This window comes from Trachinotus anak, unplaced genomic scaffold (genome assembly GCF_046630095.1).
Source record: "Trachinotus anak isolate AG129_WGS33_773 ecotype Australia unplaced genomic scaffold, CSIRO_AGI_Tana_v1 ptg000014l, whole genome shotgun sequence".
Lineage (NCBI taxonomy): Eukaryota > Metazoa > Chordata > Actinopteri > Carangiformes > Carangidae > Trachinotus > Trachinotus anak.
In genome coordinates this window covers 4,916,803-4,977,750 of record NW_027273865.1, presented here as the reverse complement: position 1 = coordinate 4,977,750, position 60,948 = coordinate 4,916,803, and the positions used below count along the sequence as shown (strand labels likewise).

Below are 60,948 nucleotides of genomic sequence, written 5' to 3'. Positions count from 1 at the left end.
AAAATTTGTATTTTAATCGGCCAGTTCAGCCTTAACATGAAAAAAACAGTGTGTTCTTCAGAGTCAGCCCATATACAAATATGTTACTTTAGAAAACCTATGACAAAAATACTATTTTAAGAATAATGAATGATAAAATGAATAATTATGTATATTCTTTTTCTTTTTCTTTCTTTTTTTTTTTTTTTTACATCATATTGTAGCCTAGTTATAAACGCCCTTTGATTTTAGTAGCGTGTCTGGAACTTTTACTGTGAAATATACAGTAGTGTTTTCTTTCCTCATTGGAAATGAATGGAGAACTTTGAACTTTGAAAATATTTCGGTTTAAATGATTTCCTCCTGCTCTCAGATCAGAACTACAGTAAAATAATAATAACGATCAAATAAAATAATAGAATTATCGTTCATTTGTTGAGATTTAAACTATGTATTTATATAATAAATCTTTTTTGTACGTTATTTATACCATTTTAGTATTTATAAACACAACATTCAAAGTCAGCTATTACACACATATGCTACTAAATAAATATATTACTAAATCTGTGTTTTAAAGGCAATTGCGAAGCTACTTTCCTCACTCCATTTATCGCCCACTGATTTTAGTAGGGTGTCCACGGCTTTTATTGTGAAGCTTAGACGTGACACCGGAAACGGATATGTAACACGGAATCTTTTTAGAGGTGCACAATCTAACATTTAGGACAGTAAATGTTACGTGAATACGGAAGACGTACTGTTGTTGCATTTAAAATACAATTCTGTCTTGACTTTCAATTACTATTTAAAAGTAAATATGTCCGACGAGCTGGCGGACACAGTGGGCTGAGCTTTAAACTGAAGAAAAATGGAGGCGAGGTTCGGCAACGAAGTAGCGACGGTCGTGGAAGTCGCTATCCAGGCGGTTGTGTCTGTGTTCAAGGATGTCTGGGCGAAAGAGGCGCCAAACACGGAGTGGGAAGAAGCGAAGTTCGGTGAAATCCAGGGGATAGAGAAGTGTCTTGTAGTTCAGATCCACAAAGTGTTCACGGAGTTCTCCTCGGAGCTGTTTGAGGAGAATGAGGCTCTGCGGGCCAAAGTGGAGCAGCTGGAGGATGTGCTGCAGAGGAAAGCCGGGCAGCTGGAGCAGGAGCTGGAGGCCAGAGTGGGTCAGCTGGGCAGGGAGATGGAGCAGCTGGAGAAGGAGCTGAGGAGCATCAGTGAAGGTGGTAACAAGAGTCAGGGAGGTCCGACCCACATCCTGCTGCAGGACGGCTCACTGATAGGTGAGGGGTAGCCATCAATCGACCGATCATTCACTCCATTAGTGATCACATGAAACCTATCTGACAGTCAGACTGAGTTTAAGAGTGAGCTGGCACTCTAACAATGTCATTTACCTTTAAACTATGTGTGCAGATAGTGGCCACTGTGGCTACTACTACAGCTGCAATGATTGGCTGATTAATCAATTAGTCGAATAACAGAAATATAATCAACAACTATTGTAATAATTGATTAATCATTTGAAAATAAAAATGGCATTCAATCACTAGTTCCAGCTTGTTGTGTGTGAAGATTTGCTGTCATTACAGATTCAGAAAATTTGATCGTTGATCGAACTTTGGGCTTTGGGAAACTGTGACACTGGCCCATTTTCCTGACATTTTGTAGTCTAATTAATTAATCTGGAGAATAATTGGCAGATTATTTAGTCATGAAAATAATCATTACTTGACCATTATTGATTAACGTGTCAATTGATGATTTAATGTGGATTAATTGTTGAGTCTACAAAATGTAAGAGAATTGTAAAAAGACTCTTTACAGTTTCCAGGTGGCATCTTCACTTTGCTTACATTGTCCACCGATCAGCCCAAAACCCAAAGATATTTAATGTACAATGACAGAAAACAGAACAATGTAGTGAATCTTTACATTTGAGAAACTGGAACACATGAATTGTTTGTTGCTCTTTGTTAATTTTCTTGTCGGTACAGTAAGTCTAACTGTTCATGTTCCTTTCCTGTGTGCAAGTTCATTATTTTCTGCATGGATCAGTTATTCATGGGCCACTGCACTATTCTGCCAGCGCACATTCATTAATGAAATGAGTTTGATGTGACACAGTGTCTCTCTGTCTTTGAAACAATACAGGAGCACCAGTGCTGTCACTCTCCACCAGTCAAGCTGCTCCAAAACTTGTTCAAACCACCTCAGACTCTCCACCAGCTTCAGCAGAGAGTGAAGTCATTCCCAGCTCCATGGCTGAATCTGTGACTTCCCCTAACCCTGCTGTAGCCCCGATGGTGTTTGTTGGCAGCGTCAGCTCTGCTCCCACGGTGCTGGTGGTGGGTGCCAGCCAAGTTGTCACCCAGCCCCCTACGCCATTGCCAGTTGTCTGTGAAACCACTGGAACAGCACAACTCATCCTCAATGCAGCAGCCTCGTCAGAGTCTACACCTCAAATCGCCCCCAGTCCAGACTCCAGCACCATCAGTGGTCTTGACTCAGCACAGGAAAAGGTCAGGTGTTAATGGAGCTCTATTTGCCTGGAGGCAGCCATGTCTTAAAGATCAGATACCTAAACTATTGTACTGTGTTTTTAGTTTTTATTTGTCTTTCTGATGCTATTAGTTTGGACCAGACATAGTGTCTGTATACTTGTTTACATCTCAGTGGTGTTTCTTTCCCACCCTGGTGGGATACAGTGTGTACGTTAAGGGCTGTATGAAAAGTGAGCCAAAAATAATTCTCAAAAATTTTTAGGTTGATGTTTCTATAAGACGAAGTGTAATGCAGAGGAAACGGTTATTGTAGTTTCTGATTGCATATCATGAGGTACAATCAACTTTCACTTAAACTCAGATAATTTACTTATGCATCACAGAAATCTGTGGAAGAGGCACCTTCAGGGAGAACAAGGAGGACGAGGAGAGTGCTCTCTAAAACTGAAAAAGGTACGATTAGATTTCAGGGTGTTGCTTCTTACAGGATGTGTGCGTTTCATTTCAGTTTGTGAAGTAACTGGAATAGGTGGAGGATAATCCCTCTTGGAAAAACTAAACATTGAATTACAATCTTCAAATAAAATTAGACTAATTTTGTCTTTTTTTTTTTCCCCTCCCACTTCCAGCTTCCATTGACACCAGCACTGAAGAGAACAAAATCAAGTTAGGTGAAAGTCTAAGGAAAAAAGAGTCACGGACAGTGAAGCGTTTTTTCTGTGAGCATTGTAACGTCGGCTTTCATTGGAAAGGTGACTTGAACAAACACATGAAGGTCCACAAAAAGCCGTTTCCTTGTGACCAGTGCGACAGAAGTTTCCTGGAGAAGAAGTCTCTGGAAAATCACGCTTTGCGTCATGAGGCGAGTAAAGCCCCCCTGCCCTTCCCCTGTCCTCAGTGTAAAAGATCGTACAGAAAAGAGCAGTCGCTTCAGAATCACCTCAAGCGTCACCAGCGGCTGAAACCACCAAAGCCGTTTGCCTGCGATCAGTGTGGGAAAACATTCAGAATCAAGCAGTCTCTGGAAAACCACCTCGTACGCCACGAGAAGTGGAAGCAAATGTTGAAGTGCCAGCTTTGTGACAAGACTTGCAAGACATCCGTCCAGCTGAAATGTCACATGGCCGTACACTCGGAGGAAAGACCATTCAGCTGTGGAACATGTGGGAAGGAGTTTAAAAGTAAGGACACGCTACGCTTCCATCGGATGGTTCACACAAACACCAAAAAATACAAGTGCACAATGTGCGAAGAGACTTTCAAATATGCCCACTCCCTGACAGTGCACAAGAGGAAACACACGGGCGTCACGCCGTTCATATGCACTGTGTGCAACAGGTCATACAGGACTGGCACTGCTCTGAAAAGACACAGCGTGGTCCACACAGGGGAGAAGCCGTTCACCTGTCACATATGTGGAGCGAGGTTCAGCCTGAATAACAACCTCAAGAGGCACCTTCGCATTCACACAGGAGAGAAGCCGTTCACCTGTCAGGAGTGCGGCAAGAGCTTCTCAGACAACAACAAGCTCAAGTCGCACATGCTCATCCACGGTGCCAGAAAGCCTTTTATGTGCGATCTGTGTGGAAAGACCTTCCTCTTCAACTGCAGGCTGCTAATACATCAGAGGTACGTGCATGCTGACAGGAATGAGGAGACGGACGGAACGCAAAGATTTTTCCAGACTAGACGGCAAAACAAGTCTCTGGTGAAACCATTCAGCTGCAAAATATGTCTGAGAGGTTTCAGTGCTGCACACTCCCTCAAACTTCACGAAAGAGGCCACAGTGAGCACAAGGAGTACAACTGCGGCATATGTGGGAAGTCTTTCCATAACAAATACTCTTTCGGGTATCATCAGAGAAGCCACTCGGGGGAGAGGCCCTTTGTCTGTGACGTGTGTGGGAAGAGGTTTTTCCATGCCGGTAGTCTGAAGCAGCACGAGCGGATTCACACCGGTGAAAAGCCGTACAAATGCGACCAGTGCGGCAAGGCCTTCCGAACAGACGGGAACTTCTACAGACACCTGCGGATCCACACAGGCGAGAAACCGTTTGAATGTTTGTACTGTCAGAGGAAGTTCCACCAGTCAAATCAGCTCAAGTCTCACCTTCAGGTACACACCGGGCAGAAGCTCTACTCGTGTCAGCAGTGTGGACGCGGCTTCTCAGACTCAAGGCAGCTGAAGAAGCACAGCTGTGATGGATCATAGGCGAGGTGATGCCCCCAGTGATGCACCCAGCTGATCGACAAATGGAAGAACTTGTGTCAACTTGATAGTGATAAATGAAGTGGCAGTATGTTGTGTTAAGGGAAACAATTAAAAATGTACTTCCAAAAATACAAAATATTACTCAGCTGAACAGGAGGGACACTGATAAAAATAACTTGATTAGTTTTATCTTCATAATCTGTTGTTGAGAGCTGGTGCATTAAAAGGAAATTAATTTGTTCTAGTTTTGAAAATATGTTGAGTTGTTGCAATTGTTAAGTAAAAATACAAAACACTTGCTTGTGGTAGCTTCATGGTACAAAGAGGTGCTTGTTAATCCTCATATTCTTTCAACACTTCAGGGCTCTGGTAACGCTCACTTGTCATTACTCTTGTTATGTTAGAGTTAAGGGATTAAAGTATTTAATACAGTACTTGATTGTAAAGGTAGTGGCAGCTCTACTCTCATTCAGAGCATTCATAGTAGAGGCTAGCAGCATTGTGGCATTTATGGTTCTTTTTTTTCTCTTTTTGCTTCAGTAACCTCAGCTGTTAAACACATTATTTAAAAAAAACAGATAGGGCTGCTTACCATTTAAAGGACATCATGGCCATTTAAAAATCTCAAAGTTACACATGTGAAACAGGTATTGAGGTAAGATACCTCTAAATATATTGAAGGGGATGGATGCTGCAAAAATTCCAGCTTTCTGTGTTAGGAAGAGTTAGGAAGTGAAACGTTTTTTCTTTTTCAAATTGAATTTGTTAAATTAAGATTAAGGTAATTGTTTATTTTGAAAGATTTCTTATACTGTTTTCTATTATGTTATGAGTTCATAATAATCCACGAGAGAATGCCGTCAAGATGTGATTATTTTCAAAGTAAAAATTTACCTCGTAAAATGTACAGCTCTGTTGAATGAGGCCAATGTATACTATTTTTCGTTCCTTATTGCAAATAAAGAAAATTTGCTATCAAAGCCAACGTTGAGTTTTATTTTGAAATTGGGGTTTTCATCGTTAGTGCTACTTCCGTGTCCGGTATTAATGGCGCCGACTTTGGTGCTGTTGATCTCCGACGGTTAAAGAGTCGGCAGTGAACTTTGGAGATAAAATGTCAGAAAACTCAATATTTTATTCAGAAACAAAGACCATCGTGGATGTGGTCGTAAAGACGGCCGTGGATGTTATCGGAAACTTACAAGAAGAAAATTCAACAAAGGAGCCAAATGTGAGACGTAAGGTTAGTGAACGGTTCATGTTTTTGAAGTAACTAGCTTATTATAGGAGATGTATGACTGCTCCGAGATGTTGTAGCTGGGGGAGATTGGACCAACGAAGTAAAGTCAAGTAGGCGGACAGCTCAACAAAGATGGCGTAGTGTCAGTTTGTGCGGCAGCTAGCTAACATCTACAAAATAAAGTTCTGAAGGGGAAAAAATTAGTTCCGGGTACCTAATAAGCAACACACTGGTGTTATGATAGACTGTAGCTAAACATGTAGGCGTAGGCTCTTCGTACGAGTTTTTAAATTACATTATTATTTTGTTTTGTATTAATGGCGCCTGATAAACACCCCAGCCCATTTTAATTGGGTGATTTACTGTTTTATCCTCCACAGTAGCTGAAACAATTTGATCAATGGATTAGTTGATCAGTTTATCGGTAACTACTGATAAGTGATTAGCCGTTTAGTCATTGTTTAAACAGAAACGAAACACATTTGTTGGTTCCGGCATGTCATTTGAGTGGATTTTTCTATCTTACTTTGCCTCACATGATAATAAACTGAAGTTGTTTAGGTTTGTCACTCCTGGTTAATAAAAACAAGGAGTTTGAACATTGTTTTTGACATTTAATTTGCTTAAAGATAAATTGAGAAAATAATTGGCAGATTAATTGATGATTCAAATAATTATTAGTTGCGGCCCTGGTCATAAAAACAATCACAGCTTGTATTGACATGTTTGTTGACCCAAAAGTTGAATTTAAACTTAAAGACTCTTCTCTGGTGGATTATGGCTTCACATCCAGTGGACTTGTTTTAAGGAATGATCCATCTGGAAAATGTCTCTTGGCTATTGGTCCTAATTTTATTTGACTTATATGCAGTTGTTAACGTCACTCGGCTTTGCCGATGTCATCAATCTGAATACTGTGTACCTGTAAAAAGCCTTGTCCTCCTGATTAGTTGTCATCTGGTTATTATATTAGACTTATTGTATCATTAATGAACCATATTGGATCATCAGTTGAGCCCCTTAGAAGGCAATAATCATTGTATGATAGTTTTATATTATATTATATACAATTACACTGGAACTTTGTTTTAAGTTTTTCTCCATCTTTAGTGACTTTTTAATTTGACAGATTTAGCATGAGCAGTTGGTAATACCAGATTCTTATATCCACTATAAAAACATCCTTATGTCACTTTCAGCTACTTTTATCTAATAGCTCTTTTGTTTTAATCCTCACAGTCAGACAGCATCATGGAAATGTTGGCACGGGAGGCAACGAGAAAGATAAACACTATTTTCTCTCAATTGTCCTCAATGCTGCACCATGAAAACAAGACTCTGAAGGGCAAAGTGGGACAGCTGGAGAGTGAGCTGAAGACGATGAGTGAAAACTTTGAAAATGCCAGAATGTGGAGAGAAAATGTTCTGAACGGCTGCCCAGTCCTGTTCGAGCAGAGTGGGTTGATTTTCACCTTGAAGCCATTTGGGATGTTAAAAACAAAAACAGATAACGTGTCAGAGGCAATGACTGATTCATCGCCTGTTGCTGGGACACAGAGTGGACATGACGCTGGTAAGTTTCCATTTAAGGAGAAAACTGCTCAAAAATAATAACCCTATTATATGTTGTAAGTGGGAAATGTAGGATGACTATAAGGGTAAATATGTTTGTGGTAAAAAGAAGAAGTAACAATATATGATCTATAATTATAGCAAATAAGAATTAATAACATTCAAAGCAATAAATCTGTCACAGGCAGGCTTTCTCATGATTAGCTTCAAAGTGTAATCATAAAAATATAGCAAAACTCAGCAAATATGGAGAGTAACTGCACATAAAATACTGTATATTAACCAGAATGTCTCAGCATGACTTACTGCTCATTAACACGATGCAAAGATTCAAAGCCAACAGCTGTAGCACACAGACCAAATAACTACCATATGTGGTGCTCTCCTCACCACTTGGACAACCAAGGAGCAAATTAAGACAAAAAACAGATGAAGTTAACACAAAATGTAAACAGCAAATCGCAGAATGAAACATGAAGACAAATAACGTGAATGTTCATTCAAGCACAAACACAAGCAGTGGGAGAAACTTTGCTCTGTCCGTGCTCTACATGTTGTGGGTGCAGACACACTGAATGTGACAGCCGCTCACTAACAGGACTGGACAAGTTTTCTCACATCACAAGAGTCAGATTTTGTCTCACTGATGCTGAAGCTTAATTTATTAGACAACAAACACGCACATAAACAAACATACACAAAAGGGGAAAAAAGAAAATCTCACTTTCTTTGGGTATTTGAGTCATAATAATAATACAGAAGTCCTGACGGCTGGTTTTAAGGCTCAGTTTCTGAATACAGGCTGTGTACATTTCTCTGTGGACTGAGGCTTTGATACTTTCACAGTATTAATATAGAACCTAGACCTGCTTTGTAATCGAAACACACATGGACATCTACCTTTGACAGTATGGGACCTTTAATTTATACATATTTCTTTCATAATGATCAGGGAATCAACCTACAGTGACACAGATGAAAAGAGGCGTTTAGGGTCTGATCATCTGATAGGAAATGTGTATTCTGTGAAACCATAATGTTTTTAGTGTTTGTAGAAGCAGCACTGACTAAGTCTGTTATACTTTCTGAGAAATCTTTATTTCACTCCTGGTTTTGGAGGAACTGTGACCCACGCAGCCGATATTTTATTATTACTGGGAACAGAACATTTACAGTATTTTAGTTGACTTCAGCAATGAGTTATGTGTCTTTGTTTTCTTTCTTTACTCTTATTTAATTTTAATAATTTCTTTTTTGTTCAGATGGGGGAGAGGCAACAAAGAAGGTAAATCCTGAGTCCTCACCAGGAACTGGACAAGGTGAGATATATGGAAGTAATTCACATTAATACACAGGAAAATTAATACTCCAGTAAACATATTTGAATGAAGCTGAAATGCAGTGATGAGTGGGACTTAAACTCTAGTCTAACAATTCAGAATATAACCTTGATTCCTGATGAAAGTGTTGATATCTAATTGATGAGAAGTTCATTATTCCACAGCTGGTCTGTTACTTTGGAACTCGATATTTTAAGTTCATTAAGGATTTTATGTGTCAAAACGTTGGCTTGTTTTGCCTCTGTGGTGCTGTTACTCTGGATATGTGTGGTCAGTTTATCTTTTCTACTCCTGTCTAGGCACTACAGAGGATTGTACCACAATGAACATAACAGAATCCAAAAACGCTGACAGCCGAAACACACAGGAAGCAGAGGTCAAGCGGAGAGGGAGGACATTTTTATGTGATGTCTGCAACAAAAGCTTCAGCCGGCAGTTCCATCTGATGAAGCACATGAACACTCACAGAGAACAGAGGCTTTTCTCCTGCAACCAGTGTCCGAGAAAATTTAGGACTACTGCAACTTATGAGTACCACCTGCTGCGCCACGAGGAGAAGAAGTACGCTACGTTCAAGTGCCAGCTCTGTGAGAAGATGTTCAAAACAAAAATGCACCTGAAGACTCATCAGCTCGTGCACACAGACACAAGGCCGTTCCTCTGCTCCAGCTGTGGCAAGGGTTTCAAAACTAAACACAGCCTGCGGGCACATCAGGCCGTCCACACCACTGAAAAACCGCACAAATGCTCAGAGTGTGGGGACAGTTTCAGGTATGCCTTCAGCCTGCAGTGCCACAGAAGCATTCACACTGGAGAGCACCCTTACAAATGCACCAAGTGCGGCAAGGCTTTTGTAAAGAGGCGATCGCTGAGGGCGCACCAGTCGGTGCACAGAGGGAAGACGTTTACATGTGAGACATGTGGAGCAGGTTTCACCCTTCAACACAACCTGAAGAGACACATTCGTATTCACACGGGCGAAAAACCATTCAAATGTAAAGTCTGTGGGAAGAGTTTCATTCAGGACAACAAGCTGAAAGCACACATGCTCCTTCACGGTGCTTCAAAGTCGTTTATGTGCGACCTGTGTGGAAAGACTTTTCTGTACAACTGCCAGCTGCAGAAACACCAGAAAGTTATTCACGATGAAGGACAAGTGCAGGTCATCAGAGGACGAACTCAGGAGCGAGGTAACCGCAGAGTTATCTATCGACGGGACAGAACGACAGTAGACGTGACGCCGTTTAGCTGCAAGACCTGTCACAAGGGCTTTGAAACTGAGAGCTCACTGAACAGACATCAGCTGATCCACACAGGTCAGACACAATACAGCTGCCACATATGTGGGAAGCATTTTTTCTACAAAAACACCTACGACTACCATCAGCGGATCCACTCAGGAGAACGGCCGTTTGGTTGTGACATATGTGGGAAGAGGTTCATCATCCATCAGGCTCTCAAGTCCCACCAATTACAGCACTCTGGAGAGAAACCACATAAATGTGAGGAGTGTGGCAAGGCCTTCAGGATCTACACAAACTACCTCAGACACCTGCGGATCCACACAGGGGAGAAGCCATATGAGTGTGAAGTGTGCGGAGTGAGGTTCAGGCAGCTGGGACACGTTAAGTTTCACATGCAGGTCCACACAGGAGAAAGACCATATTCTTGCAGCAGCTGTGGACTTGGATTTTCAGACTCAAGGCTGCTCAAGAGACATAACTGTGCTGAGAAATATCAGAAACTGTTAGGGGAAACACTCCCATCAGCTGGAAACTAAAGCAATATTTCAGCTATGACGTGGCGCTGCAGTAAGGTAGGTCTCTACCTGTGGTAGATTTGGATATTTAAAGAAATCTAGACCCAAAACAGAACCTGTTGTAGAACAAAAAGCTAAACCAACAAACACCACTGCTACCATGTATCCAGTAACAAATGATGTTTTGTTTAGCGGAAGAATTCTTCTGATGAATGTTTTCTAAAGAAAATGTTACCTTGGTCATTATGAGGGTTGAAACTAAACTCTGGTCATTAAACTCTGAAAGGATCATCCACATGTTTCAGGCTTCATCTCATTAATAAAAGTGTTTCTATTTTTGTCGACTGTATAAGACCTTGAATTGTGTAACTGTGCAGTTTAAGCATCCTCAACTAAAGATACAGCCAATATATGAACCCAAAAACTCTGTATTTATATACAGAGGCTACCTTAAATTATATGACTCCTAATATGACTCCTAATTTTCATATTTCAGTTTTCCATTAGTGTGGATTTTGTTTAATGGAGATCATTACATGGTACATGGTCCATTTGATATTCTTTGATAACAACAGGTATCTTATTAAAAGACACTGTTGACATTAGCAATAACAAGGCTATGAATGCCTGAGTGATGACTGTAAGAATAACAGAGCATAAATGTCTGTTATTCACCTTAATAATGTGGAATTTATATTAATATTTATACAGTTTCAATAATACTGCTGTTGTTTTCTCAATAATCATACTAATAATGTCAAGTAAATATTGACATCAGCAAGGATTGCATATTAATGTGTTAGCCATGAATTAATAAAGCATAAAGACTCATCAACCATCAGTTCCACCAGTGTCAAGGCAGAAACAATAAACTTTTTAAAAATAACTAAAAAAATTAAACATTCAAAAAGTATTAATCAAATAGTATTTTTCAGGGATATTTATTGTTACCTTTCTATTGTTTAATACCAAGGTGTGTGGTACTGCTACATACACTACTAACAAACAAGGCTGAGAAAACCAGAATTTATACAAGAAAGAATAATAAGAATAAACTTCTCTGCAGTACTGCTTTAAAATCTTATTCCTTCTTATTATTTCTGCAGCTCAGAATAACACGAGGAGACTTTGTGATGGTAATTGTAAATATCAGATAAACCTGTTGTCTTTTACTGGAAAAATAATCCACACACTTAAATATTTCCCATGATTATAAATGCAGCATGTCAGTCAGAAAGATCCTCATCAGACATTAAGAAGTCTCTCTCCACCTCTCCTCCTCTTTTCTCTGCTTTAGCAGCAGCAACAATCAAACATAACTTTTTATGAGCATCCCATATTCATAAAAGTTTGTCCGTCATGGTCACAAAAAAACAAGAACAAAAGAAAAAAATGTACTCTTAACTAAAGACCCTTATTGTAATTCTTTAACTCATTTACAGTATTTTCTCCACCTTACCTTATTATTTGGAGATGACTTCAGTTATTTCTGCAGCTTCTTATTATACACTAATAATGTGATCAAATTGTTTACATTGCAGGAAAATTTATTTTCTGCTGTAAACGTGAGCTGATGTCTCAGTTTTATCATATTAATCTTCATGGTGCAGGACCCTGGAGGACTGAATGCAACTGTACTCAAGTGTGCGTGCTTTTATTTTGAAAAACACGACCAGGAAGAAAAAGGTGGGTCCGTGTTGTGAGTGGTGCGAGTTTTTTTTTTTTCATCATAGTGACAATGTTGTAGCATCAAAAGCAGTTTGCTTTCATCATAAAATTACAGAACCGCAGCAGCAGGTGTAGCCGACACACCGATTCGTCAGCATGTCAGACTTGGAGGCGCAGGTAGACTCGGTTCTGGAGACGATGGTCAACACGGCTGTCACAGAAATGACCAAAGTTACGGCTGAAAACACACAGGGGAGCTCGGAGGAGAAGGTGCGTGGGGCTGTTTGTGAGCACTGTCAGTGTGCAATGTGGTTTTGTTTCTGCTGTTCTTTTTTGTTGTTGTTGTTGTTGTTTTGGGTTGTTCCTCCTGTCTGTGTTGACGCTCCCTCATAGACAACCAGCTGATCATAGAAATAGAAGAGCTAGCTAGCTGCTGTAGTCAGCATCCAGAGGCTAAACTCTAATTACTACTGACCGCAAGGCTGTTACACAGAAAGCATCTGATATTCAGGCTAAATAAAATTTAAACATGCAGGTGTGGATGGTCAAGGTGCCACAACAACCGAGAAGAATCCATCTTTGGACGCCATTTTGAGTTGGACAGCAGACCCAGGCCTATCTATCTGCTGTATGTCTAGAAACGTTTCAGCCGCCACGACTGTGATCAATTCATCAGTTCATGTTTTATATCTATAACTGCTGTGATCATGTCTAATGATTATTTTAATATAGTTAGTTAGTATATGAGTAAGTACATTTACTCATTTACTCATTTTACCAAAGTGAACAATCCAAGTAATACTTCCACCCTGCTGCTACTCAACCACAAAAAACCCCACTGACAGCTGCAGTTACTTTGCAGATGAATGTCAGTTATTTCTCATTTTCATTTTACTGAGTCTAAAAAATCTCAAAAAGGAAAAAACAAACAAGTTATAGGAGCCCATGATCTTCAAATTTCTTGTTTTGTCCAAGCAAAAATCTCAAGATATTAACTTTATTAGAGCTGAAGTTTAGTCATTCAACAGAAAATAGTCAGCAAGTATTTTGATAATTGATTAATTGTTTCATTCATTAGTGCAGTGGTCTAACAAAGGTCTCTTCTTCTCATCTCATGTTTTTCATTAACCAGCCTATGCAGTGACTTAGAGAAACATCAGTTGCATTAGTAAGTTATTTGAAATCCCAAAGTCATGCCTCACTAACCCCCGGCATTTGTTAAGTTCTAACTAGCATACACTTTTTTTTTCCTTGACCTTCTATCACATGCAGTATAAGAATAATAATGATAGTTAAAGGTCCCATAGTAAGACATTATCAGTATAATCATTATTTTGCACCACAGCATTGTGATCGTTTCATGACATCCTTCTGAAATGTCTCATAGCATTAGTAATCTCCTGTCGTTGTTATGAGGGTATTGTGTTGGTATGAAATGACTCTCCCTGATCACCTGAAACTGTCCTTTCATTTTCACCCTTGATTCTGCTGTGACACTTGATTAGTATTCATGTGTTTATCTGCCTCTAACAGTGGTCTGCGTTGTTCCCGTCAGGTGATCCAGTTCAGTGTCTTCATGACGTATCTGGCTCGAGAAACTGTGGAGAAGCTCTGCCAGCTTTTCCATGAATGTTCTGCTGTGCTGCGGGTAGAAGTACGTTGCCTGACTGCACTCATTTATTTGTCTTTGGAAAATCAGTGTCAGTTCTTTTTTTTTTTACAGTCTTATCTGTTGTTATTATCAGGGAAAGATTGTCATTATATCCCAATGACCATATCTGTACATGGTATGTATTAAATTTTTCACATTTATTTTCACTATCCAGCACTTTTCTAGATCTGGTACCACATGTTCTGCAGGGTTATACATTTACCTGTGAAAGAAGGAATTTCAACATCATTAACAGAACGTTTATCTTCCTATATATTGTATTGTAGCTGAAACTACTAATTATTTTCATTGTCACTTTCTCAATAAATTGCTTAATGGTTTGATCTATAAAACATCAGAAGATTTCCATCGCAAGATTTCTGAAAGTCCTTCAAGTCTTTCAAAGCCAAAGATATGACTATAATGTAAAGTGAATTTTTTGGCATCTTTGTTTAAAAAATTACTGACATGATTAGTCAACTGAAACTTACAATTCAGCTTCTGTACCTGGAGAAGCTTTACAGTAACCTTTAAGTAGTAGTGCACAATATTATAAATGTTAAAGGGATTGCTACCACTGTACACACAGTGTGAGATAATAACTGATAGTTGACCTATTTCTGTAATTTCTCTGTCATATCACTGAAGCCTAGTGTTAAACAATATACACCAATCAGCCACTGCATTAAAACCAGCTGTCTGTTTTATTGTTGTGGCTCTTCTGTGTATTTAATACTTAAAATCCTGAATTTGTCTCGATTTCTATTTAAAGAGCTGGTTTGTTTTTGTTCTGCAGTTGTCGCAGGGTGTGGCAGAGATTGAGGACCTGAGGAGGAGGCTGGAGGTGGCGGAGACAGAGCTGAAGCTGGTGTTGGGGGGCAGCAGAGGCCAGAAGGAAGCGGAGGAGCTGACGGAGGGAGGCAGCGGACAGGAGGAGGACAGGAGGGCCCCAGCCAACGGAGCAGAAGGAGATTCAGTCCAGATCATCCACCGCTCAGGGAGAGAGAGTCGCAGAGGTGACCAGTTTGTCCTTTCATTAAACACTGAGTGGAAAATCAGCTGTAATATTCTATCACAAATGTTGATGTTTAACGCATCATTTTTAATTACGACTAACCTTTGTGTTTTTATCTTTTTTGTTTCTATATAGACAAAAGTTGGACATTTTCACATTTTTCCATTTAAAATAAAACTAAAGCCAGCAGCTGTTTAGCTTAGCTTAGCATAAAGACTGGAAACAGGGGGAAGTGGCTAGCCTAGCTCTGTCCAAACGTAACAAAATCCTCCTACCAGTACCTCTGAAGCTCAATCATTCAAATGTTAAATCTCGGTTGGTCAATTTGCATGAACCTGTAGTATGTACTTAAAAGGGTAAAAATTACAATGAGCCATTTTACAAGTGGTTTTGTGGTTAAGTCTAAGTTTTTGAACAGTTGCCAGGCAACTGTAAAACAACAAACTGACATTTTTGCATTTTGGTATTTTCCCAAAATAGGAAACTTTTCCTTTAAGTTAAGTGAACAAGCTCTTTGTTGCTCCTAAACAACTTACATCATGCACATCTATCATAATAATGAGGCATCTTTTCTTTTTGTCACTATCTTCTGCTTTTATTTAGCTTTGTAGCACAGAATAGGAAGTATATGTTTGATATGACACTAAATGATTATTATTGTTAGAATATTATTCAGTTTTTCTTTGTTAGCACGATGACAGCAGTCAGCATTTGTCAGAGGTTTCATTATTGTCCATGTTTTTCTCAGTCTGAGTCTTTAAAGTGTGGTTCTTCCCGCTCAGTTTGTTAAGTAGCAGAACTGGTTAAAAACCAGGCTATAAATCTGGAATGATCCTGTGTGTTAGGGCAGTGATTTTCCTTCTTTCACACTGCACTGAAGAGGCTGCGCTGATCTTAGAGTAGTTTACCACCAGACAGACGCTGACACAGTACAAACAGGTTCATGTCTCCACTGTCTTTACTCTGTCTCCTCTTTTCTTGGTCTGATCAAGCCGAACTTCCCAAAAGCACTATTAAATAACTTCTTGAATTTTTACAGCTGTGGCCAGTGGTGATGCTGGGGTGAAAAGGTCACCAATAATTCACCTGTGGAAAGGCAGAACATATGAGGTAAATTCCCGTCCCGTGTGACACACAGATGTTCATCGTCTGTTGAGGCTGAACTGGGTTTGATACTGGTTTCTCTTTCACAGAACTTCTTCTTTGGTGAATCAGATGAATGTCAGTAACAAAGAATGATATTTAAGTTGTTTGTATTGTAACATCTCTTCTTTTATTTGTAAAACATATTGCCAAAGGTATGTGGACACCCAAACACCCACCCATATGTAACCGTTGAACGTGAATGTCTGCTGCTGTAACAGCCTCATTCATCTGAGAAGGCCTTCCACAGTCAGTCAGAACATGGCTACAGACGTTTGCTCCCAGTCCAAATGTGTTTCCTAGTCAGCCAAACTGGGAATCTCAAAGTTGACATTGTATTGACATAATGGGCCCTGAACCTGAACCGAGAGTCTTACATCTGTCCACATCTGCTCATTCTGTCTTTCTCTCAGGACAGTGTCCAACCGGTTATAATAAAGGAGGAAGGATTGGAAGTGTTTGCTGACCAGGCGTCTCCTGATTCTGGTCAGTGCAGAGATGAAGCTAGCCACAACGTTGATGACGACCCAGACTACCAGGTTGATTTATGAATACCTCAATACTTTGTTTATAATGTTTAAATCATTTTTACAGCTCTCTGTTGTCTGTTTATTATGTAAGTAATTTAACATACATAGTTTTCTTGAATTAACATATTTAATAATTTTTCTCTGTCAGTTGGAGGCAGAAGATCTAGACGATGGAGACCCAGGATACACCGCAAGACCTAAACGTGTCGTAAAGCCCAAGTCCACCCGAGGTCGAGCAAAGAAAGAGGGTCAGAGCCAGCAGCCTCTGAGCTGCAAACACTGCAGGAAGACCTTCACCAAGCTGCTGCAGCTCAAAGCCCACCAGGCCGTCCACGGGGCGAACGCTGAGAAGCCCTTCCACTGTGCTCAGTGTGGCAGAGGTTTTTCATTCCAGCGCAGCCTCAATGCACACATGCTGCTTCACACAGGTGAGTGTTCAGCTTCATGTGAGATAAACTTTCAGACCTGACGTCTGATCACCTCATCAAGTCGTTATACTGATCGCGTTAAGAATTATCTGCGTAAACATACATAGGAAACATATTTAGACATTCATCTGGAGAAGTGTTCCTGGCCTTCTGGTGAATCCAGGTCCACTATTCACTCTCTCTTCTGTTCTGGGTCTTTAGCTGACAGATGTTCCACTTTCTTCACCAGCTAATTGCTAACTGTGTGTCTCCTGTATGGCCTGGGCAGGTAGTGCACAGTGTTGTCTGTTAAAAGACCTGCCACCTGCTGCTGCTGGAAATGGGGCTGATGAGATCGATGTGACTCAACCATACAGTGAAACTGGGTTAAGACGAAAAGGCAGATGTCGGTGTTAGTGACCGCTTTCACAATATTATCTAGTCATAAAAATGTTTATTAGGGCAGCTTTAAAAAGCATGTTACATTTGTCTGGAGTATGCAACTGTTATAATACTCATTTTTCCCATATACAGGTGTGAGGCCACACACCTGTGATGTTTGTGGGAAGGGTTTCACCCTGAAGCAGCTGCTGCGGAACCACCAGCGCCTCCACGCCGAGGTCCGTCCATATCGCTGTGAACAGTGCGGGAAGAGCTTCTACCGAGCCCACGGTCTGAAAATGCACCAGATGGTCCACACCGGAGAGCGGGCCTTTAACTGCCAGTACTGCAGCAAAAGCTTCACAATACAAGGTAACCTGCAGCGCCACCTGCGCATACACACGGGGGAGAAGCCCTTCAGGTGCGAGACTTGTGGCAAAAGCTTCAACCAGGCCGACACTCTGAAAGGCCATCAGCGGATACACACCGGCGAGCGTCCCTTCAGCTGTGAGACCTGCGGCAAGTGTTTCATCCAGAAGAGTGCCTTGAAGATGCACCAGAAGACCTCTCACTCAGGCGAGAACTCACTGGCCTGCGTGGCGTGCGGCTCTACGGTAGCCTGCGTGGACTCCTTACGCAAACACCTCCAGACGCATGCGGCGACCATCCCGTGCACGTGCGTGCTCTGCGGCCGACGGCTCAGCTCGATCACTGACCTGCGCTCGCACCAGCAGCACCACACAGTGGACAGGCCTCACAGCTGCGGGCTCTGTGGGAAGAGTTTCAAGTCGTCCAGTTACCTGAAGATTCACCTGAAGACACACAGCGGGGAGAGGCCCTTCTCCTGTGACATCTGTGGTCGCATGTTTACACAGCACAGCAGCCTTAAATCACATCAGGTGGGTTTACACTGCCTAGTGTTTTCATAATGGACAGGGGCAACAAAAGTGTCTTGTGATGAGGAAAGATACCACATTCCCTGTCGTTTGCTGTTGGCATGAGAAGAAAAATATGTCGCTCATTTGTAACAACATCCATGTTTGAGCAGCTCAAAAGTTCTAAGTCAAACAGAGCATTAGTCAGTCAAAGACTTTAACGCCCTCACCTACATCAACCCCAACAGATATACTGGATTTTACTGATTTGGTGTCATGGAATAAACAAATAGGAGGATAAACAGGATACACACGGATCTGATGTAAAGGAGACAGAGCAGCGTCACGCTGCTCTGTCTCCTTTACATCAGACACACAGTTAGTTAAATAATAATTAGTTTGATTTAAGCACTTGTTCGTGAACTACAACACCTGTTTTTGGTCACATACAGTGGGTGACGTTCTCACACTGCTGCAGTGATGACTCAGGCTGTTCAGTACACCCTGATGTTGCTCTTGTATGTGGTTGCAGACGCAACAAAGCACACTTCCTGTTGACATGACACTGGTTGTGTAAATTAGAAACAAAAAATGCTCTAAAATTGACCCTTTTTACACATCAAGTTTTATGTCAACACAAGCTGAGTTCATTTTCTAAATAGGAAACAGAGTGATTTTAACTATGAAGATATTTAGATAGACTTTAGATTTCAGGACCAGCCTCACCTTCTGCAGCAGTATGTAAATCTTTATGCTTTTCTGTTGACCTTGTCCTCCAAAGGTGGTCCACACAGGAGAGAAACCATTCAGCTGTGACACATGCGGGAAGTGTTTCAGCAACACGGGCAACCTGAACAGACACCAGCGTATCCACACTGGGGAGAAGCCGTTCAGCTGCGACACGTGCGGACGCAGCTTCAACCAGGGCAACAGCCTGAAGGCCCACCAGCAGATACACACTGGGGAGAAACAGTTTATGTGTGACAAGTGTGGGAAGAGTTTCTCCTACCTGAGGAACCTGAAGGACCACAAGTGCTTCTACGTCTGAAGCTAAACTGCAAAGACACATCTGCCCCGGTGGCAGAGCAGAGGGTCTAAGTTTCCTTGTGCCAGCTGAGAAACACAGGGATGGGCTGGGAAAATAATGTAATGCGTTTGCAGTGAAATAGTCAAAGGTTTAAGAACTTAAGGTGAGCAGCTTTTTGTGTTTTAAATGGAAGGTATTTACCAAATACTGTAGTCCAGACAGACTTTCAGGGAGTAAAACAGCTTGAACAAGATACTGGAAAAACATTTAAATCCAGGAAGAATACACAGAACACAGCTGAAATTTAACAGGATTTTACCAGCAGCTGTTAAATTCTAACTCTGATTCCAGTGTGACCGATTGATTTGATCTAATTTAGGTTTTTTCAGGATTTAAAACCACATTATCTAAGTTTTAAGTCTGATAGTGGTTTAAACTGAAAAGTGCTTTCCTGCCTTTTTTCCAAACATCATTTAGATTATAAATGAATGACTGAAATACTACTGTGAGTTTTTGGAAACAAACTTGCCTTGTATTCAAAGAACTGATGTGCTGTCTGAGAAAATATACAAACAGATTCTGAAACAGTTTTTTGTAAGAATGTTTCATCTGTAATTTTTCCTGGTGAGTGTGTATTTGTTATATCTCAGCTTTGTTACTGTGAGTCAAATGGATAAACAGTGAAGTTTAAATCTTGTTTTTTTTCTTGTTCTATGTTTTCATAATGCAGTGGAAGAAGGAGTGTAAAACCTCTGTCCTTTTGACTGATATACTGTCAAAATCAAATGCACACACAAGCACACTCAACAATTCATTATCTGTTGTCAAGCCAGTTATGACTGCATTTATGAACACATGTAAAACCTTCATGAACAAATCACTTGTAAAAACCAAGAGCGGACATGAAAAGAGAAGAAAGGAAAAAAAGAGGTTGCGGAGGATGAAATCACTAAGAAGGAGGTCATGATGGGCTGACAGCAAGAGGAGAAATCATGAGCAGATTGAGTGTTTCCAGAGGAAATGGAGCTGATGAGCTTTTGCAATGCAATAATCTTGTAACAGTGGGGGAGGCATTGCTGGTTGAGACAGCGCTGGGTCCTCAGTAAGGGGTGATGAAGCGTTTGGACAGACAGAGTCTGATGAAGAGTAGAAGAAGCAGATAGGCTGATCTCCCACTTTGTCTCTGTGTACGTTGACCCAGCAGCTGATGTAGAGAACTCGTGCACAGGTGCAGTCCCACACATTACCTGACAGACAGATAGTTTTAAGCTTTCTCAAAGGCTCCAAAGCCCCATCCTCCACTGCTCTGAGCTGGTTGGACTTCAAACTCAATTTGTGGAGGTTTGTAAGTCCTTGAAAGACATCATCACGCAGGTGATCCAGCTTGTTTCCATCCAGATTCAGTTCTCAGCTTCGACAGCCGGGCAAAGAGCTGAGGGTGTAAACTATCCAGGCTGTTGTTCTTTAGCAGAAGCCTGCAGAGGTTGTGGAGGAAATGGAGGATCTTGAAAGGGATGTCATGGAGCTGATTGAAGTTCAAGCTGAGCTCTTTAAGGCGGGTTAACTCTACAAAGTCATCAGAAGACAGTTCTGAGAGGCTATTGTTGTCCAGATCCAGTGTTGTAAGATTTGCTAGATTCATAAACAGGTTTGTAGGAAGTTTACTTATATTGTTTCCATCTAGTTGTAAATCTTTTAAGCCGATAAGGTCTCTGAACTGGTCTGAGTGTAAAAAGGAGAGACGGTTATGAGAGAGCTTGAGTGATTGTACTCTAACCAGACCATGGAAGACTGAGGGATGTAGAGAGCTAATGTGGTTGTCATTGAGGTCCAGCTCTCTGAGGTCCCTCATCCTGTGGAAAAGCCCTTTGGGAGGGTGCTTCAGAGCGTTGTGCTCCATGTACAGGCTCTGTAGGGACTTGAGCTTGGCGAGCAGAGCAGGAGGGAGCTCTAGGATGCGGTTGTACGACAGCTGTAGCTCGTTGAGTTTGGACAGCAAATCAAACACCCCATCTGGTAGGACAGAGATCTGGTTACTGTCCAGATGCAGCTGTTGCAGGTTGGTCAAGTTCCTGAATATGTCTGTAGGAAGAGATGTCAGTCTGTTCCTGTACAAATAAAGTGACTCAAGGTTGATCAGGTCGCTGAAGACTTTTGAGGGAAGAGAATCTATGAGGTTGTTGCTGAGGCCCAGCTCTTTCAGCATGGTCACACCTCTCAGTGATCCCTCAGAGACAGTGGTCAGCTTATTGTTGCTCATGTCCAGATAAACCAACAGGCCCAGTGCAGAGAAGCAGTCCTCTGGGAGGCTGATGATGCTGTTCAGATTCTTGAGCCTCTTCACATTCCTCAGTGCCTCAGCTGGAACAGTGACCAGCAGATTAACACTCAGGTCAAGGCACTGGAAACTTGTCGCTGCACTGAAACTGGCCTCATCCACTGTTCTGATTCTGTTATGTGACAGAACAAGTTTATCTAAAGCTGCAGAGTTCTTAAAAACACCTCCCTCTATCTGTGTTATATTATTATGGCTGAGGTGAAGGTCAGCAAGGGCGAAGGCCCCTTCCAGTCCACCAACCTGTAACATGTTAATCTTGTTAAAATTCAGAAACAGTGTCTTCAGATTAACTAATCTGCGGAGGAATCCGATTGGTAGATATTCAAGCAGGTTCTCACTCAGGTCCAGTAAGGTGAGAGCAGTGCAGTTTAGGAACTGGCCAGGGTGTAGAGACCTCAGGCCATTGTCACGTAGGAAGAGCTTGGACAGCTTCACCATACTGGACTAAGGGTTGAGGGATAGGAAGACATTCAGCTGATTCTTAGTCAGGTCCAAGACCTACAGGATATCAGGAAGAAGAGTAGAGTTGATGTGAAAAGTTCTTTATGTTTAATTGTGTAGAAATACCAAAGAATAAATCTTTTTAATGTAAGAGAAGAGTCTTGGAAGCCCAGGAAGGCATTCAGATCTTTGTTTAAAAAAAAAAAAGTCATGAGCCAAAATTTTGGTATTGAAAAGCAACAATACAGCAAGCACAGCTACAACACAACTCTTAAAGATTAAAGAAATAGTTCAACATTATGAGAAACATGTTGGCTTCAGGGCAGAGAGTTGGATGAGAGGATCAATACCACTATCCTAGCTTAGCAAAAACGGGGAAACAGCTAGTCTGGCTCTGTCCAATGGTAACTAAATCTACCTTCCAGCCCACTAATAAACATGTCATATCGTCTTTGTTTACTCTGTACAAAAACAACAACAACAAAAAAAAACAATTTGCCATTTTCCTTAGGGGTTATGTGCCAGACTAATTCTTTGCTACACAACTTCTCCTGTCCAAGAAATAGTTCGGCAATAAATAGTTATTTTTACACCTCAGTGTCATTTCCCCCTGTTTACACTCTTTGTAATAAGCTTCATATTTAATCACGAGTGGTGCTGATCTTCTCATCTAACAGCAAGAAAGTGAATTTCCATGCTTCCCAAAATATTGAACTGTCTCTTTAGAGCTCTTCATTGTTTTTAACATAGTCTCGCCTACTTACGTAACTTGCTTCAGAAAGTATTCAGACCCCTTCACTGTTTGCTGGAAACAGCTGTTTGTTGAAACAAGTTAGGTAAATCTTTGTGGGTTTGTCACTGCACTAACCCCTTTCATGTTATAATATATGTTATAGTCATTTGACTCACTGCTGATAAAAAAAAATGTTCCCTAGTACATGATGCCCATACTAGTGGAGTGGCTTGTTTTAGTATAGCAGCTACTAATCACACACTTAAATCCCATTGCCATGAGTTTTTAGACTTACTTCCAATCTTACAGGCAGCCGCCAATGGTCCCCATTCACTATAATATAAGAATTTAGATTTATTTAACACTTAAGGTATTCTTTGTAAATTCATGGCCAGATAAAATATGCATAGTCTCTAGCTAATATGTGAAACTCTGCAAAACCACCAATGTGGTTCTTAAATGACGGTTCAGTTTATTACTGTTGCTGCAGGAAACTCCCTGTAAACAGACATGTGAGCACATGTAAAGTTTAACCTGGGACTTTCCTGCTGCAAGACTTTTTTTTCTCAAAAACAGAACACATAAAGTAGCTATAAGTTTCATACTTGCAGTTTCTCCAGACCACGGCTAGGTATTTCCGGTATCTTGTTGTATAAGACGTACAGGTACCCTGTGGCCTTGGGCAGCTCAGGGATCAGGTGCAATCCTTTCTGCTGACATGTAATGGAGGTCAGATTGCGCTGACATTCGCAGATGGAGGGGCAGAGGTCTGATGCCCACACCAAGAGGCTCAGGGAGGCCAGAGTTAAGGCCGTCAGCATGGTTGACTACAGCAGAAAACAAACCTGGAGCATGGAAGAAATTAAACAGTACAATACTGGTAAATTTAAAAGTGTTTTATACAGCAAAAACAGTTCATTTTAGGTCAATGCATTCATTTAAAGAACAAGATTTGAAAGAGAAATAAATAGAGTAGGAATCACTGACTTAAAACAGCTGAAAGTTCACAGCACAACTAATATATTGTTTGTCTACAGTTTTTTTTTTTTTCATGTCATATGTCATGTCAGATTCCTTGAAACATAATTTAGATCATTTGTGAATCAATATCAACACTTTTGAAGACGCTGTTTATTCATGTATAAATTACATAGTATAAATATATCTAGTATAAATTACAATTTAAATAGCTTCAAGATTTATATTTTTAGGTGTGCACAGTCATCTATTCAGTTAACTGCTTTGTCAGACCTTTATCATCGTTTTAATCAAGACTTACCACTGATGAGAAGGCAGTGAAGTCAGGTTTGGTTGCAGAAACGTTGTGTTGAAAAGTGAGATCGCCGACTGTCTTTGCTGCTCTTTCAGAATCAGAATCAGAATCAGAATCAGAATTGGTTTTATTGCCAAGTATGTTTCCACATACAAGGAATTTGTGCTGGTGGTTGGTGCAATTGGGGATCAGGGGGATCAGTGACAGTGGAGCTCTCTAGCCTTGTTGATAAGGCTGATAGCAGACGGGAAGAAGCTGTTTTTGTGGCGAGAGGTTTTGGTCCTGAAGGACCGCAGCCTCCTGCCAGAGGGGAGTGACTCAAAGAGTTTGTGTCCAGGGTGGGAGGAGTCAGCTACAATCTTCCTTGCACGCCTCAGAGTCCTTGAGGCTTACAGGTCCTGGAGGGATGGTAGATTGCAGCCAATCACCTTCTCAGCAGAGTGGATGATATGCTGCAGTCTGTTATTCACCAGATGGTGATGGAGGAGGTGAGGATGGACTCAATGATGGAGGTGTAGAAGTTCACCATCATAGTCCTTGGCAGGTTGAACTTCTTCAACTGCCTCAGGAAATACATCCTCTGCTGAGCTTTCTTGATGTCCTATGTGATGGTGGTTCCCAAGAAGCGGAAATGCTCCACAGTAGCCACAGGGGAGTCGCACAGGGTGATGGGGATGGGTGGGGCTGGGTTTTTCCTGAAGTCCACTATCATCTCCACTGTCTTCAGAGCATTAAGCTCTAGGTTGTTCTGCCTGCACCAAGTCACCAGACGGTCAGTCTCCCACCTGTAGGCAGACTCATCGCCATCAGAGATGAGTCCAATGAGAGTGGTGTCGTCTGCAAACTTCAGGAGCTTGACAGACTGATGGCTGGAGGTGCAGGTGTTGGTGTACAGGGAGAAGAGCAGAGGAGAAAGAACGCAGCCTTGCGGGGATCCAGTGCTGATGGTCTGGGAGTCAGACACGTGCTTTCCTAGCTTCACGTGCTGCCTCCTGTCAGACAGGAAGTCGGTGATCCACCTGCGGGTGGAGTCAGGCACGCTCAGCTAGGAGAGCTTGTCCTGCAGCAGAGCCGGGATGATGGTGTTGAAGGCAGAGCTGAAGTCCACAAACAGGATCCTGGCATAGGTCCCTGAGGAGTCCAGGTGCTGGAGGATGAAGTGGAGAGCCATGTTGACGGCGTCGTCTACAGACCTGTTGGCTCTGTAGGCGAACTGCAGGGGGTCCAGGAGTGGGTCAGTGATGGATTTGAGGTGGGACAGGACAAGGCGCTCAAATGATTTCATGACCACAGAGGTCAGGGCAATGGGTCTGTAGTCATTTAGTCCTGTGGGCCTTGGTTTTTTGGGGACAGGGATGATGGTGGAGGATTTGAAGCAGGCTGGCACGTGGCAGGTCTCCAGTGAGGTGTTGAAGATGTCCGTGAACACCGGAGACAGCTGATCAGCACAGTGCTTCAGGGATGATGGAGAGACAGAGTCAGGACTGGCTGCTTTGCGGGGGTTCTGCTTCTTAAAAAGCCTGTTGACATCTCTCTCCAGGATAGAGTGAGACGTTCCAGGTTGAGTATCTGACAAAAGCATCACACAAATGCTTAGTGCAGCACAATCAATGCTATGCTAGAGATTAAACATTCTCCTCTGCACCCTGACAAACTGAACTCTCAGTGCATCCATCTTCAGACGAATTCCTCTAGAAAAATCAACACTCATCAGTGTCATCACTTGTTAATGAGGAAATGAGGCTGATAATAACAGCAGACTGTAGTTTAAGTTTAAGTCTAGTAATACTAAAATAATAATAATAAACTTGCAAATATTCACATTTGAGAGGCTGAAATCATTAACTGGTCATTAAAAATTTGCTATTTATTTGCTATCATTCAACTAATTGATCTACTAATCATTTCAGCTCTACGTCTGATATCAGTTTGGCTTTGCTAACACAGTGCCAAAGAACAAACAGATTGTTGACTCACTAAGACTTAAGACAGTTTAATCAATAACTAACTATCAATAACTCATAATTATTAGGACTGCAACTAATGAGTGTTTTCATAGTTGATTAATCCAATTATTTCTTTTACAATAAATGTCTATAAAATTTCCAACAATGGTGAAAAATATCCATCACAATTTCACATTGTCTTCAAAATCCAACCAGCGCTCACAACTTATGATGTTCAGTTTACTAGCACGTGGGAACTGGACACTAGGCAATATATGGTTTTTTAACTTAAAAAATTAAAAAAACATTTGATGTGTCATACAAAAAGCAGTATATCCTGATATTGGCTGATCATTAAGCCCATTAAAGGAGGGCAATAAACACAACATGTTTCGTGTGGGGAGGTTAACCTTGTGACTCCCTGACCTTTCCACCATCGCTGACATCTGACCAATATTTCCACATAATCATCCACAATGAAGATCGAAAATGCAGATTCCCATAAAATCTACTGAACACATTCAAGCAAACTCAGCTGCGTCACTTGATATAAGGGAAATGACAATTACAGTGAATCTTGAATCTCATTAGGCCTACCTCACAACCTTTCATTGCCAGGACATTTACTGAGCACATTTTATTCTTAAGATCATCAAACAAAAGTAGTAAAACTAATCTAAAACAGTGGCATATAGGAGGATGGAAACACACACAGGTGCTACTCTCCTATGGCCTCATACACCTTCCCATGAAACATGAAGAGGTCTGTCACTGACCTAATTTAAAGATGAGAGGGGAGGTGGAAACACTCTGCACATACATCATCCAAGTAAAGCAGCAATGACTTGTGGGTAATACTCAAGGCTGTAAAGCAGTAAGATTATTGTTAATACAGTGGAGGTCTAATTAAAAAAATGACTGACTCAGTGAGACTCAGAGAGTAAAGTGGGGGCGTGAAGAGAACAGTCTCTGATGTGGATCCAGCTTCTTCGGTCCAGTCCTCGTCCTGTGTTCACCCCCCCTCATGTCACATGAGATGGTCTGTGTTGGGACTTAAAACAGCTTTTTATATCTAAACTCTTCAGACTCTTTGATTTGTTCATGTTGCTGTTTCCTGTTTGGTTGTTACCTTCTTCATGTGAATGTGACACAGGTTTGTAAGACTTTTCTCTGTTTCCATAGAAACAGTTTTCTGACTGATACAGTGTTGGTTTGATAAGCTCAGTAGATTCAGAAACTATTCAGACCCCTTCACTGTTTACTTTCTTCATCATGTTGTACATTTCATTTTAAATGGATAGAATCTGCTCTCACTAACTCATAATAACAAAGTGAAAACATGTTTTAGATTTGTCACTAAAATTCATTGTAAACTCTTTAAACAGTGTTCAGACTCTGTGTCAGTGTGGTCAGGACGAGAGAGACGAGCAGTGTTTGACCAGTTCAAACTAAAAACATGCATCAAAGAGAACAAAGTGGAAGTGATATATCTCCTTACATCTGATCTGAGAGCAGCCTTCTGTCCATAAAGGATCTGATGTGTTTGTGTTCATCATGTAACTGACTGCCCTCTTGTGGCTGTAGCAGGTTTTTGTCTGTGAAGTCAGCTTGATGAGCAGCTGCTGCATCTGTAGTTAGTGTTTACCTGTGAACTCTGACAGATGTTTCACACTGACAGGACTCAAACAGGCTCATACATGTTATTCTCTGCTGGAAATAAACAAACCAAGTCTGAAAATACCAACCTGAATCCTCCTCCATCACTGAGGAACATTTCTCCCTCTATGTGGAAGCTGTGAGATGCAGTGAAGCTACAGACTCAGCTCGTAAGCTTCAATTTTTAATTAAGGTCACATTTTTGTTGTGGGAGGAAACCGGTGGACCCGGAGTAAACCCACGCAGACACGGGGAGAACATGCAGACTGACAGAGAGAAGAATGTCGATAGGGCGGGGGGGTCAGAGGGGTAGTCTAGGGCAGGGGGTAAGGAGGGTGAGGAGAGAGAGGGGGGTAGGGTGGGGGGGTTAGAGAGGTTGTGGTGTGACATGTGGATGATGATAACAAGTGTATATTATGAGGTACTTCACAAAATCTTAAAGAGGGTGTCCAGTCAAAAACTTATGGAAGGTTACATTGGGTTGTAACAATAAGGATAACTGTGTGGTGGATGTGTAACTGCGAAATGTGTTGTGCAGTGTGGGATAACAGTCTGAAGCTATTGAAGGTTACAGTTTACCTACATGCTCTACAGATTAAAACAGTAAAACAAGAAGGTTACATTTGGTTGTAACAATAACAGAATAGCTGTATATTATACTGGAAACTGCATAGTAACCTCTATATATCCTAAAGCATCTCCACCATTGTTTTGCACAAGAACATAAGTTTCATCAATCATTTCATTAATCTACAAGCATCAGGTAACAAACATCCACTCTTTTCTCTTTCCACAACTTTCAAACCCAAAACCATTGACCATCTTCGTCTATTCTACGTTGCACACCTTAGTTTGTTAAACACTACACAGACCAAACCTCCGTTTACCTACTAATGCCTTTGCTCTCCTTTCCTGCACCATCAAAAACATAGAAATGTATCCATTTATCTCAGTTATCTCTCAGTTATCTCCCCTCTCAATAGCATCACTGTCTTGCCAACCTTTGGATGCACACCTGATTTACTCTGAGAGCAACACGTCTCTGGTACAGTGGTTCCTCCCCAGTGCAGAGAATTACATCAGGTGCTCCACAACCACAACAATCAGAGGGATAAATGCAGGTGTCACGCCACATGCATAAAATAATATACAAATCATTTGGCCAACATTAAAGCACTATAATGTGCTAGTTTTGGTTTCAAAAACAATTCTACTTGTGGACAATCAATACAGACAAGCCCAATAATCTCATTCTGACTCTGATGGTGGGGGGCGCACTTGGGGTTGCCAGTGAGATTATAAGGGGGCCCTGTGCCATCCAATTGGCCCTGCCTATGAGTATAAGGTTGATGAAGATCAGACCAGTATGAAGGAGCAAGTCATCAAAAGCACCTTAAAGTCTGATCTGATATGGACAGGAGGCCAGTGGAGGGAAGCTGGAATTGGAGCAATGTGATCAAATTTTCTGGAGCAAAGCTAACTGCTAGCTGCAGCATTCTGAACCATCTGAAGACTTTTAATAGGCTACAAGCATGTGGCAGGAAGTGTTATGATCGTCAAGTATAGCCTTCATTATTACATTTATGTTTTCAGGACTTAGTCCACAAGGTGACACGCTCAGGTAGCTTGGAGTGTATCCAGGTGCTGTTGATAGCAGGAGCTAAACCACAGTAAGTATCCATGTCACATCTCTGTGGGTCAGGATAAATCTACTCACAGGTCTGCTACCAATAACCACAGCTGCCATGTTTACTGTTTAAAGTGACTCTCTGTGGTTCTGGTGGAAGATCCTCCTACCTCACTGCTGTGTCGGCGGTCAAACAGTCAGCAGCTGTCCACACTGAAAACATTCAACAGTATTTCAAACAAACAGCATCATATCTACCTACTGCTGCATGGTCTGTAGATTTTCCTCTACATCACTGTTGTGTTGATGGGTTGAGGTTTGTGGATTTGGATCAGTGATGGAGTATCTGTCTGTAAATGTTACTGATACTTGACAGAACCTGTCACCTGTCATTTAGATCTTTCCAGGATCACATTTACACTGTACTAAAATCTGGTTTTGTTAAAACTAGTAAAGACAAGTCAAAAAGCAGATGTGACTCATGTCACAGATCAGCTCGTTCCAGTGATGTTTCCTTAATTTACATGAAGGCCTGAACACAGAGTGATTTGGGGCTGTCCCAGACCAAAGCTGACAGTCATGAGAGAAACACTGTGAAATCTTTGGTTTTAGTTCACAATGATGGTCCAGGATCTCACTGTCCTGGTCCAGGATCCCACTGTGAGACAGACTCTGATTCATACTGAGTCATATTTTCTTCACAATGACACTAATGTCATTTGTGTGTGTTTTTTTTCTTCAACAGCTGCACAGGTAAACTGTTCTCATATCTATGTTAGAGTCAGTCACTGACGTTAATGTTGATGTTATATAAAGGCAAAAAAACTCACGTGATTCTTTGCAAGCTGAATGTGTTCATGTTGTTTTATCAAAAACACTGAATGTTCCTTCTGATTAAAAACCAGGATCCACTGATGTTCAACACACAGAGTAAAGTGACTCCACAGAAGGACAGATGTGACCTCTGTCTGCTCCTGATGGTGGGAACAGTGAAACTGTCACCATGTCTCTGTCCTTCTCTGCAGCCTCTTTACTCTGATATGCTTCTTATGAGAGGTGAAGTTCTCCTGAAAACCAGATTCTCCTTTTTAGAGGCCAAAAATACTTCTAACAGTCAGGTACAGCTGAAAACACCGTCTGGTTTGGAAGAAACACTCAGGTGTTGTATGAGCACTGGTATCCCTACGCTGTATCCATACCCCCATACACTGTGGTAGAAGATCAGGGGCCATACACAGGGCTCAATCAATGATAAAAAATCAAGTTAGAATTAGATTGAATAACTTGAAATGAATAAACTTTTCTATATTTTCCACATTAATGAGAAAGATGGTTCTCCAACAGTCAACAAGGAGATGCACCCGTCACCAAACACATTAATGTCTTCACAGCTTCAGAGCAAACTCTCAGAAATGACTCATCTGAATTCAGACTGATATCAGATTATTAAAACTTTATGAAACATGATGTAGGATACAGGCAGGTGAAATTATTGACAATTATTTCCAACGCAAAATACAATAACTAAATCACTGAGTCTGAATTTGTCTTACACCAAAAATATTTAATTAAGAGAGATGATAAAAAGGTCTCCTGATTTTGGAGGTGTGTGTGTGTGTGTGTGTCTTCGGATTACCTGGTCAGTCTTGTTAATAATGACAGCAGATAGTCAGCTGCTCTGAACTGTATCTATTTAAAGTCAGGATATTGGATTTAATTTGACTTCATGTATTTTATTCACTTCAGCATGAGAAATTTTTATGAATCAGTTTTTAAGACCAACCTTTCTGAAGGCGCTACGGTCTCTTCTGGTGGAGCTTAGCATGTGTGGAGTTGTCACAAGGGAATGGAGGACATGTCCACCCCCAGTATATGAAAACACACACACACACACACACACACACACACACACACACACACACACACACACACACACACACACACACACACACACAAACCCTTACTTCAGATTTGAAAATGACATAAAGGATGAGATGGAGGAAACAGATCAGAGACCTGTTACCATCAGATCAGAGACCACAGTCCCACAGGACAGGGTCAGGTCACGGCTGTAACCACTGCAGTGACGGGGGTCACACACAGACTGGGTGAAACTAAAGGTATCAACACTTTATTCAGAGGATCAGAGTCTCATCAGAATGAGGATCAGGGTCTGAATAAGGACCAGACGCCTGTGTAGAATCCAGATTAAATCAGATGTGTGTTAATGAAAATTTAAAATGGAAAGTAAAAGGTAGAACCTGCAAACACTGCTTAAAGGTATCCACCAATCAGAGTGAGCTCTACAGGTAATCCACCAATCAGAAGATTCAAGGATTAGAACATTCTGTCCATTGTGGTGATGTCACAGGATGTCTATGACATCACACTACCTGTGGCCTTGCAGTCTGATTCTATTCTGCAGATAGAACCTGGAACCTACAGTACAATCATTCACACAGAGACACACAATAGACAAGTGCAACAAAATCTACTTCAACACTGAGAAACGACTGAACCTGCTCCTTTAAGGAAGATAAAGTCCTGAACAAGTTACTGTTACTGTTTACTGTGACCTCATCCATGGATCCATCGGAGAGACAAAGTCCTCGATCCACCAAGGAAGACACTGGTGAGCCACAGGAAAGGCCTCAGCCGGTCAACCACTGGAGAACATATCTCCAAGAGATGGATGACATCAAGTCCTGGCACCAACTGGATGAGAGTGAGTTTCCATCTCTCCAGAGAGGGAAGAAAACACAAGAGACACGAGAGGGAAAGAAGAAGAGGAAGGACAGACGTCTGAAGTCGTCTTCAATGGTGAACTTCACCTTCGGACTGATTCTCACACCAAGAGAAAGAGCAGCAGGAACAAGAGCAGAGAAGACCGCTACCTCTGTGCCTCCACCCGCAGCACCTCTTGAAGCAGAGACAGATGCGTCTCTGCCTCCACCCCCAGCACCTCTGGAAGCAGAGACAGTGGCGTCTCTGTCTCCACCCGCAGCACCTCTGGAAGCAGAGACAGATGTGTCTCTGCCTCCACCTCCAGCACCTCTGGAAGCAGAGACAAGTGCACCCCTGCCTCCACCCGCAGCACCTCTGGAAGCAGAGACAGATGCGTCTCTGCCTCCACCCCCAGCACCTCTGGATGTGTCTGAACCTGGTAACGATCTTGATCTGACCAAGCAGGCCCTCATCCAGATTCCTGAGCTGGAGCTCTATCGTCTCCTTGATGACAAAGAGTTGAGGATGTACCTGCTTAAGGAGGAGAACAGAAGATTGATGATGGAGGTGGAGGAGCTGAGAGTTCATCTTACTGATGTGACGGAGGAGAAGATGGGTTTCATTGTTGACCTGTCAGCTGCCAGCAAACTGGAATGGGATGCTGCCAAGAAAATAGAGGCATTAGAGGCAGCTCTCAAAGAAGCAACTGAGAAGAGGAAGGAGGCTGAGTCACGTTTGGAAAGACAGGTGGAGGAAACCTGCAGAGTGAAAACTACACTGGTCCAGGCCAAAACCACCCTGGACCAGTCTCGATGCCAGTGGGAGGACAGGTCCTGTCTCCTGGCTGAGAAACTGCAGGAGACCTCCAGCCTGAACGCAAGGATGGTCCAGATTCAGCAAGACCTGGACCAGGAGAGGCTCCAGTGGCAGAAAGAAAGGTCCTGCCTCCTGGAGTCTCTGAGGAGCACCAAACAGGCTCTGGAAGACAAGGAGCAGGAGAGAGGGAGATTTCAGGAGGAGCTGATGAACAGATTAACTGAGCTGGAGAATCAGATGAACGAGATCCAGAAGAAACCAAAGAGAAAATCTCTGTGGAAACGATTTCTGCAGCTCTTCAGATGAACTGGGGGAGGACCCAACCTCGCTCTGACCCCCCCAACAATATCACCCCTAACCCATGACCCTACTCTCTCTCTCTCTCTCTCCTCATCTCCTCACCCTCCCCAACCTCCTTACCTCCCACCCTAAACTTCTCCTCTGACCCCCCCACCCTCTCTCACTTCTTTAACCCCCCACCTTTTCTCTCCTTACTCCTCTTACCCCCCTCTCCCTCCTCACCCTCACCAACCTCCTTACCCCACCAACCCACCCCCCTTCCCCCTCTCTTTACCCCCCCGCTTTACCCTCCCTGCCCTCTCTTTACCCCTCCATCCCCTTACCCCCCTGCCCCCAGCATCTCTCACTCTCTTCACCCTCTTCACCCCACCCCCTCCCCCTCCCCATGTTCTCCCCGTGTCTGCGTGGGTTTTCTCCCACAACAAAAATGTGACCATAATTACAGTCAATTAAAAATTAAACATTATGTTGAATCTTATGAGCTTCATTTGGACCTGGAGTCAGTACGAAGTGGCTCTGGAGTCTGTAGCTTCACATAGAGGGAGAGATGTCCTGTGATGGAGGAGGATTCAGGTTGGTCACATCAATAATGGTTTATTTTCAGACTTGGTTTGTTTATTTCCAGCAGAGAATAACATGTATGAGCCTGTTTGAGTCCTATCAGTGTGAAACATCTGTCAGAGTTCACAGGTAAACACTAACTACAGATGCAGCAGCTGCTCATCAAGCTGACTTCACAGACAATAACCTGCTGCAGCCACAAGAGGGCAGTCAGTTACATGATGGACTCAAACACATCAGATAATATGTCCTTTATTCAATGAATTCACAGGCCATTCAACAAACTGTAGCAACAGACATTTTGTTTAGGTTTGTACTGAGCACCTGGGGGTCTATTCCAGAAAACACATTTGACAAACTGTGACTCAGCTGATCTGAGTCAGTCCAATCAACACGGAGCATCTTCACTCTGAGTTAACCATGAGGAATATAAAAAGCCATCATCAGTGGCACTTGAGGATGGCGCGATTTAATGATTCACCATGACAACGGGTAAATAGAGAGCAGGGCCTGTATTTTAATAGGGGAGCCAGAAAGATTAATGTGGGACATTAAGTAACATTTATATTAAAAACAAAAACGACAGCAGCAGTGAAAGAGTCTGAGCTGGGGAAGAGTCAATAACTTCAAACTTTTATATTCTACTCAGTGACATCCGCTAGACCATGACCAATAAATTTTATATTTATTCAGCTGTGACCTGACAGAGACTAAGTTACAGATCAAACAGATCAGACAGAAGATGCTCAACCGTGGTAACTGTCTCTGAGTTAAAGTGACCTCAGTTTCTGGAACAGAAGACCCAGGGTTTCCCAGGGAGTTTTCACTAAACCTGCTTTCTGGAATAGACCTGCAGGTATCTATAGCCCTCCAACAGCCTGCAAAAAGGAAGTGCAGGCCAGAGCAGATCTAAAGAGACTATTGAACAGCAGTAACAACTAGAGCTGAACAACTAATCAAAATATTATCAAAATCACAATATGGCCAAGTGCAATATCCAAATTAAGGGGGTGCTGTTTTTTTTAAATAAAAGGTTAAGTTTTCATGACAGACCATAAATAAGGACTGTGGTGCTACAGAGCCGCCCTGGCCTACAAATCAACTTCTCCACATTTACAGGACCATGCTTGTTTGGTACAAGAGCTAAGAAAATCACATCATCATCAGTTTTATAGATTTTTCAGTGAAATGAAAAAAATTACCGTTCCAACTGAAACCATTATATCTGCCAAAAATAATCCCAATCATTTATTTGTTGTTTTTCTTTGCATATCTTTCAGACCTAGTAACAACAGACATTTTGTATAGGTCTGTAGAGAGAACTATAGACAGAAGAGGGGTGCTGGTGTGTGTGTGTGTATGTGTGTGTGTGTGTGTGGAGGGACTGTCAGCTTTGGTCTGGGACAGCCCCAAATCACTCTGTGTTCAGGCCTTCATGTAAATTAAGGAAACATTCAATTCAATTCAATTCAATTCAATTTTATTTGTATAGCGCCAAATCATAATATACATTATCTCAAGGCACTTTACAGGGCAAGGTCAAGACCTTACTTTGTTACAGAGAAAAACCCAACAGTTCCCACAAAGAGCAAGCACTTGGTGACGGGGGGAGGAAAAACTCCAACAGAACTGGGCTCAGGGTGGACGGCCGTCCGCCTCGACCGGTCACTAGATCACTAGAACAAGTTGAGCAAGTTGATTTGTGACATGAGCCACGTCTGTTTTTGACTTGTCTTTACTAGTTTTAACAAAACCAGATTTTAGTAAACAACCGGAGAATGGATTTTTGCACAGTGTAAATGTGATCCTGGAAAGATCTAAATGACAGGTTCTGTCAAATATCAGTAACATTTACAGACAGATACTCCATCACTGATCCAAATCCACAAACCTCAACCCATCAACACAACAGTGATGTAGAGGAAAATCTACAGACCATGCAGCAGTAGGTAGATATGATGCTGTTTGTTTGAAATACTGTTGAATGTTTTCAGTGTGGACAGCTGCTGACTGTTTGACCGCCGACACAGCAGTGAGGTAGGAGGATCTTCCACCAGAACCACAGAGAGTCACTTTAAACAGTAAACATGGCAGCTGTGGTTATTGGTAGCAGACCTGTGAGTAGATTTATCCTGACCCACAGAGCTGCGACATGATGAGCAGCTGCTGCTGTGGTTCACACTGAGTGTGACAGAGCTGCTGTGTAGCTGCACACAGGTCAGACTGCAGGATACTTACTGTGGTTTAGCTCCTGCTTGTCATACCTTCATGAGAGAGGTACAGGGCTTCAGGAGGGTCGACTGACAGTGTTATATTCCATCAGGCTTTTCCTACAGTTCATATGTTGGTATAATGACAGACTACTTTGGTAAATTTCTCTTTTGCACCTTTTTAATTTATGATGTCAGTATTTTAACTGATGAGTAAGTTGAACCATTTATTAGGTGTGTTATATGATAGCATGTCACATTGACTCCTGCCACTCGAGGTCAGGAGTGCACGGTTTTAAATCAGTCCCACACTGCACCTACTGAAGCGATACGAACTTCTTACAACACAACGCAAAGAGTTCAGATGAAACACTTAACTCTTTCATGATCAGCACTGTAGTAGTATTATTTGTGGCAGATTTAATAAAGCTAGTGGTTACAGTAGGTAGTAAACAGCAAAGAGAATCTACAAAAATGAAACATCCAGATCACTAATTTCATAAAGATCTTAAAAAGCACTGCTACGGTTATAAAGATGATTGAGTTTTAACAGTAGCAGCAGCTGTGTCAGATTTAGGAGTGATCAAACTACTCAGCCCACAGATCATACGTGGAGAGGTTGTTGTATGCTACTTTGTGTGTTTTCTTTTTAACTAATTTTATTAGATTAAATCCCCGTGATCAGCACAGCTGATTAAGGTTTGTTTGTTTTCCAACATTTTGAAACAGCTTTGGGATTAGGTTTGTTTGGTTTCACAGATGAGAATTTAGAATTTTGTCCATAATCATTACTGATGAATCTATTTAATTTGGTTATATCTTGATACGTTAACTGATGAGCATTAGAAAGAAATGGTGAGAAGCGTTAGAACCTTGTTTGACAGAAAGTGAAACTGCATCATTATATAAACAATAGGAAACAATAACAACATTGTCAAAGGCTTAGAGTGTTAGACCCTCCTGAAGATTTCTTTCCTTCTATTACAAAGTATTATGTGACAGTTAATATTATAAAACACATTGTTATACAAAATGTATTAACACTATTAAAAGATCGTTCCATTTAATAGCTTGTTAGTTTAGTTGCTCTTTAATTTTAAAACACTACAGATTATAAAGATGATAAAACATTTATTCAGATGGACCTTTCCTTCTCTTTTAAACAATTAAAAAAAAAGAGCAGTGTTAATGTGGCTCCGTCTGTTACTGCAAAATGCAAACCTCAGCTAAAGAAACCATCAAGAATCAGAAGGCCTTCATTGTCACTGTGTCGTTAAAACCATACAATAAAATTTGGAGTGCTACTCTTGTAAGGTGCCATAAGTTAAAAACACATCTTCCACATATACATCCATACATATTCCAAGCAATAATTAATAATAAATGGTGAATAAAAAAAATAAGTAAGAGCGCCTGGTTTCAGTTGTAGTCTGCAGGATAACTCCAGGCCTGTCTTCTGTCCATGGCTAATGCAGTGACACTAATCCTGGCTTTTGTTTCATTCAGACTTGACTACTGTAACTGTACAGTTATGTTTTCAGGCCTCGTCTTTGTACCAAAGGCCGTCAAATTCAAAATTATACTATATCCTGTGCCTTCTCTTACCCACTCTGACCTGTGGACCTGCAGTGTGTTGGTGCATGTTTCAGCTCATGCACTCCGAGCTTGACTGTACCTAAAAAAAGTCCATCGTATTCACATGAGGATTCATAGACAATATGTGATGGTTGACAATGAGTCTATTACAAACTTAATGGCTGCTCCACAATGATGTTTTCTTCTGAAGTATCCCATGATAATCTCATTTAAGAGTGTCAGTGTCTGTTAGACCAGCTGTCTGCTATTGTAATATTATTTATATTATATATTCCTGTTATGTTCAGTGTTTAATCAACTCAGATAAATTGATGTGTCAAAGGTGTTCTGTGAACCAGATCCTTCCTGGTTTTTTCCCTGTGTTTCCCCGTGTCTCTCTGTGCTCTCCCTGTCTCTGTGTTTGTGTGTGTTTGTGTGTGGGTGCTGTGGGCGTGGCTTCCTCTATCTAGCTCTGCCCACACCTGTATCCATAATCTCATCAGCCTCAGTGGTAGCAAGCCCTTGGCACAACGTTCTGTGTTTCAAGTATTTGCTTGTGTGCCTCAGGACTGCAGAACCAGACCAAATACCTCCTTCTCCACAGCTGCTGCCCAGCTGCCTGCTTCATCCACCTCTCTCATTCATCAGCCTGCATTGTCATTTGGATCCTAGTTCCCCAGTTCACCGTCCCAGTCCCCTCTCTGACTTCTCTAATCCTGTCAACACTAGTGAGTAACGTACTGTTCAAACATCACACCCATGTCCTACTTTATGTGTTAAATTCCTGCAGAATCACTACTGACTCACTAACTCAGACGAATGATCCTCATAGATTTTCATAGTAACAAATGTAGATAAAAAAATAAATGTGTTGTGCTCTTTAATATACAAAGGTGACTTAGATATGAGCATGATTGTAAATTAAAGCTGCAAGCAGCACTGAGCCAGCCCTCGCACTGTCATGTGGACCACCTGACGCAGCCAACATGCAGTATGTTCCTGTTTATCAAGTGTAAACCAGACAAAAAAGATTTCATGTTAATGAAATGATTGTCACTCAAGGGCTACTTCCTGTTTTCAGTTGTTCACTATGATTATGATTATGATTATGCGGTATGTTTGAGTGATCATTCTTGTTTTACGCGTATGACTTTTAGTTTTGTTTCACTATGTTTGTTTTTCTCTGCTGTATTCTGGTCTCTCATGGAAACTCTTGAGATCTTGATCTCAATGAGATTACCTGATTAAATAAAGGTTAAATACCTTTCCAGTGAGAACACAGTCAAACATTACACACTGTTCATAACTCTGAGGAACTGATAAGGTAGATACAAACAGCCAGCGTCTCTGGATGAATATCCATTGTCTGCTCTTACTCTTTGTGGAACTAGATTTAAAGTCGCAGATTAAAGTTGGGATAGGCAGCAATTTTTTGGCGTCAAGGAGCAAAGTGGTCTGAGAGAAATTAGACTTCTGCACCTCCTCTTGGCTCTGTTTTCAGGCTTTTGAAAATCTAGCTCAGTGGGAGAGACTGGGCAATCACAGGTGTTTTCAGAGCAAGACAGTGTTCCTATTGGCGGATCCACGAATGCAGATGTGTGTACACGTCTTTCAGGTAGAAATGTGTCAGAATCAGTGTTTCAGAGATGGAGACCTTGTACTTCTCCTGGACAAGTAACAGGGTGCGAACTTCATTTTCCTATATCTACATCTATGGTTGGTTGTGGAGGTAGATTTGACCCTGATGAAGGCCACAAGCCAAAACACGTCGTCCAGTTGTCTTACGAAGGAACCCGTCGTAGGGTCACAGGTATCCCAGCCCCAGCCTGGGACACTTCCATGCTCTTCTGCACTGGGCCTCCAGCAAAGATGATGTTTCTCAAACCCTTATTTGACTATTTCACTGTGTTTTAAAGTACAATGCAGACAAATCTTACCATACTTAATAAGATAATGCCCTTTTTTTACTGTTTACATGCTTTTAAATGAATTGCACGATGTAAAAGTACAGGTCATTTACATTTAGAGAAATAAAATGCATTTATTTTGACAGTTTTTTTGGAAGTATTCGAATGAAAAAAACAAAATTTGACTGATTTCTTTCACAACATTGGTCCACTCCAAAGTAAATGTTTTGTGTGTTTCATGTAGAAATGGTCTTAGCTTAACAGCATTATTGTAAAAACAATAGTAATTATCTGTACTGTGGCTTTTCTTTAGTGTTTTGTAAAATATAACCACTGAGATGAATCAAGTCCTCACCAGAAATTCAATTTAGACAACTATGAACAGAGGCTGAGGGGCTGGTCTAAAATGTATAGATATAATAGATATCAGTGCTCAGTTATTTTTAAAAAGCATTTTGTGTCTGTTTGGTGTGTGCTTCCCTTTAAAATGACATCAGTGTGTGCATTTCTCAGCTGGCTATGGGCTGCCTGTTACACTGACTATCTGCTGCATGGCTGGTTGAGCAGCCTCAGGGCTGTACAGTAGGTCAGGCTGGCTGTAATCCACTCCAGATTACAGTCCAGGGCATCGCAGGAGGAAGTGTGGGGGATTGGCAAAAACAACACTCAGTACAGCTGGCTTCCTGCCAGTTTAAAGAAGAGACAACTTGTGTTTTAGTATTCATGTGAGTTTTTTTCATTTTCATTTTCATTTTTTTTTTCATTTTAGTGGTTATACCCTACTTTAGTAAAAGATCATTATTTATTTTATACTTATATACAAAATTCAAACACAGCAATAACTTTACTTTGGAGGATGCAATCACACTGTTTGGCCTTAAACAGAGTGCATGGGGTCATTGTTCAGGGCTTAAAAAGTCAGGCTGAATCTGCTTTTAGAAAACAAATGGCTGGTGAGGCTTCATCGATTTTATGTGTCTTAGCTAAAGCTCCACGAGAAGCATGAATCGTTCCAAAAATCAATGAAAAACAATTAAATTATGTAATTGTTTATGTAGTATAACATATAAAAGTATATGGAACTTCAGGAGATTCATTGTAGTTTTTGAAGGCATAAACTTTACCGATGTGTTTAAGCCCTATGAGAAATTACAGTAGATATGTTAGTGGCTCAAAACTAAAGCTGAAAACTTCCATGTGAGCTTTTCAAAAAAATCCAAAAGTTTTGGACTGAGGTTTAGCTCAAATCAGTCATATGAAGGTGAGGATGGAGGTGAGTGCCTGGATGTGGAAATTAATTACTGATGTTCTCGTATAGTAAGACCACTCTTTATGTATGCACATGCTCTTGTATTTGTCATTGTGAGGACTTGCTACAGTTTTAGACCTTCAGAGTAAAGACATTTTTGAAAGTGAGTTTGCCTGTTCTTTACTTCTTCAAAGGGTTGTTTGAGGGTTTAAGGATTAAGGTTCAAATTAGGTTAAGGTCTGGGTCAGGATTGGATTAGGTAGTAGTGATAATGAAGCTCAAGGACCAGGGAATAAAGCATGAAGGTCCCCACAAGTATGTGTTTGTGCTCGGATGTCCTCAGGGTCAGTATGAGCCACTGGCTGGATCAATCCTTGCTGACATGCCCAGAGCAGCACAAATCACTAACTGTTACACACACAGAGACACACACAGGCAAACACACGAATCAGCCCTAGATGTAGAAAGCAACAGAAGCAGACTCATTCCCCTCCCTTCCTTTTCCATAGACCATTAGATGTATTGACGATTCCACATCCAGTATTTTTTTCCTCTAATTGGTTTATACACAGCTGACCGGACAGTGATGCTAATGATGCTGGTATAGCCTGTAACACAGTGTTCAGCACAGGCTCTGCAGTCCCTGGAAGTATGGACCGCTGCTGTTCTTTCCAGCATCGATTCTCCCTCAGCAGCAGCAGCAGCAGCAGCAGCACTCTGCTGTCCTGCTAAATCTCTTTCTCTGCCTCTGTTCTCCGAGGGATGACAGTGAATCTGCTCGTGTGTTGCTCACCTGCTTGTTCCAGTGTCAACCTCTAACTTGGTGGGGGGGTTCAGGTCACTGAAGGTCTCACTCATAACCAGGAAGCGGGGGTAAAGCAGGGAAGGATGAGGCCCTGGGTTCGTTCCAACAGGTCCAGATCAGTCCAGGTAAGATTTGTTTCTGATCAGTAATTTAGTCATGAGATGACATGTTCTCTTGATCACTCTGAAAAGTGTCGCTTAAAGATAAATACACACTCCATTGCCAGTTTATTAGGTACACTTATAGCTAAAACTAATGCAGTCTAACACAACAGTCATGCATTAAATCCCTTATAATGATCAGGTTTTATTTAAAAGGGTTTTCGAGAGTTATTGATTTAATTGTAGATGTTGATTCATCTAATATTTTTTTCACCCTATTTATAGGTGAAAATATCCTAATATAATTTCAACAACAGCACCACGGAATACATCTTATATAATGTGTTTAATTTTTTTTTTACTTTTTAAAAAATATATATGTAATTTTTATTTTTTATTTTTTATTTTTTATTTTTTATTTTTTATTTTTTATTTTTTATTTTTTATTTTTTATTTTTTATTTTTCATTTTTATTTTTATTTTTTATTGGGGTGGGAGGTGGCTTATACTGAAAGCAGATTTAATATATTAACATATATAATTGAGCTTTTTTTTAGTTTTTTTTAATTTAGCATAATTTTTATATATATCAATATATATCAACCATAAATAATAAGACAATAACACAAAAAAGAGTAGATGATGACTTTAGATTCTCAGTCACTTAATTAATTAATTAATCTTTGAGGACTCTGTTCTTTGTCAACGAGCTGATGAAGACAAAATGTCAACACAAAATAATTGTAAAGTGAGGACACAGCTTAGGTTCTACAGTGGGTTCTCTGCTTTTAAAAAAGTGTCTTGCAGAGTTTGATGTGGAGTTTAATTTTTTTTCTTTGGATCAGCTGTAGTTCACCATCAGTGGAGGTCGGTCGTGCTGATGAGTTTCAGGGCTCTTTTTTTCCTCCACCTGTCATGAGAAGTGAGAGCACAGCTGAGCCAGCTGATGATCAGCACACGTGAGATGAGGCAGAAACCAGCTTCTCCTCTTCACAGTGTTTGTGTTGAGGGTATCTTTGATTCCCAAATCCTCAATGATGGAAACATCAGGGTGTCCTCACCCCCATGTCTAAATAGGCTTACACTTTACTGTGATCCTTAATGGACTCAGAGATTTAAAACTTTAACATACATATGAAATTTATAAAATGCACAGTACATATTAATACCATCATGTTTTATAGTAATAACTAATAACTTGATTCTCAAGGTTTGGTACAATAACATGATAAATAAACAAACCAACCTAAATGGTGTTAGTTGTGTTCATGGTGTATATTTTGAGGGTTTCTGTTTATGTGAACAAAAGGCAATGATTTACCTGCTGATACGGGAGTTGAGCTCTTATATTCCAGGCTAAGGGCAGTTTCACTAACATCTTGCCATCCAGTGTTGATGTTTTAATATTTTCATGCTCCAAACTGATGTGATATCACATCACATCTCTTTCCCCATCATTTATGTTTTTCAATATGTGACTTGTGACCTTGAAAAGTAAAAACTGTATCAGGGGTTACAACATGGTGTAAATGGTAGTAGTAGAAAGTAACCAGCGTTGTACTGTTAATGCTTATAACTGTGGTAATAACACCTGCTGTGTAATTACTCCTGTAACTTATGAATATAAGTGTTGGTTGAATTGTCTTTAATACACTACATCGTAAATCCTGAAGCCAACAAACACAGATGATTCAGAGGCAGATTTCCTGGTTGGAGGTCGTCGTCGTCCCCCCCCCCTCAAATACAAATCATACCACCTGTGTAAAGCTAGACACATGACACATTCAGGAGACAGGAAGTGACAAAGAGGAGAAAAGCACCAAAAGGGAAGTATGAAGTGTTTAACATGGGTTTTCATGATTTTAAAGCTTGTAATCATTACAAAGTTACACAAACGGGGTTGAACTTTTCTAATATGAGTCCTATTTCACTGAAAATGAAAAACGATATTATTTAAGGTTCATGGCCTTTGGAGAGCTTTTGGTGAGTAGGATGATCCTTTGCCTTCTCTCCAAAGTCTGCAGAAATTCTTCACAGTGCTTTCTGGAGCGCTTTCCTTGGGCCAAAGAAAGACACATTTCTCTTTTAAAATTTGAAAAGCATTTGAAATGGAAAAGGCTTATTGGTCCATAATGATGGATCAACTAGTCTGGAGACTTTGAGACCCCTGTTGTTTCTATGTTTTAGTGGGGTGTGATTGGCTAGTTCTGTGTCCTTTTTCTCAGGCAAAGAACTGAATGAGTTCAATTTCAGGTTCAGCTTTATTGTTATTTCCATATATATGCATGTCATACATATAAGAATGACGACAGTACAACATAGACCAAACTTTAAGTATGAATTAAAAAAATAAGTATAAACTAATAGAAAAAAATAATAGCCGTACTAATAATAAAAGGAAATCCATATATTTTAGCCACCAGGAGGCGACAAAGCTATATAAGAGGAAATAAATAGACCGTGTTGTTTTCCAGGAGGTAAGATTCAAGAGAGTTTGTCGTGAAAATAACACCAACCGTTTATTTATGTTTATGTGAATACGAATGTAAGTCATCGTTCGGTTTAATGTGGCTTAAATTCCCAAACAAGTGTAAGTTATTACTTCGGAAAGTCTGAAGTCTGATTTTACGAGGAGTACGTGAAGGCAGCATGAGCGACAAGGGAGAGAGAGAAGAAGCGCATGTGTGTGCGCTTGCGCGGCCACCGACGCAGCAGCCTGCCCGTGGTTACCGCTGACGTCCCTCTCCGCCCTCTTTCTCTTGTCACCGTGTTTTTCGGGAGGTGGAGGGGGGATCCCGTCTTCTCTCGCCTCCTTCACAGACAACAAATGCTATGTTTCCGACACAGCGCAGACATATCTTCGTGTCGCGCCACTGCTCATCCGACGCCGGTGACTTTTCACTCACCGTCTCAGCACTCTCAACCAAACCGAATGAGAGGAGCTAAGGGCGGACTGGACTGAGAGGAAGAGCCGGAGACGGACTGGGAGGCTGCTCATTCGCCGCTTTCTTTAATACAACCGCAGTTTTCCATTGATTTGTTTCCAGAGGCCCCGGGCATGTCTCGGTGCCTTCAGATGTGATCTCAAACGGTTCCTGGTTCTGTTTTCGTGACCGTTTCTCCGTGGGAGCCACCGTTTTGACCCTCGTCACCCAGAAAAAATATCTTAGCTAGCTAAGAGGAAAACACAAACTCCCCCTTTTTTCTCAGCTCAGCCCGTGGTGGTCGCAGGGACACGGAGAGCCCAGGGCTGTTTCCTCCTGTTAACCCTCATCAGTTAACATCTCACCAGAAGACGATGCAGCTGAAAGTAACATTGGGGCTGTTTTGTGAACGATCCAGCCAGTGTCCACCGAAATGGTACGATAGCGTCTGGGAGGGATTTGGGGGAAAGTGAAAAGCTAAGTGGGGGGGGGGGGGTTCAGTCGGGGCTGTTTTTTCCCCCAGATGAGGCTGGGTTGGTACCAACAACACCAGACAGACATGAGGTGGCTGTAGCTTATACCAGTTTGTTTTTTACACATCAATTTAAGCTGGATCCCTGTCTTGGTGATCTGTGCTGCCTTCACGAACTGTGACAATGAGGATTGTATGAGAAGTGAGGCTGTTTGTTTTCCCTGATACACGGAGCCTGGTGTGAACGATAACCAGGCTAATCTGGGGGTGTTTTTTTTTTTTTTTTTTTAACCCAGTGTGAACACAAACCCACAGCCTCCTTATTTTTTCCTCCTGGACAACGGGGCGCACTCAGGGACGAACATGTCTTTACGCACGGCACTGCCTGGAAACGAGCGGAACCCGGACCATGTAAGTAGACGATTAAAACACAGGGCGTCGATTTGTCACACCCAGCAGAACGAATAGGTTAAAATTAGGTTATATTATGCTTTTTAAGAAAATGATAATACCCCTTCCTCCTCCCCCCAAGGTTCTCAGATTTGTCTGCCATATGCAAAGAGCAGCTGCAATCAAGCAAGGCGACACAGACGCGCTAATCTCCCCTAACTCATTTGGGACAGGTTGCAATTGGACACACAGGCACATTGGGAGAGAGGTGACGGATGGGGGAGGTTTGGGTGCACAGTCGTGTTTGTTATATAGATTACATAGTTATGCAAAATGCACAAATGTAATCATTTAATGAATTGCCTAAAAAAAAAAAAAAAAAAAAAAAAAAATCCTCCTAGACTTTCACCTCCACCTCCTCCAGCCACCAGTGCGCATGTTAGTCTTCCCTCAGCTGATCAATAATAAATGCATCTGATGCAAGGCCACCCAGCCCTCTCCACACCCAGCCTGCCCTGCACCCATCCCTCCTCCTCCCTGCCAGTCCATCTCTCCCCCATCACCTCACCTCCAGCTCTTCACCTTCCCTGTCCCCCTCCACCATGTCTGACCTGTCCAATTCCCCCTTTAATGAAACTGTGTGACAGGCAGCTCCCTGGGCAGCCCGGTATTGGAAAATCTGCTGTGTCAGGCTAGCCTGGTTTTTCCTGCTGATGTTTTCCTGTGTCTGTGGCAGCGTCTGGGTGTCGGGGAGACAGGACTTTGAGTTGAAAGGCTTTCTGAAGCATTTTTTTGTAAAGATGCTTGTAAGGGCATGAACCCTCTCTCATGTCCTTTCACCACATATTGACACCAGTAGTGTAGCTGTGCAAAGAATACCCACTTTTATCTCAAGGGCACCTAGCTTACACCAACCCAGCAGCCTGAAATATCAGAGTACTTTTGGATTTGAAGCTTTCACAAAGAGCTACTTCCTTTTGCAGCACCAGCCAGCAGCTGACAAAATACAGAGTACTTCCCTCCTATTCTTTAAAGGGTATTTAAAGGGTATGTTGTCACTCCACCAATCCCTGTGTCTGCGGCTGATTGGTATTGTGCAAATGTCTCAAACCAGTGACTGTGACTGTCACAGATTTATCCAAGGGTTAGGTTAGCTGGTTTCCTTGGCGTTCACATTGACCTTTCACCACAGAGGCTGTTGAATGCCATATTTGGGGTGGGACACCCAAACCAAAAGACTGACAGAAGTGAAATATAGTTTCCATCCTGGTTGCAGGTTGTAATATCAGTTTTGAATGGTGGGAAAATTCATGAAAACCATCAGGATGAGGTCCCCCTGCTCCGTGGCATTTACTGTGTACAGTCTGAGCCCTGGTTGTACCCATGGGAGAGATGCTGCCCCCCCCCCCCTTACCATCCTGCTGTGTGATTTTTGACAGCGCTCCTGACTCACTGCAGATTGTTACAGTTGGGTGTTTACTGCCTGTGTCTCTTGCATTTTTAAAAGTGGCAGAATGCAGGAGATACTGTGATCTTTTTATATGAACTTGTTGTGGTTGGTTTGCACAGTTGGTGTGAGGCCACACCCAAATGTAGGACTCCAGAAAGTGACGCTGCTTCTAGATAGAGTCTATTACTCTGTTAATAATCAGAATAATGAAGTGCAGACAACAACGGAAAAGTTCCCTTAAATTTTTTTTAACAATATCTTTTCACTTTCTGAACATACTGTGTTTGGTCACATGATGTTTAGCAGTTTCTGGGAGATACCAAATAATACTGGGTCCCTTCTACTGTTCAATAACTAGAGGAAGATAAAACATTTCCTGAACAAAGCAGAGCAGTAAACCAATAACAGTGCCTAATAAGTGCTTTACTGAGTTCCATCTTTGTCAATAATTTGCTGGAGGTTGAGTGCTAGTCTTACATGAAACAGAGCTCTTCTCTCTGTCTGTGGAACAAGATGACTGAGGTGATTGTTTTTGACAGTAATCATGTTAACACTTGTTGGAAAAATAATCTGTTCTGTTTTGTTTTTTTTTTCCTTCTTCTGACCTATTGGGTTAGTTCATCAGTCTCACTACTGTGAAACCCAGGGCTGAACACGTTATTGAAATATTATTAAAATCTCAATGTGGCCAAGTGCGACATCCAAATCACAGTAGCTGCAATTATTTGGTGAAGGTGAAATGCGTCACATACATTTTCAGTGAAAATGAAATGGAAAAATTACCACTCCCACTAAAATTAGTCTCCTCGCAAAATATCTGTCACAATAATTGCAATGTGATTTTTTTTTTTTTTTTTGGAATTTGATTCAGCCTTAGTGAAATCAACAGATTTTTTTTTTTTTTTTTTTATACCTTCAGAGAACAATCCGGTCATATTTAGGTCCTTCCTCATTCTGATGATTTATAAAAGAAACGTGTGTCCAGGCTGGCAGAGGAGGCATCCTCCAGAAAAGCTGGGAAGAAACTATTTGGCTGGAAGCTGGGCAGCACAGTGATCGCTGTACTTGCTCAGGCACAAGCCGCTCTTGTTGGCAACCTCACTATGGCAACAGCAGGGGGTCCTCCGCCACCCCCACCCCCCCACTTTTCCTTTACTTCTCCCACCCCACCCTTCCCCACCCACTCTGGTCAACAGACACACTCACGTGTGCTGTCATTGGCTGTCACACAGGCCGTCTTGTGGAGATGTTCCCTCAGTGGTTCTGGTTGATCTCAGGCTGTACAAGGAGCCGGGGCCCAGTCATCAGTGTGTCTCCCGTAATATGTCATCAAAACACTGGCCTCAGTGTTGTGATGTGTTTTTTCATGGACTTAAGCAGAGGTGTTTCCTTCCTGTAGTGCAGACATTTCTCTGACCGGTTCTGTTTATCCGTGTTGTGTTCTCAATGTTTTTTCTTACCCGTCTGTGTTGCACCATCGATCCAAAGAGAACGTTGTTTGGTCTCTGCTGTGTACTGTACTGTAGATGGTTGTGATGACAGTAAAGCTCGACCAGACCAGACTTGACTTGTCTTTTTGGCAGTTCTACTGTTTGCCAGGTTCAGGCTGTTTGGCATCTGAATGATGGCTTGTGTCCCTGTTGCTGTGTGTACTCAGAGTCTGTGTACACTTTCACAGTGGAAGCTTTAATGTTTCAGAATTTACTTCAAATTACTTTCAAATTTCAGAATTTACTTTCCGAGGATGTCAAATTGAAAACACTGATCCTGATGTTGAAAGTCGCCGCTTTTTGCAGGTTTTAGTGGATGATAGCGTGATGATAAGCAGAGTAGAGACAGGTTGACAATTTGTTATGTTAAGTGCAATAAAAACTTTCCAACAAGTGTTTGACAATCACTCTAAATCACTCTTCCTAAATGCCTCAGATGGGGGCTATGGATAGATGCTAGCTAGGCGTCTGCACGTAGCTGCTGCACACTCAGTCACTGCAGCGAACGCAACTCAAACAAGTGTGTGTTAGTTTGAAAAGAGTGAAACAAGGCGGTCTTATGTAAGATTTACTGGAGCTGAAAGTTGGCTATGTAGCAATATTATCACTTACAAACAGCTCTTTTAAAATTAGTGTTGCATCATCACTGGGGTGTAGGATTACACAGACCCCAGGTTCGGTCAGAGTTGGCACTGTGATGGTGAAGTTCATGACAAACAGTCAGTGAAGGTCTGTGCAGGCACAGGGAACAGGTATGCATGTGTGCCTATGCTTTCTGTTGCTGCACTGTGGAAATGGGCATGCTATTCTGCTTGGGGCTAATCATGAGGTTTTATCTGTGTGTGAGAGAGAGAAGAGGAAATCATATAGTAGGTGTGGGTGAGTGCTTGTGCGCACATGTACAGCTGTGTGTTCTTACAAAAAAAAAGGCCGACGTGTCTTTCAGTGTGCAACTGCAGGGCAGAGCAGGGCTTTTGTGTTCCCCCGGACAAGATTCATTAGTTTGCTGTCTTGACTTGTTACCCAAAAGCTGGCACCCACCTCTGATGCCCCTGATGGCATTCGTTCCACCCAGAAACGCATCAGATACACTCACAAACAGCTCCAGGCCTTTAATCATCTGGTCTGCAGAGGCCAACTGAACCATGTATGATCGGTATAAAATTAGGCAGGTTTATATTGGGTGACCTAATTTGGTCACAATGCCTCGCTGATGTGTGTGGTTTTGCACACTCGCTAGCTCAACCCTATTGAAATGTTTTTTTCGAGTTATTAGGGTGACACAGATGCCCAGAGGTCGGAAGAAGTAGGGCCAGTCATGGTGAAGTTTCCAGCTTACGTTGGAGAGATGACCATGTGTTTAGCTGTAACAGCTACTACCAAGGTGCCCGTGAGTAAGTTACTGAGCTCCCGGTTTATCTAGTGACACTTGTGGTCAGGCAGCAGTGGCTAACTGTGGTAGCCTTGCACAGATTCAGCTGTTAAACAATAGAAGTGTGAACATTCACAAACAGCAGGGCAGTGCTGGGAAAAGAGCTTAAGAGCTTTAGCTGACTTTCCTGTAAATGCCTTGCTCACGGGCATCGTCAGCGGCTGGTTTTTTAAAATGAAGTACTTGCTGCTCAGATCAGAAATACTCGCTTAAGAGCCTTTTCTTAGAAACAGTTACACCTCTCCACTGTGTTTAATACATCACACCTTTCAAAATCTGTGTGGCACCTTCTTCCTGGGAGAGAACGTAGAGGAAGCTTTTGAGTTACTACAGCCTAACAAGCTAGGTCTTCAAAATAAGAGCTGTTGTTACCTCTGTGGAGGAGCTTATCTTTTCACTCGTGTGTGTTTGTCAGCAAAAAGTGCCAAAATGGTTTGCACCAAACTTGGTGGAGGGGCGGGACATGGGCCGGAGACTTTCCCAAAGGTCGGGAGAAAATAGTGTTTGGGTTTTGATGTAAAAACAGACACATATATGTTGAAAGCTGTGATTTAGTACAGTTTGGTGCAGGATTGTTTGGCCTTGGCATAGGTGTGCGCTCTAATGAGAACCATTAGTTTCTGAGTTTTACTTGCTGCTTACCAGAAGACATTTTATTGTAGTGCACTGGGTGTAGTGAAGTGGCTATGTTGTTGTTTCTGTTTGTATCTGTTAGGGATGAGTGGCAGACATTTAAAAAATGTTACAGACATTCAAAATCAATAGTTATTGTTTTAGTCACACTAAGGGATGATGGGAATATTGACAATGCGAAAAGGGGATATACTTTGAATAAAGCATAACTTGATAGACAGATTTGTGAAGTGAAAATGATGCCAAATCATCTCAAAATTGCATTTTTATTTAGCTTATTTATGATGGAAGGACATATTTTCTCCCCTCTGATCTTACATAATGTAACTTGGAGCAAGCCTGTTTTCTATAAACCGTTTCTAATGTGTGTTCAGTCCTTTTAACGGTCCAGTTTCTGAGTTTATCTGTAAGCAAACGGCCAAATGTAAAAATGAGTCAGGATTGGCCTCCAGTCCAGTATCAGACACACGATGAAGAGGCCAAATCTGAATATGTTTTAATTTAACGCTGATTAACTAAACTTTATTGTCATATAGTCCAAACAACCGTTAAAGCTTTTTGTCAACGCAAATGGTTTTTTTCTGCCAGCTATTGTGTAACTGTAGCTAAGTGGTTAGTCAGCGACCAGCTGAACAGGTGGCGTTTTCTGGAGATCAGGCAGCCATGTGAAGAATGACACTGTTCACAGAGCCTCTGTCAACACACACACACACACACACACACACACACACACACACACACACACACACAAATACACACTCAGTGTAAGTACAAAAACAAACCAGCAAACAGGCATAAAGGGCATTTAGATGCTCACAGTGGGAGCACACAGTCGTCTGTTGTGTTCATTGTGTAATGGGGCTCCTCTGCTGTCGGGCTCTCAGGTGTCGACTTGCTGTCCTCAGGCCTAAGCTGCTGCAGTTTAACCCGTGCTGAGACCATTTCTGCTCTCCCCACTCTCTTCAGTGTGTTTGCGTCTGCACCGAGTGTGTTGTCAGTGTCTTGTCAGCTCTGCAGCTTGATGAAACTCATGTGTCACACAGAGATTTTGCAAGATAAGCACAAACAAAAAAAAATCGTGCTATTTGTTGGTTGAATGAAGGATATCTTCATTTTAACGGGGATGTCCATAAGCGTTTAACCTCCATGTTCCACACATCTTTTTTCCTTTGCTGCGACACATTTGTTTCGTGTTCCAGTCACACAGTGACACGTTTATGTCATATCTACATGTGTTTCATCTGATTTCTCGCACTGGCAACAGCAATGGCTGAACGCCGTCATATAAATGGTACAAATGCGTTTGTTTTTTTTTTTGTAGACACTGCAGCTGGTTTCCTTACACTGAGCTTCTCCTTCATGTTTCATGTTGTTCGTTCTCAGCTGTATGTGATGAAGACAGCGTCATGTGATCGGTGCGTGTGTGGTGTAATGTGTTGCTGTCATTAAGCAGAGGAAATGTCGCATAAGAAAACGCCGGCACCTTTTTCTGTCAGTAGCTGCTGCTGCAGACTGGAGCTCTGCAACAACACGGTGTCTGTACGTTGTGGTCGGCAGGAACACAAAGCTTGTGATGTGGTCGCTCCCACAACACTGGCATTTCCCACTTGAGCTTTCATTTACACTTTTTGGACATTGTTGCGTCATTGAATGGGTAATGGCAGAGAGACACTGTAGGTGCTGTCGACTGCTGTGTTGTGACTTCCCCTAACACTGAGGTCTAATAGTTTCCTGCAGCAGACTGCAATCTTAAAGAAACACAACACCACACTGCTTGGGCAACAATCTCAGTCGACAGTTCTCCTGAACATTTTTGTTTCAAATCAAATAAATAAAAACACATTTTCAAACACAATGGAAGTTCATTGTTTCAGGCAGTAGTCAGAGGATCTGCACTAATCCTCGTCTGTGAAGCCGAATCAACCGTTACATTTCATTGAGATCATGTCTCTGTTCCTGTTGATCCGCCATTGATTGACTTCATACACAAATTGCTTTTGGCCTGAGGAAGAAAAATAACTATTGTGAAATATTATGTTGATGTTGTCATCCTGGGTCAGACTGAACTGGCAGACTGAGGCTACATCCACACTGTCCACACTACTCTGGAGTCATTGAGCGCCTAAAGCAGAGACTTTTAGAAACTCTGCTGACTCCAGGGTTGTGTTGTAGTCTGGATGGACAGAAGTGGAGACCTTTGGAAACGATGGCGTAGACACCCAGCATCGCTCTCTGATTGGGTCTTAACAGCCTTGGCTACCAGTGGTGAAAGCAACATGGAAAGCTAAATAAAGTGTTGCTGAACTTGTTGTCTTTGCCAGCAGCTGTTGTGTATTTAAATTCTGCATTTTAACGCTCAAACTGCCTTTGCTGCTCCTCATTCGTAGTATTTTGTGCAACTTATCAGCTGCAGAGTAGACAGTCTGCTTCCTGTTCACACCGGCTCGCACATACCCAGTGTATGTGAACGGTCATATATGTGGGCGTTTTCAGGTGTGTTAGTATGAATGGAGATCGATTCTGATACGGAGCTAAAACGGTCGTCTGGATGACTTTTATTTAAAATAAAAACGTAGCAGTGTGGACGTAACCTGGTTTATGCCTCTACAAGGTAGATTGTGAGTACGCGTAAAAATACATCAGACAGCAGGTTTTGGTAGACTGTCATCACGCTTCACACGCAGTCCTCCTGTGCAGGCAGCTGTTATTACTGACATATTTGGTGCATTCACTTTCAGTTTTATTTCCTGTGTGTTTCTTAACCCATCAGATGTCATTCAGGGAATGATACTGTATTCTTAGGTCTCATCTGAGCATGTTCTTTTGGTTAGAACTGGGTTATTACCAATGGAAATGATGGACAAAGCTACAGAAATAATACCCAGGCTGTAAGGGTAGTTTTTCTAAATGTGTCGGGTGTAAAACTGTGTCTTGCATTTGTTGTTTTGTTGTGTCTTCTAAAAGTGTATCTGGGAGCATGCAGTGACACAGGGTTTGGCAAACAGATCGGCGTAGAAAGCAGAATCAGTCTGTGCAGCGACAGCGAGAGAAACCGAGGTCTGGCCATGGAGTGACTCAGCTCTTTAATCCGCTGCTGTCGATCCAAACAGAATAAATCTGACCCTTCCTCAGCCTGGACTGATGATCACAGCCCTGCGGTGAATGATATGCTGAGTAATGTGGCAGATCTCCAGAGGCGAACAGAGAGCATTTGTGTGTGTGTGTGTGTGTTTGGAGTTGTGTACTGTCAAGACTGAGGAATCCAGTTACACTTTGCATACTGGGGCCAGATAATGTCAGACTGGAGGAGGGGGGCTGCTTTTAACCCACAGTGTCGGGTAGTTGTCCTCCTCAGCTTCCTCCCTCAGGCTCATGTTGTTAATAATATTTAGATGTTACTCATCATGTCAGTCGACATAAGTTAAGAAACTGATGAAGATTTTTGTTTTTCCCTTAAGTTATAATTTGTAACTTTTTCACGTTAAAATGTCTAAAATGACTAGACCTATGTTTTACATATATGTACATATATGTAGAGAAATTACTACTGGTTTTAATCCCCTGGTCCGTTTGTTATCTGTGGATAATAATCTTGGATCATAAATGATCAGGGAAACAATCGAAACAAACGTTAACTGCAGACTCAGCTCCCAGCCCCTACCTGACGTCCTGTGTCCACCGTACAGTGAAACACTAACTTTAAATGTGAAATGTTGCTACTGGTTATAATCACTGGGTCTCTTTATTTCTGAGAGGAGGAGACCTTTGTAGATAATTCAGCTCCAGGTAAAAACCTCCTGAACAACTGACACTGAAGGAAGTCAAACTGGGAGGAGCTTACAGCAGTGGTGGTAAGGACAACAACTCCCGTGACCCCACACTATTGTGACGTCACCCAACGCTGTCTTTTTGATTGTTTTGATTGAGAGACCCCCTTGTGGCAGAGGATACATACTGAGAGTTTAACTATACTTCAAAATTTTCCACAGAGAGAGTAATAGACTCAACAACAGGAGCATCATGTTGTAAAAAATAGTGGCACTTAATCATTAGTTATTTTTCAGAAGGACGTCTTGTTGTGGATTACAAATGTACTCACAAGACAAAATCATCTGGAGTTAATTTTCAAATGGGATGTTGAATGACAGAGACAGTCAGACAGTAAGATGTGAGCGTCCACAGGGTGATCGTTGTCATAAGTTTGCAAATTCAAGTTCCTTTGATGATGAATTAAACCCTAAAAACTGCAGTTAACAGATGAAGGAGATTGTTAGCACGAAAAGTGGAAAAACCTGACCCTGACCCTGACCCTGGCAATTATCATGTTTTTACATGAACTGAGAGTTTATGTGTTTTAGAGCCAGTGTCCTGAACTGAAGGCCCAAGAAACTCATTCCAAAGCAATGTTAGATTTTCAAACGTGCCAAACTGCTAACCTCCTCGGTGTAATGATGGAGTCAGACGAGTCTGCGTTGAGTCACAGTCCTGAAAAGTAGAGTTTGCTTTGCTGCTGGTGCTGTATTTGGCACATGAGACAGAAGGTTAAGATTCAGCTTCCAGTGAGAACAACACGACTCAGCCGGCCCTGGGGAAATATACAGTAGAAGTCAGCGAGAGCAGCCGCGCAGCAGAACTGCTCTGACTCACAGTCTGGCTCTTGGTTCCTGGTGGGAGTTTGAATGAGTCTGGCAGAAGCTGAAGAACGTCCATCAGCTGCTGTGTTGTTTTATTTAAAAATGTTTCCCCATAAAAAACGAATGTGGCCTCCGCAATTACAGAAGAAGAAATGTTAGTGATGTTTTGTTTAATTATCGGACATTTAAATTCTCCACCAGGGCTGGAGGGCAGCTCATGTCAAATACTCACAGTGTAAAACTGTGTAATTCCAGCTCACAGCTTTTGTACTCGCGTATGTCATTTGCACCTCTTCTAAAAGAAAGCCACTTTGATTCGCAGCCTTTTCACTGTTAATTACTCTAAAACTCACACATATCTCAGTCCAATGTGACCTTCATCTATTCAACATGCTCTTCTTGCTGCCATTGAACCTCCTCTGCCATCTCACGCTGCAGAAAGAATACGTAAAAATACATATACTCTGTCAATAATTAAAGTCTTGTGACAAGAGTAAAGCAGAGTGGTGGTTAATGATGGTGGAGACTCTTTCTGTTGCATCAGCGCTGAAATGTGTGCATACACTTTTGGCTAGAATTTGTGAACTGGCTTACTCCTGTCTTCTTTAAAAAATGGTTGGTGTATTTTTTAAAATTTCTAATTGTTATGTTATTATAATTTTGGTGGTAACATATCTTCTGGTCTACACTGCCTACTTCCAGTATATTATGGGATATGAGATCTGTCTATATAAGAAATTCACGACACTCCACTCTGGTTAACCCGACCCCCGAGAAAGACCCTGTTGTGGTCGAAACTGGTCGGCGTTCTTTTCCCTTATTTTGGGATTTTTTTTATTACATATTTTACTCTGATTTGCTCTAACAGAATATTTATTTAACTATATCCTTGGCTCCAGCAGCTTCCCTTTGTCTTAATTAACCATTTCAGCTTAAAGAGCACTTTGCATCCACCTGGAGATTCACAACGACATCACCATGAGCCCTCGGTGCTTCTCTTTGTAAGGTTTTGGTTTTGTGGGGAGACTAATAATCAATATTAAAATAATATCAATCAGGCTGAACACTTTACACTTTACAGCAAGGTCTTATGCCCCAGAGATTCACTCTGACAGCCAATTTTCTGTGCGATGATGTTTTATAATTATCTCTCCGGCTTCTATTTGTTCCTGTGGATGATACTGGGTTGTAATGGTTTGCAGATTCATTCAAAGGCTTTATGTTATCAATCAGACCAAAATTACACAATTATCTAAGTTCGACTAATATCCAGGACTTTTTCCGGTAAGAACTGATGCACATTACTGGAAACCTGTGCAGCAGATAAACATTAAACACAGTGGCTAATGGCCAGTCAACAGTTTTCCTCATGTGGAATGAAATGCTTTATGCTTTGCAAAAAATCCTCAACACATGACAGTTGGAGGCCAAGTGAGGCCTCGGCAGCTGAAGGGGAGTCGGCTCCACAGTATCACGCAGCCTGTCTGTCACGGCCACCGACATGTTTTTCTGGCAGCTCCCTCTTCCTCGTTGAGCCTGCCAGGAAACGCACGCTGAGGGCTGCAGCGCAACATGTGACATGTCTGCTGTCATCACTGTGACATTTCTGTCTGCAGGACAGGAAGTGACGCAGGATAAGTTCATGCAACTTCCCCCCGTACTTGACACACGCTCCTTGATGGATGACGGAGATGTGAGGAGTTGATACAGGTTGACTGAGCAGTTTGAAGGGTTAGCAGGAGGAAGGATCTGTTGTGCGGATTGATGAAGCAAATGTGTCAAATGTGCACTGGCTCTATTCAACATCTACAGTATGTTTTTGTGGGATTCATAGAGCTTGACAGCGGAGAATAACCAGAGAGAGGGAGGTCAGACTTAAACGTTGGACACTATTGTTGCATTAGAGGCATCTTCCACTGCCGGGCTACCGTGAAGTCAGCAGGGAGCCTCTCCAGAGTGGTTTTGATTTTCAGAAGAATCTAATTATAGGCTGGTATGTACAGCTGGTGTGGAGCAGCGTTTCCACTATAAAGCCCTTTCGCCTTTTTCACATGTTCTCCAGTCCACATGTATCTGCTCTTTTACTTTGAGAACCTAAACTTTTGCCTCCATTTCACATGATCAACACCAAGAATAGACCTTTGACTTTGCTAGCTACTGCTCTGGGACCGGATCATTTTAATCTCCTGACCTTCCCAAGAAGACAGACATCACTGGCTGCATCTCCATTTTCATTATCTTTGAAACTTTCTTTTCTGTCTCGATTGTGTTTTTGTGCAGAGTGTTACCTCCGGCTGGAAGATGGATGAGTGTGAAACTCATGACATCAAAGCAACATGTTATGTAGTCATGTTAGTCAAATGAGCCACTAGGATAACTCGTCTTTTTCTATCTCCAACAGTGTTATCTCTTGTGTTGTGTTGTGTTGTGGAGACAGTGTGTCTGCTGGTGTGTGATAGAGGAGGTGTGTGTCAGGGCCAGTGATACATCAGTATCACTGCCACAAGGCCGAGAGCCACAGCAGCTAGAGAGGAAGAGGAAACTGGACACACACTGTGTGTTTGTGTGTGTGTGTTAGCAGATGTTACGCCATTCCTCTGCTGGGGACCAACGTCACACATCCTGTCTTTACTCAATACCTCTCTCCCAACACACGCTCAGACCTCCAGTGCATCCAGGCTGCAGCAGCAGGGCGTGGTCCTTTGTTTGGCAACATGTTTGTGTTCGTCACATGATGAGTCTCGACGCAGCAGTAGTCTTCCACTCCCCCAGCTTCATTTGGAACGACAATAACAGAGCGAGGAAGAGAGAGAATCACATTTGCATCTTACATTATCAGCATCGAGCTGACGCTTGCATGCAGAGTTATTTCTGAGTCCAATAGCAGAATAAGCAATGATTTCTCCATTAAAAAGAACTTGTATCATGACTGCAAGTGACAAGATGGAATATTCCTGTATCTTTAAAATATCCACACATGGCAGAGAAGCAGCATGTAAAGAGATTAAAAAGCAAAGATGACAAAGCTGTTTTTCAATCTGTGAAATTAAAATTATTGTAGGTTCATAAAATCATATGTTTAAAGTACTAAAGAAAAGGGGAATTGGATTCAAATTAGGCACATATTCACAGCGGAGGACTGTATCACAAGATGCATCTGTATCATTCATCCATTTATATGCAGTTTTATTAAGGCGTGCGCCCACACAGACCGGCACAGATGGGAGATAGCTGCTGTGCTGTAGAACAGCTGATGGAATGCCAGATATGCAAACATGCACGCCACCACAATGCCAACACTTATTCTTTTATACCAAGGAGGATGTGAAAAGGTAGAGTGGTTTCTCATGATTTGTAGCTCCACCTCATGATATCTCTGTGATATCCCTAAAGGGGTTTTTCCTTTTCTTAGATCTCATGTATGATGGGACCAGACTGCTGCAGATCCACCATAAAAAAAAAAAAAAAGTGTCAGATAAATTAATTTCATATTTGAAAGCTACAGATCATTCCAGCGGTGCATGTTATCATCATCGTTATCTTCCTGGATGGTGAGTTGTTGAGAGTTTGTGATGTTTTATACCAAAGAAAGCAAAATGTATAAGAGAGGGGGAAGCTCTGACATTGAGGGGTCTGGACAGAGCGCTCGTTCACTGCTGGTTACTGACCAGACCAGAGGAGACCCAGACACACCTGCACCTGACTGCAGAGGAGCAGCCATCTGCAGTGCCTGAATTCAGTCAAGCTGCTCTTTCTTATCCTTTGCATCGTCCATTTATGTCTTGCAGCTTTGAGAAACAGTAAGCCACATACAGTGCAACAGCTTTAAACTTTAATATCACCATTCCCCCTGTCTTCGCTTTGTTTTCAATCACGAGCAACATAAATGGCTGAAACTTGTCTTTAGGGCTCTTATTTTGGAGGAAAACTTAACTGACCCATTTTAGCTTGTTATTGAAATATCAAAGGAAGGACAGACAAAGTCTCTAGCTATTTTGCTTACACATGATCATGACCAACACCCTGCAGACATGTCAACACAACAACAGGCTGATAGTCACAGCTTGTACTGTGGCTGCAGACAAGTTAGCTTTTGTTGCTGCAGATTTGAATCTGAAAAACTGAACCTGCTGTTTTTAATGGTGCATTTGTCACATTGACTTAATGTGTCTGTACAAAAGTTGGGACATGTTGACATAAGGACAGAGTGTACTGCCATTCCTATCAGCCACATGAGAATTTAAAGGAAAGAAACTACTTATTAACTTTTTTTAGTGGATGAAAAGAGACAGCGTGACAACAGTATTGCAGAGTAAATTGATATAGATGGATTCCCTGAAAATTGGGTTCATGCTGTTAATGGCTTGTCATAAAACTCAGCACACATAAAATATAAACTTCACTCTGACATCAGCTCCTCTCTTTATAACCATAGTCATGCCTGAAATAAGAGTCAAAAAACATAGACTGAATAAAGATGATGCAGCCTCTGTGACGTGACCCAGAGGCTTCTGAAGAGCGATTTTGAAGCTCAAAGTGGGCTGCTCCACTGTTGCCATCTTGGCAGTAGCTGACTCCGCCTAACTCCCAGCTAATCCATAAATGGGCAAAAAGGTGGGGCGTGCATGGAGCCAAGAATTTGGGGCATGCTGGTTTGTTGCAAGCGTAAGCTGACACATCTGTCACTCATAGAGGCCACGCCCTCAATTATGCAGAACTTTAAGCTTTAATAAAATGTAAACAGGTGAGTTACATAAAAATTCATCCCCGTTCAGTTGTCATGAAGGAGAAAATTAGCTACAGAGACCAAAGCCGTTGTTTGTACCAGGCTGTAAACATGTTAATCTCTACAGTGTAGTTGAGTATTTTAACCTGAGAGTCTATGGGGACTGAATCACTTTTGGAACCAGACACATATGGTCATTTTTCAACCCTGGAGGTTGCTGCTTGCTTCACAATGAATCAAATATCCATTTTTTATCTTCCACACTAAAGGATTATACAAATATGTTGATATTCTGTGAATATTTATTGAATAGTCAAAAGGTGCGCGGAATGCAGATGGTGAAGTCGTGATTACATTAATGAGGATATTTAAATTAGTAGCGATTTTCATTTTGTCACAACCTAGTGCAACAAAACGAGTCCCAAAACTAGTACTTTCCCTAAACTATTAACTCAAGAATCAGAATCAGAATCAGAATTGGTTTTATTACCAAGTATGTTTCCACATACAAGGAATTTGTGCTGGTGATTGGTGCAATTGGGGATCAGGGGGGATCAGTGACAGTGGGGCTCTTTAGCCTTGTTGATAAGGCTGATAGCAGACGGGAAGAAGCTGTTTTTGTGGCGAGAGGTTTTGGTCCTGAAGGACCGCAGCCTCCTGCCAGAGGGGAGTGACTCAAAGAGTTTGTGTCCAGGGTGGGAGGAGTCAGCTACAATCTTCCCTGCATGCTTCAGAGTCCTTGAGGCGTACAGGTCCTGGAGGGATGGTAGATTGCAGCCAATCACCTTCTCAGCAGAGTGGATGATATGCTGCAGTCTGTTATTGTCCTTCTCCGTGGCAGCAGCGTACCAGATGGTGATGGAGGAGGTGAGGATGGACTCAGTGATGGAGGTGTAGAAGTTCACCATCATAGTCCTTGGCAGGTTGAACTTCTTCAACTGCCTCAGGAAATACATCCTCTGCTGAGCTTTCTTGATGAGGGAGCTGATGTTCAGCTCCCACTTAATGTCCTGTGTAATGGTGGTTCCCAAGAAGCGGAAATGCTCCATCTGGGTCATACATAACTAAACCTGAGACTAATTCCCTCTCTCTCCTCCTCTGAAGACAAGTCCCAAACCTTTACTAGTGCACACGTGAACAGTACAAGTTTCAACCAGGCTGCAAAGGTTTTCTCAGCATCAGAAAACAACGAGGGAGACCACACACAGTCTGTACACACTGATAAA

General features: G+C 41.8%; 3 protein-coding genes across 5 annotated transcripts in view; 2 read left to right on the top strand and 1 right to left on the bottom strand.

Annotated features, from left to right (window-relative positions):
- Positions 1–644: 644 nt before the first annotated feature.
- On the top strand, positions 645–20,001 carry LOC139632405 (zinc finger protein 208). The gene is made up of 16 exons (XM_071497323.1): positions 645–1,268; positions 2,140–2,507; positions 2,873–2,942; positions 3,119–4,698; positions 5,774–5,944; positions 7,181–7,514; positions 8,776–8,832; positions 9,153–10,630; positions 12,416–12,550; positions 13,836–13,934; positions 14,728–14,947; positions 15,986–16,056; positions 16,503–16,628; positions 16,768–17,047; positions 17,561–18,306; positions 19,064–20,001. The coding sequence occupies exons 1-16, from the start codon at positions 851–853 to the stop codon at positions 19,328–19,330; spliced, it is 6,420 nt and encodes a 2,139-aa protein (XP_071353424.1). The 5' UTR covers positions 645–850; the 3' UTR covers positions 19,331–20,001.
- A 298-nt stretch (positions 20,002–20,299) lies between these two features.
- LOC139632404 (leucine-rich repeat-containing protein 15) lies at positions 20,300–22,135 on the bottom strand. The gene is given in 2 exon segments (XM_071497322.1): positions 20,300–20,717; positions 20,719–22,135. Coding segments are annotated over 2 exon segments (1,785 nt in total). The 5' UTR covers positions 22,086–22,135.
- Positions 22,136–44,346: 22,211 nt separating this feature from the next.
- mark4b (MAP/microtubule affinity-regulating kinase 4b) overlaps positions 44,347–60,948 on the top strand; it is a 60,201-nt gene continuing 43,599 nt past the window's right edge. For all 3 annotated transcript variants that reach the window (XM_071497244.1, XM_071497246.1, XM_071497245.1), the window contains exons 1-2: positions 44,347–44,931; positions 45,264–45,378. In XM_071497244.1, the coding sequence (XP_071353345.1) occupies positions 44,870–44,931; positions 45,264–45,378 (177 nt within the window). In that variant the 5' untranslated portion in view covers positions 44,347–44,869. The remainder of the gene's footprint in view (positions 44,932–45,263; positions 45,379–60,948) is intronic.

What these genes read in the sequence shown, in the direction of transcription:
- LOC139632405 (XM_071497323.1), top strand. Translation starts at nt 851, where the DNA reads ATGGAGGCGAGGTTCGGCAACGAAGTAGCGACGGTCGTGGAAGTCGCT. An exon ending in GCTCTCTAAAACTGAAAAAG is followed by an intron (nt 2,943 to 3,118) that starts GTACGATTAGAT and finishes TCCCACTTCCAG; the next exon opens with CTTCCATTGACACCAGCACT. An exon ending in GGAAAGGCAGAACATATGAG is followed by an intron (nt 16,057 to 16,502) that starts GTAAATTCCCGT and finishes TCTTTCTCTCAG; the next exon opens with GACAGTGTCCAACCGGTTAT.